This window comes from Prinia subflava, chromosome 27 (assembly GCF_021018805.1).
Source record: "Prinia subflava isolate CZ2003 ecotype Zambia chromosome 27, Cam_Psub_1.2, whole genome shotgun sequence".
Taxonomy (NCBI): Eukaryota; Metazoa; Chordata; class Aves; order Passeriformes; family Cisticolidae; genus Prinia; species Prinia subflava.
The window spans coordinates 2,301,854-2,362,801 of NC_086273.1; the positions used below are offsets into that span (position 1 = coordinate 2,301,854).

Sequence of the window (60,948 nt, forward strand, 5' to 3'; positions counted from 1 at the left end):
GGCCATGGGTGATACAGAGCCAGCCTAATGCTGCTGGCTACAGCATATAGGCATGCCTGAAGTGCTTTAGTTTTGGTTACAATGCATTATATCGTTTTCTTTACCGAGCATCTTAATACATAGAAACCAATCAGCATTACACACAAAACCTTTACATTTACCTACAGCCTATCACAACTAATATCAACATCATATTATGGTTAGCACAATCCAATCACCTCAAGTTAGTGGGTTACAATTTACACCTCAAGTTGTTTTTCTGTTTTCTTGCAGTGGAAAATTCTTTGACTTTGTTTCTACTTGGTAAAAACACTGTTTTTGTTTGCCTATAGTATCTTTTGCTTTTCTAAGACCTATTTCTGCTTGGTAAAAACATCTTCTTTGTTGATGGTCAACATATCCTTTGCTCTAGCCATAAAACCTCTTTCCAAGTCAACTTTTGCTTTCTTAGTTGTCCAGTAACAACTGGCTCAGTGGTTCTAACTTTGGACATCTTTTATTTTTTCTATATCAAAACTTGCTTTCATTTCTATTCTTTTCTTAGGTTCCACATTCAACGAGCCTTCTGCTAAATCTACATATCTGTGCAACTTTCTTAGTAAACTTTCATCTTTCCCAACAAGTAAGGATAAGTTAAATAATACACATCCTTAATGACACATATAAAAGTAGATAATTATCAATGTCTGTCTAAAATATTGTACTGTTACCCAGGGTCTGCAACAGCTGAATCTTCACCTTAAATCAATTAAGAATTGGATGAATCCTCTCTGGATCATTATTCTCCAAGATTATTTTAAAACTGAGTCCAGCTGTCATATTGATAGGGTCCAAATGTCCAGTCAAAAGTGACTTTGTTGTTCTAGTTTTTCTGAGATTTTTTAAAGCCTTCTACTTGCTTGTAAGATGGAGTCAGTTCTTTAGCTACTGTTGCAATATTAAGGGTCAGTCTTTCACTTTCTCACGCTTTAGAACATAAACAACCCTTCTTGTTTTTGTTCATTGTCCTTTGCTTACATATTTCCAGCCTGAAAACAATGTTGGTTGACAGCTGGTCTGGCCAGTGGGGTGAAGGGGTAGTAACCCCAGGAGCCAATGTGCTCCCAGACCCACAAAATTATAAAAGGAAAAGAATAAACAGGCTGAGCCCTCTTTTCTCGATGGGGAGCAGCTTTCACTGAAGACTCTGCCTCCGTGTTGTTGATTATTGCGTTCCGGGCAACATGACTTGAGTATTGTTTTGATGCAGAAAACACCTGGGCTTGTTGGTAAATCTCCCACCTAGGCAGAGTCAGGGCTTGGCAGGACCCAGGCTCTAAACTAGAGGGATGTCCTTTATCGTATTTTAAAACAAGGCTCTTTACAATAATAGCTATGAAGTACCTAAAACACAACAAGCTGAGCGAACAACTGAGATCTAGGGCAAAAAATCAATCAAATCATGTAGAAGCTCATTCTCTCTGAAGTTTCTTTCAGGATAGAGATGCTAACTGGGAGGACTAGCAGTTCCTAGGACGCTGTCAATGAAGTTCAGATATCTTTTTCTGGAATCCTAAGAAATACTTGAGAATCAAGAAATAGCAGTGGATGTGGATCCACTCATATAGAAATTGTAAGGACAAATCAAGGAGCTTAGTTAGAGAAATGCACTGCGTAACTAGAAAAAAAATGAGATCTCAAAATGACGTGGCTTGGAGAAAATCACACAAAAATTGACAAAGCATATAAAAAGCTGGCTATAATTTAATAGACCTCACATTTGAGATAAAAATGAGGTAGGACTCAGGTTTTCATCCATCAACATGATAAAGTCTCTCTCTCATGTGATCAGCCTTTTGGTCTTTTTGAATCATCCCTTCTTTCTCAGGATTCTCCAGGTAACCCTTCCTTTAATAGAAAAAAGCACTAAAATATCTTACAATTAATAAACCTATGATGTAAAACTATTACTGACTTTTCTGTCTTACCTATGAAAGACAAAATATCAGAAATTGCAATAAAGAATCATAATAGGTAAAAAGTAGAAGGGTTTAAAAAACTGTCTTATATCTATAAGTAGGTGTTTAACAAAATTAACTTAGAAATCAAAATTAAGTTCAGTGAAAACTAACATCACTTAAGTGGAATTAAAGAGAAACCAAATTCAACATTACTAACACTGAATAAAATTTGATGTTAACAAAACTGGAATGGAACATAAAATGGCTTAAAATGAAGAAGACTTAAATTGGACTTTTTTTAAATTTAGCAACAGTCAGACTTGACAGGAATTAACCTTGGATAAATTACTCTAAAATAAATTACTCAAAATTACTTCAATAGAGTAATAATACATAACACTACTCAGATCTAACAGTGATAAAGCTTAATCTTATTAGTAAATATTAAAACATAACAGAATTAAAATTGATATTTATGAAAGTTCCAATTATTAACACAAAAAGGCACCGAGAACAGTCTGTAATGAGAATAATAACATGACAAATTTACTGGAGGGATAAAAAAAGGGTGTAGAAAGTGTGTTATGATTTTAGAAAATTAGATTTGGGTAAAAGCCCATAGTAGCCACAAATTTTATGTAAGCATAAATTTACTAAAACTTTAGCACAACTATATAGAATTTGGCAAGTTACCCTGTAAAATTGTGGGTTTTTACAAATGTCAATATGACAGATTTAAACTTGGCTTAATAAAAGTAATAGAATACAAATATTTAATGCTAAAATAGCAAGAAACCAATTATATCTATCTGGGCAGCTATTCTGTTTTGATATGAAGCTCTATTTCAATTAGGACTTGGAGCACTAAATAGGGATACTTAATAGGATACAGTCACATGTGTCTCTAGGGAAAACAATTCACAATGAAAATTGTCCCATCAGATTTGGAAACAAAAGGCAAGCAAACAGGTAAAGTCATGGTTAACATGTTTGCCCTTATCATGAAATTATCATGAGCCAAATATTTTTAAACTTCAGAAAATTCTAGTTTAGAGGATTTGGATAAAAGCTACAATAAACAAATCATCTATGTAATGTAAAATCATTGCTTGTGTCTATAAGACAGGGTAAAAAAGGTCACTAAAAGGAAATAAGTTTAGACTAATAAATGTAAAGAGGGCTTGTGCTCTTAAACCTTTCAGTGCTTCTGTCAGCACTGACAGTGTAGGAACTCCAGATGCTGAGAATTTTGGACTCTGTGTTGACAGGCACAGAACTCCAGGGAAGCAGTGTATTTGACCTGAGACCTTAAAACAGGCTTCCAAAAAGGAGTGACAGTACTTGGATCATGGGAATGTGGTTTGGATAGTATTGTGGGATCTCACAGGGTGAAAAACTTAGATTTGGGATTTTAGTGTATGGTGATATGTGGGAGCCAAGATGGAGAACTTTGGGCATGCATTAGTTGTATTTTTTGCACCTTCTTCTTCCTTCTTCTTCACGAATCTGGGTGGTTTTCTGTTATTGGGGGAAAGAGGTCAGCATTGCAAGTTTTGGGTGATCATAATTAGATTAGAAACATAAATAATATAGATGTCAACTTGTTATTGGATAATTAAGTCCTAAATAACCTTGAGTAGACACTATTTTGGAGCTCATTTTCTCAACTTAGAGAGAACTCCTATCTCGTGAGTTTGTAATAGATAAAGGTATTATATTCAGAGTGAGATTTCAAAAACAACACCTCCTGAGTTTTTATTTGCCCTGACCTTGGATCAGGAAAGGAACAAGAACTCCAACATGACAGATTGCATGTCTGATGTATAGGGAGTCCTTTCAGTTAAGGAAGGCATGATCCTCAGTCCAAGTCATGATTTTTATTTCACCCATAGAATCAGAGTCAATGATTCCTGGTAAAATAAAAAGTTCACCTTTAGATGATAACAATCTCCTGAGTGACAATGCATGCTGTTTAAAAGGAAGGGATTCATTTAAACCTGTAGGTATGAAATGAACCGATGTGACATTTGTTGTGGTTGTGGTAGAAATTGCTAAGCTCATCTCGGGACTGCTTGGGGTCCCTATGATATTTCTTGAGCTAAAAACTTAAATTTTGTAAACATTTTTGAGTATATAAAAATTGAATTCTTATAGCAAAAGCCAGCACTATTACAGCTGTGTCACGTCCAGTAACACTGTCAGATCCACCTTAAGAAAAAACATCCCAATGTGGTGTACAAAAATATTATGCTTGCAAGCAGATACAAAGCAAGAATGCAGATTGTTCTAAAAAGTAAGCTATCATTTACTGGCCTGCCAATATACTTATACTTTTTTGATATCAAGTCTAATTTCAGTTTAAACAGGGTAAAGAAAAATAAATGCATTTGAATCTCTAAATAGATATAACAAAAAAGTCACAGTAAAATTGCTGTATTAAAACTGTGCAATAAAAAGCAAGCAAAAGCTGACAGTAGTGTTTCATATATTAATTATAGCTGAGTCTTAAATAACTAATACAGATAAAAGTTAGCCTTGAACCTGAGCAAAAAAATGTTAAGTTTGTAACTTGGCCAAATATTTTCAGTAAATCCCGCAGTGTTGCTGCTACCAAAGTGTAGGAAAACACCACACCCACACAGACATCTTTGAGCCTTTCTAGTTAGCAATCCCGTTAAAAGTCACACATCAGAGGTTATTGAGAGTGAAAGGTAAATGTTAACAGAGTTTCAGCTGGTACCCAGTGTCAGTTGGTATCTGGGTACCTTCAGCCGTGCAGGCTCAAGCGCGCTGGCCTGCACCAGGCGGGGCGGAGTCGCTTCCACAGCCGCGGCTCCTGGCAGGCGCTGAGCTCGGATGGACTGGGGGAGCTCAGGCCAGGTTGTGTTACCGTTTGTGGGAATTCTCTGATCACTGGAAAGGACAGTGTGCCATTGAACGGGTTGGTTTCGTGTCCCCAAGTAAATGACTGGTGGCACAATTCTTTTGGCAAGGTCCAATCCCCCCTCCCTCAGCGCTTGCTGTTTCAAGCAGGTACAGGTAACGCAGGGATCGGGGGTCTGTACTGACAGGCCCAGGATCAAAGGGGGACTCTTGGTCAGCCTCACCCCCTACATTCCTGAGACAGCGGCTGGCAGCAAAAACTGACAGACTGCAGTGTCTGGTATTCTTCCTTCTCCTTGGAAAAGGCAGAGAAAGCAGAGGACTTAGTAGAATGTTTAAAGATCTCCATCATTGCATGACACACTGGAAGCAGCTTGGCAGCTGTTTGATCTCGGTTTATGGTAAACACATTGTAAAGTTTGAGTCCTAATAATTCCCAGAGAGGCAGTGATAACACAGAATCTTCATCTGCAGATGGAAACTGCTTCTGAATATATAATAATAAGTCTTTTAGCTCAGTTTTTGAGATGTTATAAGAATTAGAATTGACCAGATCTTTAAGGTTTTTATAAACATCTCTTGGCATTTAGGACATCTGGTGTCCTTTCATGCTCCCCGAGGCTTACCTGATGTTGAACAACAGGCAAATATTTTTGAATCTCCATCCCAACTGAGCTAGCAACAAGGGTAGGAATCCAACTGCTGTTCTTGGAATAGTTATAGTCCTGGGATCACGTTTCTTTAAACAGCACTTTAAACCACACTTTATTAAAAATTACCTCAGGGCTTTCTGACAAGTCAGACAAATCAGCTGAATTATCGGCCTTATGAAGGGGCATCAATTTTGTTGGATTATACCCGTTTGTGACTCAGAGATGGGGCAACTGAGAGATGTTTCAAAACCTTTCATTTCATTTTCACACTCATGTGAAGGGTGAGACAATACAGATGTTACAACTCATGACATCATAATCAGAAGCTGACTATTCCCTAATTATAAAACATTATAAGCATTTCTTCACCTGAATGCTTTTGTCACACATTGTTGCTAGTGCCTTGAATCCAATCATCTAAAATTACCCCTCGTGGGTCCTACTACAATGCACCTTTCATAGTTCAATTTCTCCAAAACATCTAGTCTCATTTGCAAGGCCATCATTTGAAACTTGTTTCCAGCTCGATTTCCCTCTCAACAATATCTATCCTATTCCACAATATTTCTAAGTCATGATTTTTTATCTCAGAGTTTGCATACAAATACATACTATGTGAGCCCTCTGTCAGGCTTTGAGAATTCTCTACAAATCCATTTCCCAGAGTCAGTGATGTTGGGGATGTCCCACAAGTGCTGCAGCTCCTGTGGGGACACCCCCGGGGTGACACCGCTGCCACCCACGTCCCCACAAGGTGAGACCTGTGCCACAGCCACCACCAGCACCTTGCAGCTGCCTGGGACAGGAGGCCGAGGTGTGTGGCGGGGTGTCCCCAGGGATGTCAGGCTGTGCAGTGGCTGCCAGGCCGTCTCAGCAATGCAGGGCTGTCCCTGTGGGTGTCCCAGTGTCCCCTTGGGTGCCAGGCTGTCCAGTGGCTGCCAGGCTGTCTCCAGTAATCCTGGGCTGTCCCTGTGGGTACCAGGCTGCCCTGACAGGTTCCAAGCTGTCCTGATGGCTGTCAGGCTGTCCCAGGGGTGTGACACAGTGCCCATCTCGGCAATCTGGGGTACCCCATGCCCACTGTGGAATGGCCATGATCAGCTGCAGGTGAGTCAGGGAAGAGGATCCACGTCCCACAGCCAATGGTGGGCACTGGATGAGGAGGAGAAGGTCGAGAAGGAGGAGGAAGAGGTGGAAGGGGAGAAGGAGGAGGCAGCCTGGCAGGGCTCTCTTGGGCAAAAGGGTAATCAATGGTGGGGTAGTCCAGGACAGGGCTGGCCCAGTGGTTCAGCAGCTGGAAATGGTGGGACTGTCCCAGTCTGCACCAGCTGGGGAAGAAGAACCTGATGGCGACAGCAGAGGGGTCTCAGCACAGCGTCTCCAAGAGAGCACAACCCCAATCATCCATCAGAGCCAGGCTGGGGCTGTGCCTGATCCTGGACATCACCACCTGGCTGCAGGACTTGTTGATGGTGCAGCGGTGGTTGGGGGGAAAGAAGCAACTCAGATCCTCCATGGCCAGGAAGTAATGCAGGTATAAGATGGGAAGCACACCTGGGGTCTGAGTGGAGCTGGAGAGGAGGAGTGAGGAACACTGAGCCCACAGCCAGGACCTCAAGCCCACAGCTGGAATCCACAGCCCATGGCCAGGACCCCCTGTTGAAGACAAGCACAGGATCCCCTCCTTGCTGGCACCATCACTGCTCCCAACCAGGTACCAGCCCCTCTGGCAACCCTGAGGGAGTGTGTTGGGAGGACAGTTGGGTCCCCCTGCATCCTGCTCCCTTCAGTACCCCCAAGGCAGTGGGATAGAAAGTGAGGGAGTTCCAGGGGGTTTTGGGGTCCCCCAGGAGCGCTGCCCCCTCTGCAGCCCCCTCCCTCCACACTCCAATCTCTGCCTGGTCCTGGACATCTCAGAGATGACCACAGGGCTGCCAGGGCTGTTCCTGGGCTGTGCCTCCAGCAGGACCCTCAGGTGAGGACAGGGGTCACCCCATGCCAGGGGACCCTGGGGAGGGGGTGCAGCCCCTGCCCCACAGATCTGGGGCTGATGGGGCCCCGTGCCCAGCACGGCCTCCACCTCCATCAGCACTGTGGCCACCGGCACCGCTCAGGACTTGGTGAAGCCACGGCTGCCGGCGCTGTCCCCGTGGGAGCTGACACTCATCTCCAAGGGGCTCTGGGAGTGCCACCGAGCCGGGATGTGCCAGGCTGTGCCATCCAACCAGTGACACACCATTCCACCCCACTCTCTTAGCCAAGAATTGCTGCTCCTCTCTGTTGTGAGGCAAAAGTTGGAAGTTGATTTCCTCCTGGTGGCACTGGCCAAGCCCTGAGGCAGGGGCAGGATCTTTCCCTGGAGCTCTGAGGGCGCTGGGTTTGTTCAGCTGCAGCAGAGCAGACGCAGCTCAGAGCTCCCCAGGGGCTGCGGCTCCTCCCGAGGGGCAGCGTGGGGGCAGCTCCGACCTCTGCCCCGGGGGAGCAAGGACAGCACCCAAGGGAAGGGCTGGGGCTGGGCCAGGGCAGGGCTGGGCTGGAGAGCAGCAAAAGATTCTTCCCCCACAGGGGCTCAGGCACTGACCAGGTTCCCCAGGGAATGGTCACAGCCCCAAAGCTGCCAGAGCTCCAGGAGCCTTTGGACACCGCTCCCAGGGATGCACAGGCTGGGATTGTTGGGCTGTCCTGGACAGGGCCAGGGCTTGGACTCCATGATCCCCGTGGCTCCCTCCCAGCTCAGCCCATTCTGCAATTGTCACCCTTTGGCTCAGCCTTTGTGTCCCCTGCAGGCACTGGCAGAGCTGTTGGGTGGGGCAGGAGCAGGGCAGCCCCAGCGTTCCCGTCTGTGTGACACAACAGGGACAGCCCCAACATTCCATCCCTGGAGACGCTCCAAGGGAAGTGTCCACACCCGTGTCCAGCCAACACAACTGACCGGCCACTGACCCTGAGTGACCACGGCCCTGCCAGCCTGAAGGCACCGGTGGGGCAGCTGCATCTCAGCCGTGTCCCAGCTCCTGCAGCCCCTCCTCTGCCCTGAACCCTCCTGCACCACAGGGAGGGCTCATTTCAGTGCCCCTCAGGGGTCTCCTCTTGGGGTTGGAGAACACCTGGCAATGGAACCTTGGGGTGAAAAGTAGAGATTTTGGTCCTCCCTAGAAAGGCCACACATTAAACTTTGTTCCTTTTGCCTTGGTTCCTTGGAGGCCCCCGGGTGTTTTCTGCACTGAGTTCCAGCCCCCAGTCCTCACTGAAGGCGCTCCCTGCAAATGTCACACTGCCAGTGACCTGTCCTTGTGTCACCTGCTGTAGCTGGGCATGACCAGAGTTCCTGGACTTGCATTTCCAGGTGGAAACTAAAACTGAGGTACTGGAGATGCTTGAATACAAAAACTGGAATGGGAGCATCTGTTGAGGGGAAAATCTCCTGCTCCTATGCCCGCCTATGTGAACTCTGGAATTCTCTTCTGTTGAGGAACCTGAGGTGTCTGGCTGAGCAAGAAAGGACAGCCTGACACAGGAGTTTTCCTTTCCTAAAGCAAAGCCTCAGCACAGAAAGAACATTGTGCCCTTGGCAAGGAGGGATTGTGTTAAAAGAGCTGTCACATCCCTGCTGGGTTGGACATGGAAAGTTGTGGTGCCATCCTTTCCTTCCCTGCAGCCCTCAGCTGGAACTTGGATTGAACAGGGACACGAGGAGAAAGGAATTTCCCTGCCAGGGCAGGGCTGTGGTGCAACACATCCCCCAGCAGGAGTCTGGAGCAGCCCAAGGCTCTGTGTACCCAGGCAGAGGCAGGCAGGACGCAGAGCTGTCAGCAAAGGAAGGGCCCAGCCAGGTGGGGCAGCCGGGGGATGCCGACAGCCTGCAGGGACAGAGGCGCAGGGCATGGACACCGTAGCACAGCCTGGGCTGCACAGGGCACAGGCATGGGCAGCAGCTGAAAGGCCCTGACACAGCCAACTCCTGCAGCACTTGGGCCATGGCTGCTGGCCCTGGGCCTGAGGCATCAGGAGGGGACAAGTGACCCTTTCAGGGCTGGGGCCTCATTGCCTCCTTGTCCCTGCTCAGCAGCCTGCCAGGGGCCGCCCCATGGTGCTGCCCTTGGCATTGCACATCCCCACATCCCAGTGGCCCGGGAAGAGCCCTGAGCAAGGAGGGAGGGACAGGATCTGCCTTGGCAGGGGCTGGTGCTCAGGCCTTGGCCCTTTGCATTCCTGAAACACATCCAGGTTTGCTCAGCATCAGAGACACCTTTGCCTTGTTTGTCCCCACCTGTCATCACTGCTGCAGTGTTCTGCTCCTACTAGAACTTGGAGACACTTTTTCAGTCTTGTCTCTTAGTGGGACTAATTAAACTTGAAGAAATTCCAGTATTTTAATTCAATTTTGAGTTCTTCAGAAGTTTATTGAACACTCTCTCAGGGACTGAGTCTGATGTAAACAACACCAAAAGCCCCAAGAGGCTCATTAAAGTCCTTGCACCTTTTCTTTGCTGCTGAGCTGGGCTGGGCTCCTGGCACAGAGACAGCTCCTGGCAACCAAGAAAAGCTTTAAACAGACATTTCTCCTGAGGAGATGCTCTTCTCCCAGCCCAGCAGGGCTGAGGACACTGCCTGCAGGTACCTGAGAGGAATGAAGCAGACAGAGGCTCAAAGAAACTGGAAGGACAATTCTGAGCTTCTTCGTGGAGAAATCTTCACCACTCCTGCACTGTCACCCTGGGGATCAGCAGATGTGCCTGAGATCTCCCTCAGAAAGTGCCTCCTCACCCTCCTCTAGCTACAGACAGCAGCAGCAGCACCTTGGCTTGCAGCATCTCTGTTTGTGTGAGCTGCCCTTATGTGTGAGGCCCTGGTGCCAAGGGAGATGCCCCTGGGCAGTGCCCTGTGCTGGGAGGGGTGTGCAGGGCAGAGCTGAGCCCCCAGGGCTGGGCTGGGCCACAGGGCAAGTCTGTGGCTGCAGGGATCTCCTCAAGCTGAGCCGGGACAGCACTGAGGTGACTGTAAGGATGGCTCTGCTGCCCTTGCTGCTTTGGGGGAGGATGTGCTCCAGAGCGGGGCTGCCCTGGGCACCGTCAGAGGGACAGGGCAGGACGGCTCCTGCTGCCAGGGACGGCTGCAGGGGCTGAAGCTGGGGCTGCAGCCAGGGCTGCCCAGGGCTGTGGTGCAGAGCAGGTGCTGCAGCCCTGAGGGCTCTTGGACAGCCCAGGGCATCTGCCACCTGCCAGGGGCAGCTCTCAGCTTGCCTGGGAGCTCCCATGGACTGTGGGGAGAAGTTGGAGGTGGAAGGAGGCGCCCCCATCAGGGCAGATTCCTGCTGCTGTGGAGATGGTGCTGCATGGCCAGGGCTGCTCTCAGCTTTCTCATGAAGGAAAGGGAAAGGGGCTGTCAGGGTTGTCTGTGTCACTGACACTCCTGCACTGTCACCCTGGGGATCAGCAGATGTGCCTCAGATCTCCCTCAGAAAGTGCCTCCTCACCCTCCTCTAGCTACAGACAGCAGCAGCAGCACCTTGGCTTGCAGCATCTCTGTTTGTGTGAGCTGCCCTTAAGGCCCTGGTGCCAGGGAGATGCCCCTGGGCAGTGCCCTGTGCTGGGAGGGGTGTGCAGGGCTGAGCTGAGCCCCCAGGGCTGGGCTGGGCTCTGGGAGCAGTGGCAGGGACAAGGCTTGGATGGAGAGAAACAGCTCCCGGTAGGCACAACTCCAGGCATGAGAGAGCCAGAATAATCCGTGATATCCCTATCTGTAAATGAACAGAGAAAACAAAGGAGAGAAGAATTTAGGGAAATTTATTTTGAAATTGCAACTTTCAGATAGTCCACTTTATTTTTCAGAAAACTTTTAAGTGCAATCACACTGAAGGAGAGGGAGGTGTAATGAGCAAAGGGCACCTCTGTGGGGACCAGCAGCTCTGACTGCACTAGGGCAGAGGGAGCTCTGCTTTCCATCTGGGCTCCCCAGTCTTCAGGCTGTGAGTAATGCTTAAAATGCATCAGTAACTAAGCAGCTGCAGATACCTAAACATTAAAAAGTTTAGGAAAATTCATTCACAAGAATAAAAGTGATTTTTAGAGGATTCCAAATACAAATACATAGGACTGACTCAAATAAAATGATCCCAGCTTGTCAATGTCTTCTTTCAACAGTCCATGATGCCCAGAGTGAAGAAATGTCCAACAGCAGCTCCATCAGCCACTTCCTCCTGCTGCCATTGGCACACACGCAGCAGCTGCAGCTCCTGCACTTCTGCCTCTTCCTGGGCATCTCCCTGGCTGCCCTCCTGGCCAACGGCCTCATCATCAGCGCCGTAGCCTGCGGCCACCTCCTGCACAGCCCCATGTTCTTCTTCCTGCTCAACCTGGCCCTCAGCGACCTGGGCTCCATCCTCACCACTGTCCCCAAAGCCATGCACAATTCCCTCTGGGACACCAGGAACATCTCCTATGAAGGATGTGCTGCTCAGGTGTTTCTGCTTATCTTCTTTCTGGGAACTCAGTATTTCCTCCTGACCATCATGTGCTACGACCGCTATGTGTCCATCTACAAACCCCTGCACTACGGGACCCTCCTGGGCAGCAGAGCTTGTGCCCACATGGCAGCAGCTGCCTGGGCCAGTGCCTTTCTCTATGCTCTGCTGCACACAGCCAATACATTTTCCCTGCCTCTGTGCCATGGCAATGCCCTGGGCCAGTTCTTCTGTGAAATCTCACACATCCTCAAGCTCTCCTGCTCCAAATCCTACCTCAGGGAATTTGTGATTACTGTAGTTTCTGCCTCCTTAATATTTGGCTGTTTTGTGTTCATTGTTTTCTCCTATGTGCAGATCTTCAGGGCTGTGCTGAGGATCCCCTCTGAGCAGGGACAGCACAAAGCCTTTTCCACCTGCCTCCCTCACCTGGCTGTGCTCTCCCTGTTTCTCAGCACTGGCACATTTGCCTACCTGAAGCCTCCCTCCATCTCCTCCCCATCCCTGGATCTGTCAGTGTCAGTTCTGTACTCGGTGGTGCCTCCATCCCTGAACCCCCTCATGTACAGCCTGAGGAACCAGGAGCTCAAGGCTGCAGTGTGGACACTGATCACTGGACGATTTCAGAAACATTAAACTGCTGGCCAATTTCTGTAAATAATTTGTAATAAAAGTCATCTTTGATACTACTTCCTGGTGTCATTTTTGAGGTTGTTTTTCTATGTTTGACTTTTTAAATGTTGTCCACAAAGAAATGTCATTGTTTGTGTCCTTTCTGATGTTTTTTCCCTCCACCTTTGCTGTGGCCAGACTGTGCCATAGAGGGGCTGTATTCTCAGTTGCTTTAAATGAACTAAAGGACCTCCTGAAAGTTTTCTTCAGAGATCCCCCCTTTGTTCCCTTCTCTGTTGCTGCAGCAGCAATGTCTGTGTGCAGAGCTGGGGCAGATCAGTGCTGGCACAGCAGCTGTGCCCAGCAGCAGCAGCACTTGGTGTTGCCAGTGCTGCTGCCGTGGCCCTGCCCCGCTGCCCTGCTGGCCCTGCTGTTGCTGTAGGGCCTGAGTGCTCTCGGGGCCGGGCACAGGGCTGGGGGTGGCAGTGCTGGGGCTGCAGCAGGGACAGGCCATGGGCACTGCTGGGGCAGCGCTGACGCCTCAGGCCAGGGCCTGGGGGCTGCAGGCTCCTTGCCCAGGCTCTCTCCACAACACGGCCAGGCCAATGCTCAGCACAGAAAAGCCCCGTCAGCAGCCCCAGGCTGGCCGTGGGCAGGCTGGGGGCAAACAGCATCACACCATGGGAATGGCCCTTGGGGAGCAGGATCATCCTCCAAGTGCTTCAGGAATTGTCTGCAGGCTCCTGCAGTGCCTCCTGCTGCTCCCTTGCCAGAGGCACCACAGGCCAGGGGGGCACATCTGCCCTGCTGTGTCTGCCTGTGGGGCTCCCTGCTCTGGGCAATGAGGAGGGGCTGCAGAGGCTCTGCAGGACTGACAGGATGGGCTTTGGGGCTGTGAGGAGAAGCTGAGGAACCTGGGCTGCTGCACCTTCTGAAGAGGAGGCCCAGGGCTCATCCTGCAACTGATCCAAAGGTGGTTTCACAGAATCAGCAAGGTTGGGAAAGACCCTGGAGATCATCAAATCCAACCTGTGCCCTGACACCACCTTGTCTACCCTGAACCTACTCTTCTCCGGGATAAACAACCCCAGCTCCCTCAGCCACTCCTCACAGCACTTGTGTTCCAGACCCCTCACCAGCCTTGTTGCCCTTCTCTGGACACGCTCCAGCCCCTCCATGTCCTTCTGAAATTGGGGGCCCAGAACTGGACACAGCACTCGAGGTGCAGCCTCACCAGTGCCCAGCACAGGGGAAGAATCCCTGCCCTGCTCCTGCTGCCCACACCATTCCTGATCCAGGCCAGGAGCCATTGGCCTTCTTGCCCACCTGCCCACACTGCTGCCTCATGTCCAGCCTGCTGTCCAGCACTGCCCCACGTCCCTTTCTGCCTGCCCACTGTCCAGACACTCTGTCCCCAGCCTGGAGCCCTGCAGGGCTTGTTGTGGCCAAAGTGCAGGACCCGGCCCTTGGTCTTGTTCAGCCTCACCCTGTTGGATTTGGGCCCTGGATCCAGCCTGTGCAGGGCCCTGTGCAGAGCCCTCCTACCCTCCAGCACATCCACACTCACCCCCAGCTTGGTGTCACCTGCAAATTTGCTGATGCTGGTCTCAATCCTCTCCTGCAGATCCTCAGTGCAGATATTGCAATCCCCGCTGGCTGCCTCTGATCCCTGGGCCATCCTGGGGGTGCCCTGGGATGGCTCTCAAGGGGATCTGTTCCATCCCCTTGCTGGGCACCCAGGGCAGGCTGACAGGCCTGCAGTTCCCCACATCCTCCTTGCAGCCCTTCTTGGGGATGGGCTCCCATTGGCACCTCCAGGCCTCTGGGCCCTCCCTGCTGAGCCAGGACTGAGGAGAAATGATGGAGAGCAGCTTGGGGAGCTCATCCAGCAGCTCCCTCATGGCCCTAGCATGGATCCCATCTGGTCCCAGAGACACCTGTGAGCATCTGAGTGGCTCAGCAGGTCCACAGCTGCTTCCTGCTGGATTGCAGGGGGGCTCTTCTGCTCCCTGTGCCCATCTACCAACTCGGGAGAATACTTGTCTTGTAGACAACCTCGGTTATTGTAGAAAAGTGAGGGAAATAAAGTGAAAACTACCTCAGCCTTTTCCTCATATCTAATAACTCTATTCCACACTTAATCCAAAAGAGTAGAGGTTCTACTTATCCTATGTTTTGGTGTTAACTTATTTATAGAAACTTTTTTTTTTTTCACAGAAGTGGCCAGATTAAGCTGAAATTGAGCTTTCACCTCTCTAATTTTCTTTCTGCATGACCTAAAAAGATCCTTAAATTTTTCATCTGTTTCCTGACCTGTCCAAATGTGATGCACCGCTTTTTTTCCCCTTGAGATTCTACAATAGCTCGATGCCCAGCAAAACCAGTCTTTTTCTTTGTCTTCTAGAAGTCATTTTCTTCTTTGGCTCGTGTGTTGGCCCACCAGGACAGGCTGCTCCTTCTCCCTTAAGATTACTTTCTTGAAGTGTCTCCATCCTTCTTGGATCCCTTTGTTTTGTAGGGCTTTTTTTCCTTTATAAAAGCCAGTACTTTATTCAGTGCTCTCCTAATCTGCATCCTAAATAGGCCAAAGTCTGCTCTCTGAAATTGCAGTGTAGTTTTCTTGATGCCCCTCCTTCATTCACAGAATACTGGAAACTTGATTAATTCATCGTGACTGCCCCCCAGGCAGCCTCTGACCAACACTGATCTCCCACCAGCCCTTCTCTGTTTGTGAACAGCAGCAGACAGAGCTTTCCTTGGCAGTGGGAGTGTTACCAAAAATCTGATAAAATAGGAAACTCCTTAACACCAATGTAGCTTTAAGAAGAAGCATTCTTTATTCATCTAGTAGCATGGGGGATAGCTCCTCCCAAAGCTGTGCATGCTGAGTACAGGAAAGTTTCTGTTTATATTCTGTATTTTGGATACACATTGTCCCACACTAAACATATGTACGATAATCATTTCCCTGAAATTATTAACATATTTCCTCTCCCCTTTTGCCTGCACTCTTCTGTCCTGGGGGGGTCTCTTTTGGTCCCTGGAGGTCACAGACCCCAATGTTCCAGTTGGCCTGGCTGAGCTGGCAGGACACTGAGGCTGGTGAACTTCCAGTTCCCTTCTCACACAATGGGCACTGTGTGGTTTCCATGGGCCAGTGCTTTTGGAGAACAAGAATTGTGTGAGCTGACCAGGTGCAGACCATTTATCATCTGGTAACATGAGGTCACAGAAGGGGATTATGAGATCACAGAGTGAGTTATGTGAGGTAATTGATAAGAAGTGACATCATAGGCCATGTCTGTGACATCACAGAGCCAGATGTGACATCACAGGGCAGAGGTCTGACATCATAGAGCAGGCAATGACATCACAGAGTTGGCTGTGACATCACATGGTGTCTCTGTGACATCACAGTTTGGGTTATGACATCAGAGACCAGATGTGTGACATCACAGAGTGGGCTGTGATATCACAGGGGGCTGTGTGACATCACAGGGTGATTGTGTGACATCACAGGGGGCTGTGTGAGGTCACTGGGTTGGTCGCTCTGCCCCAGCCCCCCTCACAGTTCCCCTCCAGACAAGTCCAATGCTGTTCATGCCCGGTGGGCTCCCCTGTCCCCCGGTATCCCCCCGGTGCTCCTGGAGCCACAGCCTCCACCAAAGGATGTTCCACAGGATCCACCCCAGAGCCTGACACGGGCACAAGGGGCTGCGCTGTGTCACCAGGACATCAAGGACCTGCATTATCCAGGGCCTTGTGGCCTGGCTTGGGTTCCCCAGGGCAGGAAAGATGCCTGGCAGCTGCAGCAGGGCCAGGGATGGGCTCCAAGGTGGGGCTGGAGCCCTTTGGCTGTGAGCAGAGGCTGAGGGAGCTGGGCTTGTCCAGCCCCGAGCAGGGAAGGCTGAGGGGCTCCTCATGCCAGCCTGGCAGTGCCACCCAGGAGGGGATGGAGAACACAGAGCCAGGCTCTTCACCGGGGGCCTGGTGGGAGACAAAAGACAATGAGGATGGGGTGAAAGAGGGGAGGTTCAGCCAGGACAGGAGGAAACCTTTGTTCCCATGGGCTCAGCCAGGTGCTGAGATGCTGCCTCCTCCCTGTCCTTTGGGATTTTCCAATCCACACCAAATCCAGCCTTGAACCACTTGGTCTGACCCAGTTTCTGACAGCCTGGGCTGCTGACTTGCTGAGGTCCTTTCCAATTCAGCTCTCTACTGATCCTGGGACAATGCTGGTCTCTGTTTTAGACTGGGGCACAGCAGATGGGACAGGAGCCCTGCAGGGCTGTAGGGGACCTGCAGCTTGGGAGGTGCATGAGCACATCTTCATTAGCTGGGGCATTTGGGTACTTTTAAGAAATGTCAAAGTTTTCCCACCAGGAGAGACCAGGGATTTCCTGGAATTGTGCAATGGCAGAAGAAATCCTGATCTTCCCCTCTATTGGTGTCACTGGCTGGACTTGTGTTTTTCATGGAGCTGTGCCTCCCCTTGGTTTTGTTGGCTGACAATAAATGAACATCCCTCTGTGTCTCAGGCAGCTCCTTCTGCAAGGAAAGCAGGTGGGAGTTGGTGCCAAGGAGCTGAAAGCTGCAGGCACAGCCTGGAGTGGAGAAAGCTCAGACTTACTCTTATAAATTGATATAGTTTGGTTTTTAGTTAAAGTAGAAATAGTTCCCTGTCAGGACCTTGGAATTCTTTTGAGACAGGCACCTGTCAGAGTTCATGGTTAAATATTGACATATTGTTGGACCATTGAGGAAGCTAGATGTGACTTTGAGAAATACCCATATAAAATTCTGAGTGAGTCTAAGTCAGCCCTTTCCTTCTGGCCACTAGAACGGGTCACATCAGCCCGGCTGCTCTGTTAGAACTGCCCAGGCCAGCCCGGCCCTGCCGCTCCCTCTGTCAGGCCGGGAGGCGGCCGGAGGCCTGGCCGGGCTCCAAGGGCTCCTGGCAGGGCAGGGGAGGTTTCCTATCCCCAGAGCCAGCAGAGCTGGGAGGGAGCCAGCAGAGCCGGGCCCCTGATAACACCTCTGGGCCCAGCTGTGCCGAGCCCACCCCGGTTTGTCACCGAGGGGTGGGCAGAGCCCCCTCTCTCCCTCTCCTCCGGTAACTCTGGACACAGAGGAGAAGGGAGGGAAGCCCAGCCGCGCTGAGGACAGCGGCTGGAGAAGCTGCTGCCCAGCAGAGATCACACGACCATCACAGGCCTGGGCAGATTTAACCCTTTCTTGGCAACCTGAAGCTTTCAGAACTCCATCCCTTTCTCTGAGAGAGAGAGGAAGGAACACATAGAGAGACAGCATGATATAAAGTCAGTAAAAGAACTGTTAAAGATTATTGGAAAAAGGGATTGGGAAAGTGGAGATTTCTGACTGGACTTCTCTGGATGTAAACCATGGAAACTGGACTAATATATCCCTTCAAATCATGGGAAGATATGCATTTAGGGAGATGTTCAAATTTGTGTCTGGATTTTGAACAAAGGTATATGTGATGGACTGATACTGATCTTATAAGATGCTTGAACAGAGATAGAGATGAGTCCTTTGCGCTAGTGAAGAAGTGAGAGGATCTCTCTGTTCCCTGAGAAGAAGAATTCTTTGTTCCTTCGAGTTGTGCATCTTTAAAAAGTGACACCTTAATATACAAAAGTCTGGACCCATGACCCATAAACAGCTTGGGAAACTGCTAATGAGAGAAGTCACAGAAGCAGGGTTTTTTACCGGGTGGCTTTTTATTTTGGGCAGTTAAAACCCTCTAGAAAACTGTTTTAAGTTGTCAGTGGGGAAATTCCATGGGACATCAAGAGAGACTCCTCTCCCAAAGTGAATGAAAATTATGTTTAAATGTTGGAACTAACTGAAAGTCATAGTTTTGTCTCTCTGTGTTGGTTGTGGGATAGTAAACAGTTTGTGGAGAAGGGAAAAGAGTTTTGAAGAGATCAATTTTTTTTAATTTCAAATTTTTTCTTTCTTCCTTTTTTCCTTCCTTTAGTGTGTGTTAATAAAATTATATTTCTAACCTTTAAGTTGGGCCTGTTTTGCCTTTTTCCTTCCAAAGTCTATCTGATAGAAAGAAAAGAGAGTAAACACAAAAACCATCACAAATTTGTGTGTTGACCAAGAAAGGTCAGAATTGGAAAATGTGAAAATACTACATAAATTGGTATTTCTGCCCAGTTAATCAAAACAGAACACTTGCACAAGGCAGATCTGAGTCCCGGGGGTTGGATGAGGAAAATGGTGGGGTGGAGATAGGGACAAAGTGTCATTGATTGTCAGCAATGGAGAATCTTAATTTTCAGATCTATTCAGAGTGCCTTGGGAGATGCTCAGGATCCATATAATCTGGAGATTGCTGATATCAATCTATAAACAGGAAGGGAAAACTAAACAGGACAAAAGAAACCCCAGTGGTGTTTTCTTTAAATCTAGTGTATTCTCTTTGAACACACTTCTGAAATCTGTGCAATTAAACACAGAAAAAGTGAAGACTTATAATTAAATTATTCCCAGGGGGCTTGTCTTGTTAGGGTGTTTTGAAATTTTAATGAGTCTATTACACCGAATTCCTGAACTGAAGAGCTGAAGAATGAATAAGCCTCTGGAGAACTAAAATTCATCAGGAAACCTCCACATTGCTGAGGATCCATCCTCAGCAGAGCAGATTGAACAGATTCCAGGGGTTTCCAGCTGCCAAAGAGCTGTGAGCTCACGTGCAGGCACAGGGGCTCCATGGTGGCATCTGAGGGGTCTCTGGGCTCCTGAAGATCTGTTTGGTCACATTCAGTCACAGGGGCTCCATGGGGACATCCCAGGGGTCCTTATCTTCCTAAGGGTCATGAGGTGACAGTCACAGGGCTGCACAGTGACAACAGAGGTGTCTCCACACTGCCAAGGAGCCAATTTGTCCCAGGCAGTGTCAGGAGTGCAGTGGTGACATCCCTGTGCTCCTAAAGAACAGCGAGGTCACAGACACTCACAGGGGCTCCAGGGGACATCCCAGGAGTGTCCAGGTTGCCAAAGAGCCGGGATGTCACAGACACTCACAAGGGCTCCAGGGGACATCCCAGGAGTGTCCAGGCTGCCAAAGAGCCGGGATGTCACAGACACTCACAGGGGCTCCTGTCATGGGCAGAGTGGCAGCTTCAGGCACAGTTTAGTAGAGAAGCTCCTGTTGGGTCAGGAGGTGCAGAAAGGACCCCCAACACCCCAATTATACCCCCAAGCTCCCCCAAAGCAGGTGTCCTAGTTTAGGACAAATTTAGGGGAAAATCCCCACAACTCCCTCCCCCACCACCGGGTTCGGGAGGAATTTCCTCAGAGGAAAAAGTGGAAAAAACTTGTTTATTGAGAAACAACGAAAAAACACTCCCCAACACAAGAAAAACAGTCCGAGATGACAACAAATGTGTTCACCAGTCCAAGAGAGGCTGAGCAGTCTCTGCTGGGGAGGGTGCCAAAGCTTCTTTCAGGTGCAGACTCCGGGGGGTTTTCCCTTGACGTTCCCGAATCAGGGCCCGAAGCAGGTCCGATGTCTTCAGGGAAGGGAGGGAGGAAAGAAGGGGAAACACAAAAGCAGAAAAATGGCAAAAAGCAATCAACAAGTAGAAAGCAAGAGAGCAAAGCCAGCAAAAAAGCAGCCTAAAGCTAGCAGCAAGCAAGCCAAAAGCAAGCAGCCGGGGGAGGGGCTCAGCTATAGACAAAACAAACTGAGAACATGGGAACAGAAAAAAAAACAAAAACAAAACCAAAAAAACCCCCACGATTTGGGATACAAAGCATGAAAATGTCCTGTCACCCCAGGACATTCCACCCCTTATCCCATATTATGAACATGTTACTGAACACAATGAAAAAAAACCCAAAAAAACCCAACAACTTTCTTCTCACTTGCTCAAACCTTCCAACACTTACACATTTCCTTCCATCTTACTTGCTCAGACCTTTGACACATTCATGTTTCCTTCTGTCTCATATCTGTATGATCTAACGTACAGATAATGGTGGTAACGCTCAGCGAACAATGATAGCATCCCACAATCAGATCTCCCTGAGGTACACAACGGGTTGTCCCATCTTTCTGCATTATCCACCAGGTATAACCTGGTCCTTGAGCAAAGACAATCCCACGAATGGGTTTGCCTGTACTCAAGGCAGGATTAATCCATACTGTCTTCCCCAACAAACCTCTGACATGGGCCACTGGGACTTTATCTCCATCTACTATATTAAGGGGCTCAGACTGGGCAGGACCTGCTCGGTTGGTGGAACCTCGAGTGTTAACTAACCAGGTGGCTCTTGCTAAATGCTGCTCCCAGTTCTTGAAAGACCCCCCACCCAGTGCTTTCAAAGTGGTTTTTAACAATCCATTGTACCTCTCCACTTTACCTGCAGCTGGTGCATGGTAGGGGATGTGGTACACCCACTCGATGCCATGTTCCCTAGCCCAGTTGTTAATAAGATTATTTTTAAAATGAGTCCCATTGTCTGACTCAATCCTCTCAGGAGTACCATGCCTCCAAAGGACCTGCTTTTCAAGGCCCAGGATGGTGTTGCGGGCTGTAGCATGAGACACGGGGTAGGTTTCCAACCATCCCGTAGTGGCTTCTGCCATGGTTAGCACATGGCGCTTGCCTTGGCGGGTTTGAGGCAGCGTGATGTAATCAATCTGCCAGGCCTCCCCATACTTGTACTTGGACCACCGCCCCCCATACCAGAAGGGCTTCACCCGCTTAGCCTGTTTAACGGCAGCACATGTCTCACAGTCATGAATAACCTGAGAAATGCTGTCCATGGTTAGATCCACCCCTCGGTCTCGTGCCCACTTATAGGTGGCATCTCTACCCTGATGACCTGAGGCATCATGGGCCCATCGTGCTAGGAACAGCTCTCCTTTGTGCTCCCAGTCAAGATCTATCTTCAACTCCCCTATCTTTGCAGCCTGATCTACCTGCTGATTGTTCTGCTGCTCCTCATTAGCTCTGCTTCTAGGGACATGGGCATCTACATGGAGAACCTTCACAGGTAGTTTCTCTAACCGGGTAGCGATGTCTTTCCATTCTTCAGCAGCCCAAACTGGTTTTCCTCTGCGCTGCCAGTTCGCCTCCTTCCATCTCTTCAGCCATCCCCACAGAGCATTGGCTACCATCCAGGAATCAGTATAAAGGTAAAGTTTTGGCCACTTCTCTGCTTCAGCAATGTCCAGGGCCAACTGAACGGCTTTGAGCTCCGCGAGTTGACTCGATCCACCTTCTCCTTCAGTGGCTTGTGCAACTTGTCGTGTGGGGCTCCATACAGCTGCTTTACACTTCCGGTTCATCCCTACGATGTGACAGGAACCATCAGTGAAAAGAGCGTAGCGTGTGTCTTCTGCTGGCAGTTGGTTATGGTGGAGCTTCTCCAGCATGGGTCACTTGCTCTTCTCCCTGTTCACCAGTGAGACTGAAACTTTCACCCTCAGGCCAATTTGTAATTACCTCCAAAATCCCAGGACGATTTAGTTTTCCAATTTGGGCGCGCTGTGTAATGAGGGCAATCCACTTGCTCCATGTAGCATTGGTGGCGTGGTGGGTGGAGGGAACCTTTCCTCTAAACATCCACCCCAGCACGGGTAGTCGAGGTGCCAGGAAGAGTTGTACCTCGGTACCAATCACCTCTGAAGCAGCTTGGACTCCTTCATACACGGCCAGGATTTCTTTCTCTGTTGAGGTGTAGTTGGCTTCAGACCCTCTGTAGCTCCAACTCCAGAATCCCAGTGGTCGGCCTCGGGTCTCACCAGGCACCTTCTGCCAAAGGCTCCAGGACAGGCCATGGTTCCCGGCTGCAGAGTAGAGCAGGTTCTTCACCTCTGGTCCTGTCCTGACTGGGCCAAGGGCTACTGCATGAGCAATCTCCTGCTTGATCTGGGCAAAGGCTTGCTGCTGTTCAGGGCCCCAATAGAAATCATTCTTCTTACGGGTAACCAAATAAAGAGGGCTCACAATCTGACTATATTCAGGAATGTGCATCCTCCAGAAACCTATAGCACCCAAGAAAGCTTGTGTTTCCTTCTTGTTGGTTGGTGGGGACATAGCTGTGATTTTGTTGATGACATCAGAAGGAATCTGGCGCCGTCCATCTTGCCACTTCACTCCCAGGAACTGCATCTCCCGAGCAGGTCCCTTAACTTTACTTTTCTTAATGGCAAAGCCAGCTTCCAGGAGAATTTGGATGATTTTCTCTCCTTTCTCAAACACTTCTGCTGCTGTGTTTCCCCACACAATGATATCATCAATGTATTGTAAATGTTCTGGAGCCTCACCCTTTTCTAGCATAGTCTGGATCAGTCCATGGCAGATGGTAGGACTGTGCTTCCACCCCTGGGGCAGTCGGTTCCAGGTGTACTGCACGCCCCTCCAGGTGAAAGCAAACTGAGGCCTGCATTCTGCAGCCAGAGGAATGGAGAAAAACGCATTAGCGATGTCGATTGTGGCGCACCACTTGGCTGCCTTGGACTCCAGCTCATACTGGAGCTCCAACATGTCTGGCACAGCAGCGCTCAGCGGTGGAGTCACTTCATTCAAAGCACGGTAATCCACGGTCAGTCTCCATTCTCCTTCAGATTTACGCACAGGCCAGATGGGGCTGTTGAAGGGTGAGTGTGTTTTGCTGACCACCCCTTGGCTCTCCAGCTCTCAGATCATTTTGTGAATGGGGATCACAGCATCCCAATTTGTTTGATACTGCCGGCGATGCACCGTCAAGGTGGCAACAGGTACTCGTTGCTCTTCTACTTTCAGGAGTGCTACTGCAGATGGGTTCTCTGACAGTCCAGGCAAGGTGTTCAATTTCTTAATGCCCTCTGCCTCCACGGCAGCTATTCCAAAAGCCCATCTGAACCCCTTAGGGTCTTTGTAATAGCCATTCCTGAGATAGTCCATGCCCAGAATACTCGGAGCCTCTGGGCCAGTCACAACTGGATGTTTCTGCCACTCCTTCCCGGTCAGGCTCACCTTGGCTTCCAACAGGGTCAATTCTTGTGATCCCCCCGTCACACCGGCAATAGAAATAGGTTCTGTTCCCACATGTTCTGATGGCATTAGGGTACACTGAGAACCGGTGTCAACCAAAGCTTTATATTTCTGTGGCTCTGATGTGCCAGGCCATAGAACCCATACTGTCCAAAAGACTTGGTTTTCCCGTGCCTCTTCCTGGCTAGAGGCAGGGCCCCTCTAGCACTGGTTACTACTCTCTTCCTGTGCATACATAGTAGAGGTTCCTTCAAGGGGGTCTGACAGAGCATCCTCATTTCTGTAATACCTGACAGCCTGGTCATGGGAGGCTGAGGCTACCTTCATTCTAGTGGAACCCCCTCGGTTAGTGTTTCTCTCTTTGAGCTCACGCACCCATCCTGCTAGGGCAGAAGTGGGTTTCCCATCCCACCTTCCCATGTCTTCCCCATGGTCACGCAGGAAGGACCACAGGTCAGCTCGTGGGGTGTACCCTCTCTCTCTAGCTGAGGGACGTTGGGTTCTGACTCTGGGGCCTGTGGCTCGCACCGGTGCCACATGGGAACTGTTCCTCCTCATCTCCTCCCTCACCTCCCTTATCTCCTCTTGGAGTTCTTTAACCACGGCAGAGACCTGAGTCTGTATTGGGCCACTGATCATACTGTCAAAATTTCTAAGCTTGCTGGCTACAGAACCTACAGTCACTCGGCTGGTATCAGCATTAATCATTGACATGAATGTTTTATATTCAGATGGCCCTTTAGTTGCTAGATTCTACAACATTTGCCCTGTGCACCTGACGTTGTCGGGGTCATTGTTATGCTGTCTATCTCTCCCAAAAACTACCTCCAGTATTGCCACTTCTCTCAGCTGTTGGATCCCTTCCTCAACAGTCTTCCAGTGCATGCTGAGGTGGTGCTCCTGCATTCTGTCTCTGTGGACAAACCTCTCCCTTACACTCATTAAAAGCCGGTCCCAAAGGTGAAGGGGTCCTTCCTCCCTTACAAATACCTGATTCACACCTGAGTCTTGGGTCAAGGGTCCTATATTCCTTGCCTCACCACCATCCAGTTGCACACCTCTACCCATAAGGTCCCAGACCCTAAGTAACCAGGCTGTATAAGGCTCACGTCCCCGTCGTGCAACATCTTTTTGCAGACTATGGAGATTTTCATATGACAGGGACTCAGTGATGATCTCAACTTCTGGCTCCCCTGTGGGTTGTGAGGGCCTTCCTTTTTTATCCTTATCACTTGGGTGCTCTGATTTCACCTTATGTTTCTTCCTTTCCACAGGGGCAACTGCTGCTGGCTGTGACTGCCCCTGTGGTTCAGCTGGAACCTGGACAGTTGTAACGTCTGTGGGTTCCACTGCTGCACCTTCAGACTCTCCCTCTTCAGGGCAGGGGGAGGGTTTGCCACCAGCTGGGACTAATGAGGCCACCACTAGGGAAGTGTGCTCCTTCAGCATCTTGCCCATCTCCTTCACCAGAACTCCCACCCAATCTGGGTGGTTCATTTCTGAGGTGGGCTTTATGTCAGGGTCAGGTGGTGGGGCAGCATCCCCAGTCTCTAGGGCAGTGTCAGGCTCCATGGCAGCATCCCCAGTCTCTAGGGCAGTATCTTTATTCTCTGGGGTAGGTATCAGGGTGGTTATCCAGGCCAATCTCCCCTTATCTCGGAATATTAAATAGAATAGGCCTGTGAGCAATACTAGCCATTGTATGATATCATTAGCATTCAGAGAAGATTTAAACCCTTCAAAAACTGGTGGAATAGACCCAAAGAGCTGAGTAAAGGGTTGGGAAAAAATTTCCCCTGGTGTCATTTCCTCACAATAGGTACCATTGTTAAAGTAACCCCACAAACAAACACTTAGAGTGTGATAGCCATGTATCCATGTGCCTGCCTTCCAGAGGAAGTTAAAAATCCATGAATTCCTCACCTTATTAACCCATAGTGCAAACTGGATAACAGCCACAGTAGCCTTAGTTATAGGGCCCATGTTTAAATAAGGGCCTGCAAATGGGAGAAACACAGCCACAACCACATGTCATCCAAACCAAGGTAAGCTAGACCACATGATGCTATTTAGGGAGGTTTCTATACCCAGTGCACAAGGTCACTTAAGAACTGTTATTCCTTTTCCTCTCAATGCCCTCAAGCCCCACAGTGGGCGACAATAATCTGTCTTGGTTTGAAAGACAGATATCTGCTAGGAAGGGGCAGGACCTCCCTAGAGATGGAGAATTCAAATCCCCTCCCTCCAAATTATTCCAATTAAAAGGAAAATTAAAGGAGCTTTCAGGCAGAGGTATGGGGGTAGGAATAACAGTTCTTTACTAGTATATAGGACAAAACGACAAACAAACAACAACTACAGCATCAATAATAAACAGAATCAAGAACCTTGAGGGCTTTCTTTTACAAAAGCCCAGAGCAGTTTGATCTTGGTGCCCCTGCAGGACTCCGAGAGGCCGAACTGGAAGGGAGGAAAGTCCCGGGCTGGTGGATGAGATGAGGAGCTCTGCGCTGGCAGCTGGAGCAGCAGGGGTGTCCCAGCAGGGCTGGGCAGTGCAGGGCTACAGAGTAGCAGGGGAACCTCAAAGCTCCGAAGAAGCAGCAGCGGTGGGGGGAGAGGCTGGAGAAAGCGAGTTCAGGATTCCCGGGTACACAGCAGATGACGATAGATTTCCCAGGACGAGGCAGAGGCAGAGGGCAGCCTGACCGTCCTCCTCGGCGCTGAGAGCAAGAGTGCCTCCCCCTTCCCCAGATCTGTCTTTTTGCCTTTCCCAAAGCTCATCCTCTCTCCCCTCTGAGGGACACTCCCAGGGACTCAGAAACAATAGGTGTAGCCTCGTGCTGCCATATCCCTCAAGTACCCCTTTTTGTTCTGACTAAGTAGTCATTAAGGCTTCTTGGAAACTTATGGGAAGAAATTCTGTGAGAAGAAAAAAAAACCAAATCTAACCCCCAACACTCTCATACACTAGGACAACTCACAACTAACAATACAATCAAGGATCTAACAATTTGCATCATTTTAAATCTTCTTTATCAATGTTCTGTTAGTATCATTTCAGTTAAACCTGTTTCTTCCCTCTTTCTCGCCTTTTTTTTTTTTTTTTTTTTTTTTTTTTTTTTTTTCCCAAGTACAGTTATAACGTCAAACTTGTTTTCACTGGGCAAAACTGTTTATTTACTCATTGCCCTAAGACCTTTCTCAAAGGTTTCTTGGCTCTACTGCTACTGCTGGCAGGATTATCAGTGAATTTCTGCTGCCCTGGCATCCTCCTGCCCAGGAAGATTGCTGGCTCTGCTAACTGCCTCTTGAATGTCAGGTAGTTCAAAATGCTGTGAATCATGTTTCCAAAAGCTCTTATGTGTGCTGACAAACGACAAACATGGACTTTACAAGTACAATTTCAGCCTGTAGATTACTTAGCTGTTTCAGGAAACATTATTCTCAACTCACTGGCTGTGGTCGAAGCTGGGAAGATTTGCTATTTGGAGAACCTGGGAGAAGGTCACTCAGCTTGAGAGAATTTGTGCCACATGACTTTGCTCAGCAGAAGGCTGGGCCGTCATGGCTCTGAATTCAAATTACCTCTATTATAACTTATCTTGACCCTCTCAAAATTCACACTAACTGAAGAGTCTCACTGGCTAAAGCTCCTCACCCTTGTCCCATTCTGCCAGGCATGGGGACATCACGGCTCTCAACTCTCTCCCTAGTGCCATCACTGAACAAAACATACCACCACAGCCCTCAGGCTCTGAAACTCACCCCCTGAGGCACACTACTGTGCTTCCCTCATCTCTCTCCCCCAGCACAGAAGACCAAACCAAAGAGCAGTAGCACAGCCTCTCTGCCCAAACAGATGTGTCAAGGGCTGGCTTCAGCCAGCTGCACCCACCTCTCTAGGCAGGACAACAACGCTGAGAGTTCTGAGATGAGGCTTTGTTCAGCTTTTTTTTTTTTTTTTTTTCTTCTTTTTTTTTCCTTTTTTTCTTTTTTTCTTTTCTTTTTTTTTTTTTTCTTCTAACTAAACTTTACAAGTTAAACAACTATACCTTTTACAAATTATAAAACACTCTTTAAATCAACTAACTCTTAAATCTAACATAAGTAAGTCTCAACAAAAATCTACAACCCTCATTAACTTTATAAACTCTATATGTGTGGTAACTCACTAAAAATTCATTATTAATTAAACTCCTTAACATTTAAATATAGACTTAAACTTAACTTAAACTTATCAGGGCCCAAATCTTAAAAACAAACCTTAAAACTATACGTTTGACAATAATTACCTTAAACTCAAATTAAATCACACATAAATCAATTTTAACAACATCAAAATGTAGAAACAACTCATCCTTACACAGAGTTAATAACTCTAGCTAAGAACTCATTTCTATTTCATTTTTTGCTTTATCTTTTTCATGATAGGATATATCTTTCTTTTTCACGTTGCATTTCTCACACAGTGATGGATTCTTTCACAATAGAGGGACAGATGACTATTTTCCCTTCCTTTTCTGGTGTTTTTCTTGCAATGTCCACTTGTTGCATATTTTCACTATCTCTGCTTAACACTCCTGAAGGCTTCCTGGGTAATAGCACGACATAGGGTCGAGTTACGATGCTTGCTTATCTTCAAAGACGATACTGACAGCCTCTGCACTCAGCGAAGGGGGGGGCCTGTAAGGGCTTGTGTTAGCTCCTTTTCCTCCTTCGGCCCCGCCTGCCTTCTCATCTTTCGCACCGCCTCCCGGGTCTGGCAGCTGAGCCACTTCTTGGTTGTTTTCATTCTGCTTTGGGGGTGGAGGGAGCATCTTCTGCCCTCTCCCTGCACAGCCGGCCAGAGACAAACAAAGGGAGGGGCAAAGCGGAGCTGCATTCTCACTCTCGGAATGCGTGGAATGCATGGAATCTCCACTGAAGCGTCTGGCTACCTTAGATTTTTCCTGTTCCTTTATCTTGGAGAGGGAAGTAGAGGGACAGGGAATCTGTTTTTCTCCGGCTAAAATTACGGTTTTGCTCTTTACTGCGAATGTTCGCAAGGTATTTATTGCTTTTTCCCAAATTACGCTTAACTCTAAATGTCTCTTTGCTCTTTTTCCCAGTAAAACTACAGCGTCCCATATTAATCTTCCTTTTTCCTCCCATCTTGCTTCACTAAAAGGAAGCGATGGCAGCTTTGGCTTTCGTTGTTTCTGAACCCATAGGGCTAGTTGTTCCATATTAGTTCTTATCTTATCGTCCCTCTGGGAGGCACCGATGGCTACACGCTGAAAATCAGCAGGGTAATTTCTTGCCATCGTTTCTTTTTAAAGTCTTTTTGACTCCTTCTGCGATCGCTGCTTACCTTCTTTCCGTCAGCAGTGGGAGGGGCACCGCGGACCTTCCAAACGACCCAGTCAGCAATCGCTCCCCGATCTGCCTTGCCAGCTCGGAACAGGTGTATGCAAGCACACGAATCACTTTCCAAGCACAAGGACTTTCCTGCATCTAAGCAAAAACTCCGCATTCAAGCGACAAAAACCCTCATTTAAGAGAAAAATAAAAACCCTCATTTAAGAGAAAACACTGTCCCTGTTCGGGCGCCAGATGAAAGCTGGGAACAGTTAAAGATCGGGGACTAAAGAACGGGGTCTGACCCAATGTGGGTATATCACACGTTCTTCCCTTTATTCTATGAGATGGCGGGTTAAATACAGACAGAATAGTTTACGAGAACAGGTGCATTCTGATAGGCAATGAGAATACAGAAATATGTAAGCTATTGCAGTTTAAGGTAGCCACCGTGTCTTCCCAGTAACTGTTCTATGCTAGTAACACTACTACCTTCACACATTCCTAGTAGCAGATAAGTTTATCTGCTACTACGTATGCTGAACGTACTGAGGCCTGTTAGACCAGGCCCGAGGCCTGGTCTGAGGCCTGGGTTGAGGCCCAGGTGTGGATAGCTCTACCTTATGATATAAGCTATCCTCCTACAGGAGATGTGGTGGTTGGAGGCTGTCTGGGGTACAGTTGTTGGAAATAAATAAATAAAGGGTTAAAGAGTTAATCACTGTTTTTAACTATAAGAATGTTAAAGGGTTACTGTAGTTACTGTATTGTTATTCATAAACCCATGTTAAGTTTTAATGTGTTGCTGTTGATTGAAAGTTGGCCCCTACCGCGCTTGATGGCATCCCCCCCTTACCTAGTTGTACCCCTCCCCTGCCCTGTTCCCCTGTACCCCATTCCTTGCCTGGTTGTGCCTGGGCCTCACCTCTGTCGGGAACCGCCTCGGCCGCTCCGCTCCCACTCCCAATGGTCCTCGTCCCTTCCGCTGTGCCGTCTCGTCACTTCGCCATTCTCGAATAGTGACCCCTGTGCCCACCCGTACTTCCAAATGGCGTCCACGTGCCTTGAATATGCAAATGAACTGCGACGTGACTGCATTTAGAGAAACAATCCCTAGAAAAGAAAGAGCCAAAAGCAAATAAAGCTTAATAAGTGACTCCCTTGGGCAGGGAAGAAGAAAAGCTCTCTCTCAGAGCAATTTGGGGAAAGACACCCTAACAAACAGGGAACAGGGACAGAATGACAACCCCTCGACTGCGAGCCACCAGAGGTCGTCCTGACGTCTCTCGTGAGGAGGAAGCCCTGGCCCTGCCATAGCGGGAGGCAGAGCTGAAGGATTCCTCCTCCTCGACAGTGACCTGGGAGCAGCGGAGGGAGCGGAGCACAACCCCTCGAGCCTACACCCCAAGAGCTGAATTTAATAAAAGCATTTTAAAAGGAGAAGAAGCTCTCCTGGCCCTTATTTCCAACACTCGTGTTCTTTTCATGTCATTTATGACAACACGCCATTCCACCCCACTCTCTGATCCAAGAATTGCTGCTCCTCCCTCTTGTGGGGCAAAAGTTGGAAGCTGATGTTCTCCCGGTGGCACTGGCCAAGCCCTGAGGCAGGGGCAGGACCTTTCCCTGGAGCTCTGAGGGCGCTGGGTTTGTTCAGCTGCAGCAGAGCAGACGCAGCTCAGAGCTCCCCGGGGGCTGCGGCTCCTCCCGAGGGGCAGCGCGGGGGCAGCTCCGACCTCTGCCCCGGGGGAGCAGGGACAGCACCCGAGGGAACGGCTGGGGCTGGGCCAGGGCAGGGCTGGGCTGGAGAGCAGCAAAAGCTTCTTCCCCCAGAGCCGCTCAGGCACTGACCAGGCTCCCCAGGGAATGCTCACAGCCCCAAAACTGCCAGAGCTCCAGGAGCCTTTGGACACCACTCCCAGGGATGCACAGGCTGGGATTGTTGGGCTGTCCTGGACAGGGCCAGGGCTTGGACTCCATGATCCCCGAGGCTCCCTCGCAGCTCAGCCCATTCTGCAATTGTCACCCTTTGGCTCAGCCTTTGTGTCCCCTGCAGGCGCTGGCAGAGCTGTTGGCTGGGGCAGGAGCACGGCAGCCCCAGCGTTCCCATCTGTGTGACACAACAGGGACAGCCCCAACATTCCATCCCTGGAGACGCTCCAAGGGAAGTGTCCACACCCGTGTCCAGCCAACACAACTGACCGGCCACTGACCCTGAGTGACCACGGCCCTGCCAACCCGGAGGCACCGCTGGGGCAGCTGCATCTCAGCCGTGTCCCAGCTCCTGCAGCCCCTCCTCTGCCCCAAACCCTCCTGCACCACAGGGAGGGGCTCATTTCAGTGCCCCTCAGGGGTCTCCTTTTGGGGTGAAAGGTAGAGATTTTGGTTCTTGCTAGCAAGGCCAGAACAGAAACTTTGTTTCTTTTACCTTGGGGCCTTGGAGATGCCTGGGTGTTTTGTGCACTGAGCCCCCTGCGCTCGCTCCCTGCAAATGTCCCACTGCCAGTGCCCTGTCCTTGTGTCACCTGCTGTGGCTGGGCATGAACAGAGCTCCTGGACTTGCATTTCCAGGTGGGATCTAAAACTGAAGGACAGGAGATGCTTGAATGCAAAAAACGGAATGGGAGCATCAGTTGAGGGGGAAATCTCCCCCTTCTGTGCCAGCCCATGTGAACTCTGGAATTCTCTTCTGCTGAGGAACTGGAGGTGTCTGGCAGACCAGGAAAGGTGAGCCTGAGACAGGAGTTTTCCTTTGCTAAAGGAAAGCCTCAGCATAGAAAGAACATTGTGCCCTTGGCAAGGAGGGATTGTGTTAAAAGAGCTGTCACATCCCTGCGGGGTTGGACATGGAAAGTTATGGTGCCATCCTTTCCTTCCCTCCAGCCCTCAGCTGGAACTTGGATTGAAAAGGGACATGAGGAGAAAGGAATTTCCCTGCCAGGGCAGGGCTGTGGTGCAACACATCCCCCAGCAGGAGTCTGGAGCAGCCCAAGGCTCTGTGTGCCCAGGCAGAGGCAGGCAGGACGCAGAGCTGTCAGCAAAGGAAGGGCCCAGCCAGGTGGGGCAGCCGGGGGATGACGACAGCCTGCAGGGACAGAGGCACAGGGCATGGACACCGTAGGACAGCCTGGGCTGCACAGGGCACAGGCATGGGCAGCAGCTGAAAGGCCCTGACACAGCCAACTCCTGCAACACTTGGGCCATGGCTGCTGGCCCTGGGCCTGAGGCATCAGGAGGAGACAAGTGACCCTTGCAGGCCTGGGGCCTCATTGCCTCCTTGTCCCTGCTCAGCAGCCTGCCAGGGGCCGCCCCATGGTGCTGCCCTTGGCATTGCACATCCCCACATCCCAGTGGCCCGGGAAGAGCCCTGAGCAAGGAGGGAGGGACAGGATCTGCCTTGGCAGGGGCTGGGGCTCAGGCCTTGGCCCTTTGCATTCCTGAAACACATCACAGTTTGGTCAGCATCAGAGACACCTTTGCCTTTTTTGTCCCCACCTGTCATCACTGCCTGAAGTGTTCTGCTTTGACTGGAACCTTGGGATACTTTTTTAGTTGTGCTCCTCCATGGGACCTATTAAAACTTCAAGAAATTTTGGAGTTTCAATTTATATTTGAATTCTTGAGAAGTTTTTTTGATTACTCTCTGAGGAACTGAGTCTCATGTAAACAACACCAAACCCCAAGAGGCTCATTAAAGTCTTTGTGCTGTGTCTGTGCTGCTGAGCTGGGCCAAGTTCCTGGCCCAGAGGCAGCTCCTGGAAACCAAGGAGAGCTTTAAAAAGACATTTCTCCTGAGGAGCAGCTCCTCTTCCAGCCCAGCAGGGCTGAAGGCACTGCCTGCAGCCACTCCGGGCACAGCACAGAGGCACAGAGAGCTTCAATCAGTCAGGGCTGGGAAAATGCTGAGAAGTGACTGGGGGAGAATCATTCGCAGCCCTTGACACTGGAATTCTATGGCTGCAGGACAATGCAGCTGCAGCTCCTGCAGAGATCTCCTCAAGCTGGAACATCCCACTGACTCTGGATTCTGTAAGTACAACTCAAACTATCTCTGCTGTATGCATGAGGACAAGCTCAGGGCTTTCACTCACTCCAGGAATATTTCCAAGACAATAATTTTTTAAAGATAATTTTTACGGAGTCTTTTTTTTTTTTTTTCCGTTTTCTTACTCCTTTGGATTTGGAGGGATAAATAATACATGACTTCTTCATGTTTAAAGTTCTTAAGGCATCTGAACTGTACCTCCAGTGCTATGCAGGAGTTTCCTAAAGTGCTTTCAGCCACTCCTCTGCCCATGGACAGCACCAGTGTCACCTTTGCTGGAGCCATCAGGCTTAGTCTGACCTGTCCTTTCTCTAAGCTCCAAACAGAACCTTCCCCCAGCCAGTGCCCTGCAAACAGGCAGGATTCAGTAGGGCCAAGGAGAGTGCACAGAGATTTGGGGTCTGTGAGTGCTGGCAGGGAGAGATCAGGCACAGGGAAACACTTCCAGGGGAAAATCTCCAGGAAGCAGAGAGAAGGTCAGGCAGTGAGAGAAAACAAAACCCAGAAATGTTGTGGCAGGGAGAGTTTAGAGATCTCCACAGGAGCCCCTCCAGTGCAGCCCCTCCCTCTGAACAAGCCCCCTCCCTCCTGTCCCCCAGCCAAGCCTCTGCCCTCAGGGCCGGGGGTCCAAGGTGTGAAGCCCCTCCTGTGCAGGCAGAGCTGCAGCAGAGCCATGGGGCAGCTCTGCAGCCCCGGGCCCAGTTCCCTCTGCAGAGCACAGGGCTGGGAGCAGCTGCCCGGCACTGGGGGGCTCTGGGAGGGGGCACAGCTGGCTCAGGGTGACGCTGTCCCCAGTGCCCGGCTGTGGGCAATGCTGTCAGTGCAGCCAGGGAAGGAGCTCCATCTCCATCAGTCCAATGCCATCATTAGGACACTTGGAAGTCTCCCAAAAATTTCCTTTCAAGCTGGGAGCTTCCCTCCAGGATTTGGACCTTTCCTGTAGCATCTTTGTGTTATCTGAAAGACCCATAGAGAAAGGCAGAGGTGTTCTGACACTGGAAATGCTCTTAGGTTCTTGGAAGGAGCAACATGAGTCCTTGGATACAAATGTGTTGCTGGGCTGTGGTGGATCCATCGGCTTTCAGAAGGTAATTTTTTTAGGGGAAACATGGTAAGGTAATCACCTTCCATCTGCAAAAGGCTAAAGCCCAGAGAACTTCTAAACAGATCAGAATGACCTCCCATGTTCCCTCACTCTCCACTCATCACTTTGCCTCACAGAACTTTCTCTGTTCTCCCTGGGGGCAGCAGAAATGCTGAGGCTTTCTGATATCCAAGATTACCAGGAAAGACATGTGGGAGCTTATAAAGCAAACTGCAGAACTCTTAAACACAAAAGGGTGTCTGTGTGTTTCAGGAGAGTGTGTATGGAAAACAGCTTTGATTTTAGTTACAGGTATCTCCTCTAACTCTTCACTGTCCTTTTCTCCTTGAACAGGTTCCCATGTTCAGACACAGCAAATGTCCAACAGCAGCTCCATCAGCCACTTCCTCCTGCTGCCATTGGCACACACGCGGCAGCTGCAGCTCCTGCACTTCTGCCTCTTCCTGGCCATCTCCCTGGCTGCCCTCCTGGCCAACGGCCTCATCATCAGCGCCGTAGCCTGCGGCCACCTCCTGCACAGCCCCATGTTCTTCTTCCTGCTCAACCTGGCCCTCAGCGACCTGGGCTCCATCCTCACCACTGTCCCCAAAGCCATGCACAATTCCCTCTGGGACACCAGGAGCATCTCCTATGAAGGATGTGCTGCACAGCTCTTTCTGTTTTTCTTTTTCATTGGAGCAGAGTACTGTCTCTTGACCATCATGTGCTACGACCGCTACGTGTCCATCTACAAACCCCTGCACTACGGGACCCTCCTGGGCAGCAGAGCTTGTGCCCACATGGCAGCAGCTGCCTGGGCCAGTGCCTTTCTCTATGCTCTGCTGCACACAGCCAATACATTTTCCCTGCCCCTGTGCCATGGCAATGCCCTGGGCCAGTTCTTCTGTGAAATCCCACACATCCTCAAGCTCTCCTGCTCCAAATCCTACCTCAGAGAACTTGGGCTTCTTGTGCTAAGTGCTTTTCTATATTTTGGTTGTTTTGTGTTCATTGTTTTCTCCTATGTGCAGATCTTCAGGGCTGTGCTGAGGATCCCCTCTGAGCAGGGACGGCACAAAGCCTTTTCCACCTGCCTCCCTCACCTGGCCGTGCTCTCCCTGTTCCTCAGCACTGGCACATTTGCCTACCTGAAGCCCCCCTCCATCTCCTCCCCATCTCTGGATCTGTCAGTGTCAGTTCTGTACTCGGTGGTGCCTCCAGCCCTGAACCCCCTCATCTACAGCCGGAGGAACCAGGAGCTCAAGGCTGCAGTGTGGACACTGATAACTGGACCATTTAATTAACACTAAACTGCTGGCCTGTTTCTGGAAATCACTTCTAATAAAAGTCATCTTTCTAGCACTTGTTGGTTTGGTTTTCAGGGTTTTCCTTTGTTTTAGTTTTCAATGATGTTCCCAAAACAAGGCCATTGTTTGTGACCTTTACTGTCTTGTAAATCTCCTCATTTTCTCTCACCCTAGACTGTGTCAATAACGAGCTGTGCTCACAGAAGCTTTAAGTGAATGAAAGGACCTCCCAGCAGAGTTTTCACTGGAAATCCCCTTTTGTTTCCTTCTCTGTGGCTGCAGCAGCAATGTCTGTGTGCAGAGCTGGGGCAGATCAGTGCTGTCACAGCAGCAGTGCCCAGCAGCAGCAGCACTTGGTGTTGCCAGTGCTGCTGCCGTGGCCCTGCCCCGCTGCCCTCCTGGCCCTGCTGTTGCTGTAGGGCCTGAGTGCTCTCAGGGCCGGGCACAGGGCTGGGGGTGGCAGTGCTGGGGCTGCAGCAGGGACAGGCCATGGGCACTGCTGGGGCAGCGCTGACGCCTCAGGCCAGGGCCTGGGGGCTGCAGGCTCCTTGCCCAGGCTCTCTCCACAACACGGCCAGGCCAAGGCTCAGCACAGAAAAGCCCCGTCAGCAGCCCCAGGCTGGCCGTGGGCAGGCTGGGGGCAAACAGCATGGCTGGGGCTCTGCAAGGTCCCTGGGGGAGACAGGAAGGAGCAGCAGAGCAGGGGCTGATCCATCCCCTCTGCGCTGGACACCTCAGGGCAGCGTCCCAGAGCGTCCTCATGCACCTGCCAACAACATCCCCCCTCTGCAGCCCCGGCCTCTCCCCAGCTCACACAGGTGCTGCATCCTTGCAGGCACAGCCACGGCTGCACTGCCTCAGGAGCCCCTGTTTGCACTGCCCAGAGCAGGCGTCAGCACCCCCATGGTGTTGGTGTGGGGAGATGAACCTGAGTGAGCACAAATGCCATCAGCCCCTGGGGCCAGGAAGGGCTGGGGGACAGGAGGGAAACCACTCTGGTTTCTCATGGCCTCTGATGTCAGGCAAAATGTTTGTTCCCATGGGCTGTGAGTTTTCTGTGCCACCACAGACATTGTTCAGACTCAGGTTGGGCTGCCTAGCTGCGACCCCCAAACTGCCCACGGCATTTCCTTTGTTTCACCTTTGCTTTCTTTTCTTTTTCCTAATCCAACTTGCGTCCTGTTGCCATCCCTGTCTCCTCCCCAGTAAAGAGGCCATCCCTGGTTTCCCTTTCCTCTCTGGCCCCACTCCTCATTTCACTTCTTTAGGTGGCACCATGGGAACGTCCCTTGGGGAGCAGGATCATCCTCCAAGTGCTTCAGGAATTGTCTGCAGGCTCCTGCAGGGCCTCCTGCTGCTCCCTTGCCAGAGGCACCACAGGCCAGGGGGGCACATCTGCCCTGCTGTGTCTGCCTGTGGGGCTCCCTGCTCTGGGCAATGAGGAGGGGCTGCAGAGGCTCTGCAGGACTGACAGGATGGGCTTTGGGGCTGTGAGGAGAAGCTGAGGAACATGGGCTGCTGCACCATCTCAAGAGGAGGCCCAGGGCTCATCCTGCAACTGCTCCAAGGGTGGTTTCACAGAATCACAGAATCAGCAAGGTTGGAAAAGACCTTGGAGATCATCAAGTCCAACCTGTGCCCTGACACCACCTTGTCTCCCCTGAGCCTCCTCTTCTCCAGGATAAACAACCCCAGCTCCCTCAGCCACTCCTCACAGCACTTGTGTTCCACACCCCTCACCAGCCTTGTTGCCCTTCTCTGGACATGCTCCAGCCCCTCCATGTCCTTCCTAAATTGGGGGCCCAGAACTGGACACAGCACTCGAGGTGCAGCCTCACCAGTGCCCAGCACAGGGGAAGAATCCCTGCCCTGCTCCTGCTGCCCACACCATTCCTGATCCAGACCAGGAGCCATTGGCCTTCTTGCCCACCTGCCCACACTGCTGCCTCATGTCCAGCCTGCTGTCCAGCACTGCCCCACGTCCCTTTCTGCCTGCCCACTGTCCAGCCACTCTGTCCCCAGCCTGGAGCACTGCAGGGCTTGTTGTGGCCAAAGTGCAGGACCCGGCCCTTGGTCTTGTTCAGCCTCACGCTGTTGGATTTGGGCCCTGGATCCAGCCTGTGCAGGGCCCTGTGCAGAGCCCTCCTACCCTCCAGCACATCCACACTCACACCCAGCTTGGTGTCACCTGCAAATTTGCTGATGCTGGACTCAATCCCCTCCTGCAGATCCTCAGTGCAGATATTGCAATCCCCGCTGGCTGCCTCTGATCCCTGGGCCATCCTGGGGGTGCCCTGGGATGGCTCTCAAGGGGATCTGTTCCATCCCCTTGCTGGGCACCCAGGGCAGGCTGACAGGCCTGCAGTTCCCCACATCCTCCTTGCAGCCCTTCTTGGGGATGGGCTCCCATTGGCACCTCCAGGCCTCTGGGCCCTCCCTGCTGAGCCAGGACTGAGGAGAAATGATGGAGAGCAGCTTGGGGAGCTCATCCAGCAGCTCCCTCATGGCCCTAGCATGGATCCCATCTGGTCCCAGAGACACCTGTGAGCATCTGAGTGGCTCAGCAGGTTCCCAGCTGCTTCCTGCTGGATTGGAGGGCTAGTCTTCGGCTCCCTGTCCCCATCTACCAGCTCAGGAGAACTCTTTTCTTGAGGACAACCTTGCTTACTGTAGAAATTTGAGAGAAACAAGGTATTAAGCAGATCAGCCTTCTCCTCATTATTAGTTACTCTATTCTCCTCTGCATCTGATAAAGACTGGTGGTTCTCTTTTTTCCTTGTTTTGATATTAATTTATTCATAGAAACATTTTCAATTATTTTTCACGGAAGTGGCCAAATTAATCTCTGATTGAGATTTCCTCTCTCTCATTTTTCTTTCTTCCTTACCTAACAACATCCTTAAACACTTTTTAAGTTTCCTGACCTTCTTTCCAAAGGTGATGCACCCTCTTTTTCTTCCCTGAGTTCCCACAAAAGCTCCATAGTCAGCCAGGCCAGTCATTTTTCTCACTGGCTCATCTTTTGGCACACCAGGACAGGCTGCCCTGTTCCCTTAAGATTTCCTTCTTGAAATGTGTCCATCCTGGACACCCTTGTTTTTAGGCTCTGTTTCCTTTAGAAAAATCAGTACCTGATTCGGTACTCCCCAAATCTGCATCCTGAACAGGCCAAAGTCTGCAGTCCGTAACTGCAGTGTAGAAGTTTTGTTGATGCCCCTCCTTCTTTCACAGAATATTGGAAACTTGATCATTTCATGGTGACTGTACCCAGGCAGGGACCCACCACCACCTCTCCCACCAGCCCTTCTCTGTCTGTGAACAGCAGCAGCCAGAGCTTTCCTTGGCAGTGGGAGTGTGTCACGATCCGATGGATGGTTGTTCATTTTGATGGTTCGTTTTGATTTCAAAGTGCAAAAAGAAGCAAAGAGAAGTTAATTTATGTAAAATCAATGTATCTTTATTGATACCCACAATATGCAATAGAAGAGAAGGGAAAGAAAGAGAGAGAGAGAAAAGAGGGAAGGGGGGGGGGGGTATAGCTACCGACAGCAGACGTGAATCCTCGTGATGCTGGGACCAATCGACACCTTTGCAGTCCTTGTGGTGTGCCAATAGATCCGTCTTGTCCATTGGGGAGGCCTCCGAGGCTCTCTTTTTCGGGGAGCTTATCCAGTTCTTTTTCGAGGCGAGGGGCAGCAGGCCAGAACGGGGAGAGATCTCTTGAGTTTTGCAGGTTTTCTTGCACAGTGAAGGAGCAGGGCAGGCTGGGCTTTGCAGCAGGTACAGCACAGTCAGTGAGAGAAAACACAGCCTCTGCAAACACGTCCCAGATACCGTGACAGTTTCCATTGCTCCTGCACGGGTCTCTGAGGGGGCGACCTTGGTCCAGTGAATGCATCTGCAAGGAGAAACCTGGGTCCCATCTCAATCAGGCCAGAACTCCTGTGCTGTAGTTTAGGATTCTTGGGGTCTCAGCCTCTGACAATCGTGAGACAGATGAGGGATCTTCGGACCGACTCTTACAGCCCCTAGATTTATGAAAAACCAAAAATCTCAATAGTTCTCTGACTGCCTCCTCCTGAATAACAGGGGGACCATTCAGCTCCCTGATACCATTTGCCAATTCAAGAGGACAACTGTCCTGAAGGCTAGTCTTCCCAGTAAAAACTGAGGCAAAGAAGGCGTTAAGCACCTCTGCCTTCTCCTTATCTATAGTTACTAAGTTCCCTCCTGCATCTAAAAAAGGACAACGGTTGGTTGTTGTCGAACCCTGGAAAGACTGGGGACTAGAGTAACGTGAGACCAAACCAGTATGGTTTCCAGCACGAACTCCGCTTTATTCCGCGAGATGGCCGGTTAAGTACAGAGCAGATAGTTTACAGTAGCAGGTGCATTGTGATAGGCGGTGAGCATACAGAAGTATGTAAGCAATCTAGGATTAAGGTGGCTACGGAGATCTAGTGCCATTACCTCCATGCTGCGAGTGGCCATACCTTAACACATACCTAGCAGGAGATAAGTTTATCTGCTACTACGTATGCTGAACGTTCTGCGGCCTACTAGGCCCAGGCCTGAGGCCTAGTTTGGCCTAGTCTGGAATAGCTCAAATGGCATCTGTGAGCATATCATGCCCACGATACCTGAGAAACTCGGCCACAGTTCCCCCTTTTTCTTTTTGGGCTATCCAAACTGACGTTAAGGCACGGTCAGCTAATTTGCGCATGCATTGTATCAAGCAAGGCACTATTGTCAAAACTACTATGACAGCAATAAAGATCATTATACCAAAACGAATTAAATCCACAATCCACCCAGTGAGATTCCAAGACTTCAGCCAATTGTCAAACGGAGTGTTCTCAACTACAAGATGTTTCATGTTGTCCCTCAACTGCGCTAACTGCTGATGTATCGACCGTGAGTGGTCTGATAAATTCATGCAGCACATGCCTTCAAACTCTTCGCATCCATGCCCCTGAGCCAAAAGAAGGAAGTCAATCGCGGCTCGGTTCTGGAGCACTGAATGGCGAATGCCACTAACATCTTCAGCAAGCTCACTCAACAACTTCGTCGTTATGTTAATCTGTTTCCCTGTCCAGCAGGCTAAATGTTTCAGTTGTGTGAGGGCTTGTGCTGAAGCAACTCCTGGGGCAAAAATGGATGCTGAGATCACGGCTGGAGGCTGCCATAGGGTAACTTGATCTTTGCAGTTGGGACCTAGTTGAGACATACTGCGCTTGACTCGTTGAGCCTTCCTTGGCAAGCCTAGAACCTGGTGAATACTAGGTGCGAACAGAGTTAGTTTACCAAAATAACACGGTCCTCCGACACTGTTTGGAGGTACTGTGGACCATGCTCTATCTCCGCAAACTAAAAAGATTCCTGGTGGCAATCTCTTAGCAGCTGTTGTCAATTGCGTGACAGATCTGACCCAACTATTACAATACTCAGAGTAATTGTAATACAATGGTGAATGAGGGGACAGCCACGTAGCGTGGCCTTTCAATTGCTGCTCATCTATGATTAATAGACTTGAATTCACTGCAAAGCGCCCAAAGACAAGACAATAGTTTCCTGGCACAGAACCTAAGAGATCAAGCTCCTGAGGTTCTGGACCAGCAGTTCGAAGGTTTCGCGCTATGGCAGCAGCTTGTGGCCCTAAAGCACCTTTTGGGTCAATGCTGACAGGGGTTAAAGACTTGAACTCTGCCATGGAGGTCAGTGGAACTCCAATCAAGCAGGTTCTAAAAGGATTGGATGACGTCGCTAGAGATAAACAAAAGGAATCCTGTTTAGTTTGTTTGGCCCAAGTAACCCACATGTTCTCCCTTGTGTCAATGTCAAACATCCCTGCTCTTATTTTTACTACCACACTGATTAAAACCAACACCCTCATGCTTAACATTTCACCCATTGTGACAAGCACACAGTGTAGCACGCAGGCTATCAACCTAAAACCCTAACCAAGAACTTATCGTGCCTCTAAGTGTCACACAATAACAGTGCAATGATATAGTATTAAAACAGTCAATTTTCAGCACTCTCCGCGTCTTCTTGAGGTGCTTCAGGTAAGTCGTCGCTGTCTCTGTGAGTGTCACCGCCGGTTGGTATCTTTTCTTGTGGACATGCACGGGTAAAGCGACTCGGCACCCAGACAGGTCCTGCTTCTCCTGCAGAAACACACATATAACCGCGACCATTAAACAAGACTGGACTGGGTCCCTGCCATTCACCCGTTCGCATGTCCTTATGATATATGTAAAGTCCTGGAATTGCTTGTGGTCTCCCTTCTTTCACAGCCTGGTGGTGGATGACAACTGCAGGCTCTTCTCGCCCTTCTGCTAGGCATAAGTAATTTAAAGTGAACAGTACTTTAGATAAACGATTGGTCACATCCAGATCATTGCTTTGCTTCTGTTTTGCGAGATACTCTTTCAGCGTCCGATGAGCCCGTTCCACAATGGCTTGGCAAGTAGGAGAGTGAGGAATCCCGGTAGTATGTTTGACTCCCCACTTTTGCAGAAACCTAGCAACTCGTTGTCCCACATAAGCTGGACCATTGTCAGTTTTGATTTCTGCAGGCACTCTCATCACTGAAAAGCAAACAGTCAAATGTCTCTCAACGTGCAGAGCTCTTTCCCCAGTTTGTGCTGTGGCCCAAATGAATTTGGAGTAGGTGTCAATAGTGACATGAACTTATTTCAACTTTCCAAACTCTGGGATGTGTGTTACATCCATTTGCCACAGTTCCAGGGCTTTCATTCCTCGAGGATTCGTGCCTAGGCCAAGACCTGGCCCGTGATGACTGCATTGAGGGCAGGCACGCACAATCCCCTGTGCATCGTTCATAGATATTTGAAATTGACGACGCAAAGCTCTAGCATTCTGATGGAAGTTCTCGTGGCTGTTGCGAGCTCTGACAAATTTGCTTTCAGGAGGGACATGGGCAACGCAACTGACTGCAGCATCTGCCCGTGCATTGCCTTCTCCCAAACCATTGCTGCACTGATGACTACGAATGTGCATCACGCAAAAGGCATGCTGAAGCTGTTTGAGTATGCTCCTCAGTCGTAGAAATAGTTCTCCGAGGCGCTGATTCTGAGTGGTCTTAATGAGTGCATCTTCGATTCTTTGTACCACTCCAACCACATACAAAGAATCTGACACCACATTAAGAGGTTCCTTATTCCAGGTTTGCAAAGCCCAACACACTGCTCCCAGTTCCATGGTCTGCAAGCTGTCTCCAGCTTCACTGTGGATTAAATGCTGCTTCCATTCTCCTTGCTGTTTCCACACACACACAGCTCTTTGTGTCTTTCGGCCAGCATCCGTATAAACTGTTCTGCCTTCCACAGGTGTCATGGAACACAAAGGCTTCTCCAGCCACTGATGGCGTGCAATCAGAGTCCACATCGGACCCTTTGGCTGTCGGTTGTGAACCACACCTGTAAAACCCAACAATGCTTCTTGCAGCTCCACAGAATGTCTCAGTTTCCAGTCCAGATCTTCATTTCTGATCGGAACACTGATATCTGCCGGTTCTTCCCCATCAATCTCTAAAATCCTATCTCTCCCTTTCCTGATGAGCGCGGCAAGGGCTTCTGTTCTTGTCATAACACGACTCTTTGGCTGCACCGGCAAGAACACCCATTCAATCACACCAGCTGTCGATTTTAACCCAGACTGGTGTTCCCCCTTCTTCTTTTGCCATTGAAAGATGATGGCAAACGGACAGACATCTGCGTTGGAGAGGAACAGTGACAGTGGCAGGTGTTCTATGCGGCGAATGCTCCAACCCCGTTGCAGCTTCTCTGACACCTTGACTAAGGCTTGTTGCTGTTCAGGGGTACATTGTCGAAGGCTACTGGCATCATTACCGTGTAGCCATGGTAGAAACGGTTGCAAGTCCTCATTGGTGATTCCTACAATGGGACGAACCCATTGCAGGTCTCCAAAAAGTCTCTGAGCGTCATATAACGTTAAAATGTTGGTATGTAAAGTAATTTTCTGCGGCCGGATTTGTGCACTCGTGATCAGCCATCCTAAGTACTTCCACGGGGCTGATCGTTGTATTTTTTCCGGGGCCACAGTCAGACCACGATGTTTTAACTGTGTGACTAGCCAGTCCAAGTCCTCTGTGGGCAGAGGCTCCTTAGTAGCAACAAGGATGTCATCGACGTAGTGATAAATCATTGCATTGAAAAAACGTTGACGAATTGGCTGCAAAGCCCAATTGACGAATATCTGGCACATGGTAGGCGAGGTACGACTTCCCTGAGGAAGAGTTACCCATTCATACCGTTGTGCTGGCGCTGCTCTGTTAATAGATGGCACAGTGAAGGCAAAGCGCTGAGTATCTTGAGGGTGGAGCGGGATAGTGAAAAAACAGTCCTTCAAATCGACGATCACAATGTCCCACCCTTGCGGAATCATGGTCGGTGCTGGCAAGCCTGGTTGCAGAGCACCCATTGCTTGCATCTGCTCATTAACCTTACGAAGGTCATGTAGCAGTCTCCATTTCCCTGATTTTTTAGGGATGACAAAAATCGGTGTGTTCCATGGACTCACTGAGGGTCGAATGTGACCTGCTTCTAATTGTTCCTGCACCAATTGCTTGGTAATTCGCAGCCTCTTCTCTGTCATTGGCCACTGCTCAACCCACACAGGGGTATCAGTTAACCAGGTGATTTTTAAAATGGGTGGCTGCTCTGCAGTGGCCACTAAAGAAAATGCCGGTCAGTAGTCAAAACCATCCCTATTTGGGAAAGCACATCTCTTCCTAGCAGCCCCAGAATCTCTTCATGCACTGGCACAACATATAGATGAGCCACAACCACTTGTCCATCTTCAAAGATGATCCGAATAGGATCTGCACTTATTGAGGGAACAGTCAGGCCTCCTATGCCCACAACGCGGGTATAGGGGGATTTCAAAGGCCAATGAGAAGGCCAAAGTAATTTGTTAATTAAAGATATGTCTGCGCCGGTGTCTGGAAGTGGTTCCATGCCAATAATTTCATCGCCTCGTTGCAGTTTCACTGCAATCCGTGGCCGCTCGTGTAAATCCACTGTAAGGAAAACATTGTGTCCCATAGATCCAAAGCTCTCAGCTCCGCCTTCGGCTTTCGCAGGCTGCTTTTGGGACTGACGACGTGGTAGGATGTTCTCAAAGGGGATGATCTGAGCAATCCTGCTCCCCTTTGGGATTGTCACAGGAGGCTGCAGGGCATAAACCATTACTTTTAACTGTCCAGTGTAATTTGCATTGATGACTCCTGGCACCACCATAATACCCTGTTTGCTCGTGGAGGCTCCTCCTAATATCAAACCTCCAGCTGAGGAAATTGTATTATAGATGGGTTCAGAGACATCAGTTGGGATTAGGGTGACTTCTTTATCTTGTAAGGTGACCTCTTCTGCTGCTGTTATGTCCACACCAACGCTTCTCCACGCAGCAGGTCTGGTCTGTCTCAATGAGTCTTTTTTGGAGTCTGGTGGGCTGAGGCATTTATTTGTGTCTTGGCGCGCTGCCTCGGCGCGCTGGCCGTGAAGTTTCCCTGTTTCCTGCAGACCTCTGTGGCATGAGTGTCCACATTGCAGTGGTGACACCAAACAGGCTTTTGGCAGGTCCGCCTGAAATGACCCATTTCACCACAGCGGATGCACTGGGACTTTGCCGCTGATTTTTTGTTATTAGTAAAACAGTTGAAGGGCTTTCCCGTCAATGCAGCTGCGATAACATGTCCCTGTTGCTGCATTGCGTTTTGCATTGCCGCTGTGAAAGCTGCTGTTTGGTTCGTCTGTTCTGCTCTCGCTGCTCTCACCAACATTTCGTCCACGCCACAGCCTTGAGGGAGGGAGGCCAGGATGGTTTTCATGCGTGCGTTGGCGTTCTCAAATGCCAGAGAACGAAACAGATGGTCTCGCACCTCGTCAGGCAGATCTGGGGCATCTCTCAATGCCGTAGAAAGACGATCAATAAATTGAGCAAACGATTCTGTGGCTCCTTGCTTGATGTTAGCATAGGATGGAGGCTTCTTTTTGTCTGGCACCAACAACAAAGCTCTGTAGGCTGGTGACTGGGAGAGTTGATGGATTTCGATGGGAAAAGTCAGCTGTACATTTGTCGTGGCATAGGCTCCTTGGCCCGTCAGCATGTCCGGCTGAATCCCATAAAATGGATCTCCCACTGTTTGATGCCTATTGGCTTCCTCGGTTGCCAGGCGTCTCCACTCCCTTTCAAAAATGAGAAATTGAGATGGCGTGAGCAGAAGTGCTGCAATGTTAGAACTGTCAGCAGGGCACAAGAGGTCAGCAGTGAAGATGTATTGGATAATACTTTTAGAAGCTTCCGCACGAATTCCATACTGGCTAACTGTCTGCTTTGCAGATTGCAGTACTTTCCATTCATGCGGTTGCCATCTGGCAACGTTCTGCTCAATCACCACAGGGCACGCTATAACATTGGCTGCTTCAAAGTCCTTATCGAGGATGGCATGTTTTTTAACTTCGGCCCAGCGGTTCAGCAGCGGATCAGATTGTTCGGCAGGCAGCGCCATCTGCTGGGCATTGGATGGCAACGCCTGCTGGCTCTGTATTGATGACAGAGGTTGTATGGTACATGGTTTCTGCGGGAAAGTTTTGGATAATTCAAACGTCCTTTGTTCTAGCTGACTTTGCCGGTTAGAGAGCTTAGCAAGCTCTGCTATAATTTGCTGCAGCTCCGTTGACCTCTGCGGCTTTTCCGGCGCTTGCGTTGCACAGCTGTTATCCGATTCCAAAACTTCCTCGTCCGAGTCAGATTCTGGCAGAGGACAGTGAGATGCTCGTGGATGAGTGGCGGGTCCCACTGATGCAGGCTGTGGGGGCGCAGGGATCTCAGGTTGAATCGAATTCGCGTTGTCCGATCCAGTCATGGGCGCTGCCATGTTCTCTGTTTTTGTTTTTGTCATGTGGGCAGCTGACGTCAGCTCCTGTTCCGGTGGGGAGGGGTTTGGCTCCGCTCCGCCGGTGGCACCGCCTCCGAGTCCGCCTCCTTGCTGCGTCACTTGTGCCCGCCCTGCGCCGCTGCCGGTCCCGCCTGCCTCCTCTTTCGCCACGCCCCTCGGGTCTGGCGGCTGGCTCGTCTCCTCCCCCACGCCATTCTCGCCGAACCGCGGCAAGGACACTTCCGGCCTCTCGCTCGGTCTCTCAACCGCATGGCTGGCTACGTCTACCACATCACGGAGGGAGGAACAGAGGGGGGCCGCATTCCCTTTCACCGGATGCGTGGAATTAATTCCGAAAAATCTCGCAACCCTGGATACTTTTTTCCGCTCTTCCGCTTGGGAAGGAACGGTCTCCGGTTCAGGAGAGCAAGGGGCCGTTCTCTCCAATGCGGAAATCGCGGCTTGGGCAGCCCTGCGCTCCGCGGCAAAGGTTTGTAGCGTATTTATAATTTTCTTCCACGTGACGCCTAACTCTGAACAGAGTTTTGCGTCTTTCCCCTGTGAAACTACCGAGTCCCACAGTAAATCTCCGATCTCCTTCCATTCTGTCTCGCTGAACAAAAGTGAGGGCTGCTGTAACTTTCCTTTCTTTTTAGCCCATTGGGCCAGCTGATTTATATCAGAATCCCTTATCTTTTCGCCCCGTTTCGAGACAATGGATGCTAGCAGCTGCATGGCAGCTATGTAATCGCGTTCCATGAGTGAATCCATCCGCGCCGCTGCTCTTACCTTCTTTCTACTGACAGTGGGTGGCACTGTCGCCTTCTAATCAATCCAATCAGCCGACGCTCCCCAGCCTGCCTCGGAAATTTGGGACTGTAGTTCGCAAGCGACACACACACGTCCAAAATCAAGCGAGGACTTCCAGCATTTAAGCTAATTAATTAACAGCATTGAAGCTAAATAATCCACAGCATTTAAGCTAAATAATCACACAGCATCGAAGCTAAATATTTCATTAAAATCCAGGGCTCTGTCTCTAAGTTTCGGGCGCCACTGTTGTCGAACCCTGGAAAGACTGGGGACTAGAGTAACGCGAGACCAACCAGTATGGTTTCCAGCACGTACTCCCCTTTATTCCGCGAGATGGCCGGTTAAGTACAGAACGAATAGTTTACAGTAGCAGGTGCACGGTGATAGGCGGTGAACATACAGAAGTATGTAAGCAATCTAGGATTAAGGTGGCTACGGAGATCTAGTGCCATTACCTCCATGCTGCGAGTGGCCATACCTTAACACATACCTAGTAGGAGATAAGTTTATCTGCTACTACGTATGCTGAACGTTCTGCGGCCTACTAGGCCCAGGCCTGAGGCCTAGTTTGGCCTAGTTTGGAATAGCTCAAATGGTATCTGTGAGCATATCATGCCCACGATACCTGAGAAACTCGGCCACACCCCTCCATCTGCTTAAGCCCATTAAATGTTTCTAAAATTCTGAATTTTTATATATATATGTTTCCCATATCAAACTGGCCTATAATTACTAGGATCCTCCTACCCACTCTTCTTGTGAATGCACATCACATTGCCCAGCTTCCACTCCTCTGGAACCTCACCAGTGAGCCAGGACTGTTGGGAAAAGATGGAGAGCGGCTTCACAAGCTCATCTGCCAGCTCCCTCATCACCCTGGGCTGGATCCCATCTGGGCCCATGGATTATGAACATCCAAGGGGCTCAGCAGTTCTCTGACTGCCTCCTCCTGGATAACAGGGGCACCCATCTGCTCCCTGACACCCCTCCATGATCCACACTGGGGAATGGCCAAATGAGTGTGGGCAATGTGGGAAGGGCTTCAGCTGCAGCTCCCACCTGATCATCCACCAGATGATCCACACAGGGGAGAGGCCCCACGAGTGTCCTGAGTGTGGGAAGAGGTTTCAGACCAGCTCACATCTCCTCCTGCACCAGCAGATTCACACAGAGGAGAGGCCCTTCCGCTGCCCTGACTGCAGGAAGGGCTTCAAGCACAACTCCCACCTCATCAGGCACCAGTGCATCCACACTGGGAGAGGCCCTGCAAGTGTGGGGAATGTGGGAAGAGCTTCAGCACAAGCTCCAGCCTGATCTGCCACCAGAGGATCCACACCAGGGAACAGCCCTACGAGTGTCTCCAGGGTGGGAAGAGCTTCACCCAGAGCTCTCACTTGACCAGACACCAACAGAGCCACCAGTAAGGGAAGCCCTGGGAGTGTCCCGACTGCAGGAAGGGCTTTGTGCACTGCCCTGACTCCATCCCCCATCAGAGGACCCACACTGGGCAGAGCCCTGGTGACCCACATTTACTGTGAGCTGTGTTGGGAAGACACTTGGCTGGTTCTCCTTTTGGTTTGACCCTCATTTTCTTCTGATTTATCTCCATCCCTTTAAAACATTTGAAATTGGACTAAAAAGAAAGAAAAGGATCAAAGATGTGTAGAGTCCCACCATTTGAGGGGGAATTTAGGGTTTGGGGACAGATTCTAGAAGATTTGTGGTTCTTGGGGGATTTGGGGCAGTATTCTCCATCTCTTTGCATTCCAAAAGCCAAGATGGATTGATCTGTCACCTTAAAAGGACTCAGTCCCATTGAGAACAACTCAATCTTACTCCAAAAGGCCTCAATCCTACCCAAAAATGGTTCGTTCCCACCTCAAAAAAATCAGTCCCATGCCAAAACACCTCAATTCCACAGCCTGTGAGGTGCGATGGGGTTGGAAGGAGATTGGGAGACATGGGAACCAAATTTGAGGGTGTGGGATGGGGATTGTGTGGGGCTGGGTGGGTGGGATGTATTTTGATAGTAAAGAAAACTTCCAGAATTATTGACTTCTGTCCTGTTCATTTTCCATCAGTTCCAGTTTGTTTTTCAGAGTGCCACCTTCTCAGCTGACTGTGTTTCTGTCCTCCTTTCTCTCGAGCCCTTTTCTGCCTCCGCTGTTTCTTTCACAGTGTCTGTCTTGAGCCAGGGCAGCTCCCACCAAAGATCCTCCCCTGATTTAATTCCCAATCCATGAGCTACAACAACCATGGGTGAAGTTATGAAGGCTGGCAGTGAAATGTCACTGTAAGATCTTGCTTCACTGGGCTTTTGGCTCCTTGTGAAGAGCTTTGCCTTCAAGGGCAGGAACATCTTTTCCTGGCTGGGATCTGGGATCGCAGACCCTGGCAGTGTGCGCCATGGATCCCAGAGGGGCATTCCCGAGGCTCCCAGGGTGCTGCTCCTGCCGTGCCTCCCAAGGAGCTGTGCAGGCCCAGGGGACAAGGTCCAGCAGCTGTGCTGGTTCTGCAGTGCCACAACAGCCCCTGGTTCCAGGAGTTTCCACACTTTCAGCAGCGGTTCCTTGGTTCCAATGATGCCCTGCTGTGTCACAAGGGATATTTGGGGTCATCAAGTCCTTCAGGGTCACAAGGGCCTGCCTGGTTCCATGAGCTTCCAGTGTCCACTGGACTCCTAGGATGGGCAGGGTGACAATGGACCATTGGCTCCGTGCAGCCCCACTGGGGCACCATGGACTCCTTGGTTCCAGGAGGTTCCAGTGCTGCCACCACGGTCTCCTTGGACCCACAGTGTCACAGTGGCCACTGGATCCACGTGGCCCTGATGTGTCACAGTGGCCCCTTGGTTCCAGGGGACCCCAGGGTCACAGTGGGCTCCTTGCTTCCCTGTCCCCCCTCAGTGTCACCACGGCCCCTTCGTTCCATGAGGAACACAAAAGCTTTGTAGGAACATGGAGCAAATCCTGCTGAGCACACCTGGGAACACCTGGCAGCTTTCAAAAGAGAGGTTAAAGGGGAAGATGGCACCAGCAGCTTCCATCTGCAACAGATCCAGGGAAGGGACAGGGACAGAGAATTCAGCTGAAAGACTCAGAGAATTCTGCTTACAGAGATCATTTCTGCTCACACTGTCCCTTGTAGAAAGGTGACATCATTCTAGGCAGCCTGGACTGAGCATGTGGTTCCTGAGTGGGGTTTGTTGTTCAGGAAACCTGCTCAGGCTTTTCCATACTTTCCTTGCCAAGAAGAAAACTTCTCCTGGGCCTGTGTGCAGGCAGAGGCCTGAGGAGAGCAGCTGGGACATGGTGCAATGGGCTGGGACATGGAGCTGCAGAGCTCAGGGGACAAGGTTCTGATGGAGGGCACAGGGATGTCAGTCCCAGGTGGGCCATGTCAGACATGGTGAGGTTGGGGTGAGGAGCAGGTTGTCCAAACAGGGTCAGCCCTCAAGGGGCTCATTCTTCTCCATGTCCAGACCTCCTAAGGAGACATTCAGCATCAAGATCAGCTGGGGAATGCTTCTATCAGCTCTTCTCTGATCTGAAAACTAAAAAAATACTCACTTGATTGAAGATAAAAAGTCATGAGGTGCACTTTGAAATCTTCCTCCCTAAAAGAACTACAAATGGACTTCAATGAGCTGCACAAGCCCTGAAGACTTGAAGACAATTGAAGGAAGACAAGGAGATCCTGAAGGCTTTCTGTATTTTCATCAGCCACACGGTGGATTTGGGGCTGAGTCCAGGACCCCCAGGCACTGAGAGAAGTTGAAGAAGCTGCTCAAAGAGTCAGAAGCAAAACTCCAAGTCCCTTGGAGCATCCCTGGGCCCCACTGAGGCCAGGGAGTGCCCAAGGCTGTGCAGGCACTGCTGAGAGCAGATCCTTGAGGGCAGGATTGCAGGGAGCCCAAGGCTGTGAGCAGGGAACTGCAATGCTGAGCAAGGCCTGGGCTGGCTGCAGGGAGCAGAAAGGCCAAGCCCTGAGCCCAGGCTGGCACAGCAGGGCCTGTCCCTGGCGGGTGGCTCGGGGCTGTTTGTGGAGCAGGGGGATGGCAGGTGCAGCAAGGACAAATGGCATCAACCTGCAAGCCCTGCCAGCCTCCTCAGGGAGGGCCCAGGCAGAGCCAAAGCGCAGGCCCTGAAAGGAAAGTTCCTTCTGTGGGGCTGCAGAGGCGCTGCCAGAGCCCAGGGGACAAAGGCCTGGGTGCCTGTGGCCCTGCCAGCCCTGCCCAGCCCGGGGCCATCTCTCCTGCAGGCTGTGCCCCCTGTGCATGCTGCTCCTGTGCCCTGGCCGGCTGCACTCGCCCATCTCGCTGTGCCCCCAGCATTTCTCAGCCCAGCATTTCTGTGCCCTCCCTGGGCTCCCTGCACCCAGCGCTGCCGGCTCCTGGCACACAGAGCCAGGCCATGGCCCAGGCTCACGCTGGGATACCTCCTGCACCAAAATCCTACCCTGGCAGGGACTTTGCTTTCTCATCACCTTCAGGCTGAACCTTGCAAGCTGCACTTTGGGGCGGTTTCGTTTTCTTGCCACAGCCAAGGAGAGCTCTGTCTCCTGCTGTTCGCACACAGAGAAGGGCTGGTGGGAGATGTGGTGGTCAGATGCTGTTTGGAGTGCAGTGACCATGAAATTATTGAGTTTTTAAATACTTTGCGACAGAAGGAGACGCATCAACAAAACTTCTACACTGGACCTATAGTAAGCAGACTTTGGCCAATTCAGGACACAAATTTAGGGAGTGCCAAATAAGTTACTGATTTTTTAAAGGAAAACAGCCCTTAAAGAAAAAAAGGTGCCCAGGAAGGATGGAAAAACTTAAAAAAAGAGATCTTGAAGGAGCAAGAGCAGGGTGTACCTCTGAGCCAAGAAGTGAGCTAGTGAGGAAAGTGACAGTCCTGGCTAAGCATGGAGCATTTGTCCATGAATTCAGGGAAAAATGAGGATGCATAACCTTTGGACAACAGGCCAGGAAACTAAGGAAATGTTTAAGGATGTTGTTAGGTCATGCACAAAGTAAATTAAAGAGATGAAAGATCATAGAGGACTTAATCTGGAAGTTTCTGTAAGGGATAAAAAAATATTTTTAAAAAACATTAATGGCAAAACGGAATCTAAGGACAACATCCATTCTATATTGTAGGGGATATGGTTGCCAGCTATGAGGAAAAGACTGAGCTGCAAAACAACTTGTTTGTCTCCATTTACAAGAATGAGAAAGTTGTCCTAAGGACAAGAGTTCTCCTGACCTGGAAGATGGGCACAGGGAGCAGAAGAGGCCCCCTGCAATCCAGGAGGAAGCAGCTGGGGACCTGCTGAGCCACTCAGACGCTCACAGGTGTCTCTGGGACCAGATGGGATCCATCCTAGGGCCATGAGGGAGCTGCTGGATGAGCTCCCCAAGCTGCTCTCCATCATTTCTCCTCAGTCCTGGCTCAGCAGGGAGGTTCCAGAGGCCTGGAGGTGCCAATGGGAGCCCATCCCCAAGAAGGGCTGCAAGGAGGATGTGGGGAACTGCAGGCCTGTCAGCCTGCCCTGGGTGCCCAGCAAGGGGATGGAACAGATCCCCTTGAGAGCCATCCCAGGGCACCCACAGGATGGCCCAGGGATCAGAGGCAGCCAGCGGGGATTGCAATATCTGCACTGAGGATCTGCAGGAGGGGATTGAGTCCAGCATCAGCAAATTTGCAGGTGACACCAAGCTGGGTGTGAGTGTGGATGTGCTGGAGGGTAGGAGGGCTGTGCACAGGGCCCTGCACAGGCTGGATCCAGGGCCCAAATCCAACAGGGTGAGGCTGAACAAGACCAAGGGCCGGGTCCTGCACTTTGGCCACAACAAGCCCTGCAGTGCTCCAGGCTGGGGACAGAGTGGCTGGACAGTGGGCAGGCAGAAAGGGACGTGGGGCAGTGCTGGACAGCAGGCTGGACATGAGGCAGCAGTGTGGGCAGGTGGGCAAGAAGGCCAATGGCTCCTGGCCTGGATCAGGAATGGTGTGGGCAGCAGGAGCAGGGCAGGGATTCTTCCCCTGTGCTGGGCACTGGTGAGGCTGCACCTCGAGTGCTGTGTCCAGTTCTGGGCCCCCAATTTACGAAGGACATGGAGGGTCTGGAGCATGTCCAGAGAAGAGCAACGGCAGCAGCACTGGCAACACCAAGTGCTGCTGCTGCTGGGCACAGCTGCTGTGCCAGCACTGATCTGCCCCAGCTCTGCACACAGACACTGCTGCTGCAGCCACAGAGAAGGGAACAAAAGGGGGCTCTCTGGTGAAAACTTTGCTGGGAGAACCTTTAATTAGTTTAAAAGCCAACAAGAGCACAGCCTCTCTCTGACACAGTCTGTGGCCACAGCAAAAGTAGAGAGAAATTAAAGAGACACACTTAGAGTAGTCTTGCTTTGTGAACTATGTTGAATACTAAAAGAAGGAATGAAAACCTGACAACCAAAGCTTTATATAAAGATGACGTTTATTACAAGTGTTTTGCAGGACTGACCGTCAGTTTAATATTTCTGAAATCGTACAGTGATCAGTGTCCACACTGCAGCCTTGAGCTCCTGGTTCCTCAGGCTGTAAATGAGGGGGTTCAGGGTGGGAGGCACCACCGAGTACAGAACAGACAGTGCCAGGTCCAGGGATGGGGAGGAGATGGAGGGGGGCTTCAGGGAGGCAGAAAATGAGGTGCTGACAAACAGGGAGAGCATGGCCAGGTGAGGGAGGCAGGTGGAAAAGGCTTTGTGCCGTCCCTGCTCAGAGGGGATCCTCAGCACAGCCCTGAAGATCTGCACATACGAGAAAACAATGAACACAAAACAGCCAAGACATAAACAGACAGTAACAGCAAGAAGCCCAAGTTCCCTGAGGTAGGATTTGGAGCAGGAGAGCTTGAGGATGTGTGGGATTTCACAGAAGAACTGGCCCAGAGCATTGCCATGGCACAGGGGCAGGGAAAATGTATTGGCTGTGTGCAGCAGAGCAGTGAGAAAGGCACTGGCCCAGGCAGCTGCTGCCATGTGGGCACAAGCTCTGCTGCCCAGGAGGGTCCCGTAGTGCAGGGGTTTGCAGATGGACACGTAGCGGTCGTAGCACATGACTGTGAGAAGGGCAAATTCTGATGTAATGAAAAAGGCAAAGAAAAACAGCTGTGCAGCACATCCTTCATAGGAGATGTTCGTGGTGTCCCAGAGGGAATTGTGCATGGCTTTGGGCACAGTGGTGCAGATGGAGCCCAGGTCGCTGAGGGCCAGGTTGAGCAGGAAGAAGAACATGGGGCTGTGCAGGAGGTGGCCGCAGGCTACGGCGCTGATGATGAGGCCGTTGGCCAGGAGGGCAGCCAGGGAGATGGCCAGGAAGAGGCAGAAGTGCAGGAGCTGCAGCTGCTGCGTGTGTGCCAATGGCAGCAGGAGGAAGTGGCTGATGGAGCTGCTGTTGGACATTTCTTCACTCCGGCCATGGAGTCCTGATCAAGGAGGAGACAGTGACAACTCAGAGGAGACTTTCCTGAGCAATGTCCAAGCCCTTTCTCCAAGCCCTGCCCCTGTCACTCTGTGCCACCCATTTTTCCTTTTCTCAGAGCCCTTCCTTCAGCCCCGTGCCTGGAGCTCTGCTGGGATCTGGCCCCGTTGCTGTGATTTGCAGGGGCTCTGCCCATGGACACCGAGGGATCAGCTCTGCTCTGCAGCAGTGGGGTCATGGGAACAGGGACAGGGGCCAGTTCTGGGGTTAGAATTCATCAGCCCAAACTGCTCCTGAGGCAGACGAGCTTGGCAGTATCTCCTTTTACGGGGCTGAGGAACTGTGATGGCCAAAGGAATTTTGAGAGGGTTTTCTGTTGTGCCCAGGGAGATCAGAGAGAACTGTGCAGTGCAAGAGCATTGGCTGGAACTCCATGAAGTGTGATGGGAGCTGCTCTGTCCCTCCATCTGTCCCCAGCTGCCCATTCTGAGATTAGGGACAGACACTGTGTTCCCCTGAAAATCAGCCTGACACATCTGAGAGCAGAGGAACCCACAGCAGAGCAAAGTGGCTCAGCCTTTCTCAGAGTCTCAGCCCCACTCCTGGCCAAGGACACTCCTGTCCCCCAGTGTCCCCTGGAGGCAGCTCACAGCTTGGATGGCATCCCCAGGACACACCAGGGCTCCTGTCCATGGCACTGCTGCAGGAGAGTCAGCTCATTCCCAGCCTGCCAGCCTGCCCTGCCCAGAGCTCCCCGGGGCAGAGGGAGCTGGGACACCCCATTGCTGTGCTCAGCCTGCACAGGAGGAGCCCCAGGGCTGGGCCTGAGCCTGCAGCTGGAACTGCCATTCCCAGAGAGCCCCTCAGCAATGCCAGGAGCACCTGGGCAAGGCAAGGAGAGAGAGAGGCAGGCCCTGAGGAAAAGCCTTTCCCTGGCCAGCCCTGCACAGCCCCTGCCAGGCAGCAGCAGTGCAGGACAGTGGCCCTCAGGCCCTGGTCAGCAGGGAATGGGCACATGGCAGGAGAGATGCCCTTCATCTCTGCTGCTGCTCTGCTGGCCCAGGAGGGCACTGAGGGCCCCGAGCCCCCGGGCTGAGGGCTGTGCTGGCTGGGAGGGGACAGCAGAGCTGTGCTGCTCAGGGCAGTGTCTGCCCTGCAGGGCAGGGCCGGCAGGTGCCACATCTGCCCTGCAGCAGGGCTTCCCTCAGCACTGCCTCCCTCCCTCCCTGCCCAGGGCTCTGCTGCTGGAGCTGTCCCAGCCCGAGCTGTTCCTGTGGCCCCGGGCTCCTTCCCTGCCAGTGCTGCCAGAGCCCAGCCCAGCCCTGGGCCAGCTCTGCCCTGCAGCTGCTCGGGGCTGCAGGGATTAAAGATCAGCTCCCCCAGGCCTGGGCACCATGGAAAGGGGATGCTGGATGGATCTGGAGGCTGGGGAGGTGCAGGCACTTTTTTCTGGTTCCCAGGAAACCCCAGTGTGTTGCTTTAAAAGCCTCAGCTTCTACCCAGCAAAGCTAACTTTCAATTCCCACCAAGCTGAGCCAGGGAAAGGTGGGTGCACAGACTCAGAAAAGCAGAGACTCAAGAGGGAAACTCCTGCCCTGAATGTGCTCATGAAAAGTCCCCTCACACATGAGCTGGAAATGAGCTGGAGCTCTGAGCAGCCCTGGCCCACACAGCACCCTCTCCACAGCAGCAGGAGCTGCCCAGGCAGGAGCCACTCCTTGCACCCACAGCTCCCCTCCAGCATCCATGGGAGCTGCCAGGCAGGCTGAGAGCTGCCCCTGGCAGGTGGCAGATGCCCTGGGCTGGCCAAGAGCCCTCAGGGCTGCAGCACCTGCTCTGCACCACAGCCCTGGGCAGCCCTGGCTGCAGCCCCAGCTTCAGCCCCTGCAGCCGTCCCTGGCAGCAGGAGCCGTCCTGCCCTGTCCCTCTGACGGTGCCCAGGGCAGCCCCGCTCTGGAGCACATCCTCCCCCAAAGCAGCAAGGGCAGCAGAGCCATCCTTACAGTCACCTCAGTGCTGTCCTGGCTCAGCTTGAGGAGATCCCTGCAGCCACAGACTTACCCAGTCACAAGTGGTGAACATTTCTCCACGAAGAAGCTCACAATTTCCAAAAGTTGTGAAGATTTCTCCATGAATAATCTCAGAATTTTCCTTGCAGTTTTTTTGAGCCTCTGTCTGCTTCATTCCTCTCAGGTACCTGCAGGCAGCACCCTCAGCCCTGCTGGGCAGGGAGAGGAGCTGCTCCTCAGGAGAAATGTCTTTTTGTAGGTCTTCTTGGTTGCCAGGAGCCTGGCCCAGCTTAGCAGCACAAAAAAAGTACAAACACTTTAGAGACTCCCTTGAGGCTTTGCTGTTGTTTATATCAGGCTCAGTTCCTCAGAGAGTGTTCAAAAAACTTCTACAGAAGTCAAAATTAAATTGAAATACTCAACTTTCTTCAAGTTTTAATGGATCCCACTGAGAGAAAGGACTAAGAAAGTGTTCCCAGGTTCCAGTCAGAGCAGAACAGTGCAGGCAGTGATGACAGGTGGGGACAAACAAGGCAAAGGTGTCTCTGATGCTGACCAAACCTGGATGTGTTTCAGGAATGCCAAGGGCCAAGGCCTGAGCCCCAGCCCCTGCCAAGGCAGATCCTGTCCCTCCCTCCTTGCTCAGGGCTCTTCCCGGGCCACTGGGATGTGGGGATGTGCAATGCCAAGGGCAGCACCATGGGGCGGCCCCTGCCAGGCTGCTGAGCAGGGACAAGGAGGCAATGAGGCCCCAGGGCTGCAAGGGTCACTTGTCCCCTCCTGATGCCTCAGGCCCAGGGCCAGCAGCCATGGCCCAAGTGCTGCAGGAGTTGGCTGTGTCAGGGCCTTTCAGCTGCTGCCCATGCCTGTGCCCTGTGCAGCCCAGGCTGTGCTACGGTGTCCATGGCCTGCGCCTCTGTCCCTGCAGGCTGTCGTCATCCCCCGGCTGCCCCACCTGGCTGGGCCCTTCCTTTGCTGACAGCTCTGTGTCCTGCCTGCCTCTGCCTGGGCACACAGAGCCTTGGGCTGCTCCAGACTCCTGCTGGGGGATGTGTTGCACCACAGCCCTGCCCTGGCAGGGAAATTCCTTTCTCCTTGTGTCCAGTCTGGGCCTCCCCAGCTGCCCTTTGCATTAATTCATTTTTCTGTGGCTGTTTTCTACTATGTGAAAAGGATCCACCATTTCTGAAACCACTCTTTAAACACTCTCATGGCTCTCCTCCACTGTCCTCAGCCTCCAACCCAAGGAGCACAGAGCTCCATTGTCCCTAAAAAGTGGTCATGTGCCTGAGGCCTTCAAACCCCACCTTGGGAGATCTCTGGGCACTCTCCAAGGTGTTTGCAATTGAAAACATTCTGCTCATAGTCCAAGAAAATCACCAGAGGAAAGGGCCAACCCAGCCTCTGTGTGCTGGCTGCTCTTGTGTGGGAGCAATCCTTGGATATTTGGAATTTGGGAGGCCAAATTCTAATTTTGGTCATGGTCCCTGGACAAGAAATTTGGTTCTTTTCCACAGGAGGGAATGAACAGAGCCCCAGTGTTTCAGGGGCAGATGAGAGGTGACCACCAGTGGCCAAGGCCAGCCAGAGCTTCCAGGGGGGGGGCGGTTTCTGGGATATACCCTTAATTATAAGAAATTTTGTAGGAATAGTATTAATTCTGGCAATGAGCATCTAAAAAGATGGGTGGTTGTTTTCCATAGCAAGGAAAGCACAGAGCTGCAAGGCTCCAGGACCTGATGAAGGGCTGCCCTTGACATTCTAAGATCAACCAGACCTGTCAGGGGGCCCCTGGGAGGCCAAGCCAGCCAGACCTGTTCCATGTTCCCTCAGTTCAAGGGGGCCCACAGTGTCCCAATGGTCCCTTGCTTCCATGAGGCCCTGAGGTGTCACAATGTCCCCTTGGTCACACGGGGCCCTGAAGGCTCTGAATGGTCTCCATGGTTCCATAAGGCCCCACAGAGTCACAGTGGTCTCTGGGTTCCATGAAGCGCCGCTGTGTCACCGTGGCCCCTTGGTTTCATGGGGTCCAGTGGTGCCACAAGGATCCCCTTGGTTCCATGAGGTCCCCACAGTGTCCCTGTGATCTCCACAGCAAGGAAAGAACCCAGCCCCAGGGTGGCAGGGGCAGTCACCAGAGGCCAAGGCCAGCCAGACTTGATGGTACTGACAGATTTTGCCTGGGAGCAACCCTTGGATATACAGATTTTTAGAGGTGGAATCCCAATTTCAGACGTGGACACATGGAAGAGAAAGACGCTTCTTTTCCACAAGGAAGGAAAGCATGGAACACTGGTGTCTCAGGGCCAGATGAAAGGCGGCCTTCAGAGGCCTAGGCCAGCCAGACCTCTCTGTCCTGGTAGCTTCTGTCTGAAAAAGACCTTTGTATATAGGGAATTTTGGAGGTGGAATCCCAATTTTGGCCATTTCTGCCTAGATAACAAGGACAGTTCTTTGCCATAGGAAGGAAGGTCAGACCCCAAGTGTTTCAAAGGCAGAAGAGGAGAGAGCTGGCTCCTGGGAGGCCAAGCCAGACAGATCTGTTTGTCCGGGCAACCTTTGGGAAAGGAGGAGTGCTTCAATATATAGAATTTGGGAGCAGGAATCTCAATTTTGACCACAGACATTTTGAAAAGGACGGTTCCTTCCCATTGGAAGGAGAGCACCGAATCCCAGTGTTTAGAAAGCAGCTGAGAGGGACCCCCAGGAGGCCAAGGGCAGCCAGACCTGTCTGTGCTGGCAGCTTTTTTCTGGGAGCTATCCTTGGATATAGGGAATAATCCTTAGATAAGAGAAATTCTGGAGGCAGATTCCCGATTTTGGCCATGGGCACCAGGTCCAGATGGATGATGTTTTCCCATAAGAAAGAAACCACATGGTCCAAGTGTCTAAAAGACAGAGGAGAGGTGGGCCCCTGGGTGGCCAAGGCAGCCAGATCTGTCTGTCCTGGCAGATTTCATCTGGGAACAATCTTTGCATATCAGGAAATTTGGAGGAGGAATCCCAGTTTTGGCCATTGGCCCCTGGAGGAGAAGGACATTTCTCTCCCATAGGAAGGAAAGCCCAGAGCCCCAGTGCTCCAGGGGCAGAGGAGGAGCAGCCCTCAACATGCCAAGGTCAGCCAGACCTGTCAGGTGGACCCCAGGAGGCCCAGCCAGCCAGAGCTGTTCCATGTTCCCTTGGTTTTGTGGGACCCCAGAGTGTCACAATGCTCTCCTTGGTTCCATGAGGCCCTGGAGTGTCACAATGTTCCCTTTTGCTTCTGTAGTGTCACAGTGGCCCCTCGGCTCCTCACACCCTCGCTGTGTCACAGTGGCTCCAATGTGACACCACGGGCTCCACAAGGTCACCACGGACTCTTGGTTCCTTGGGAACCCCGAGTGTCACAATGGTCTCCTTGATTCCATGAGGCACCACAGTGTCACAATGGCCCCTTGGTTCCATGAGGTTCCGCAGTGTCACCGTGGTGTCCTTGGAGCCGCATTGTCACAACTGACCCATGGCTCCATGAGGTTCCGCAGTGTCACTGTGGTCGCTGTCAGAGGCTGGATGAGATCGATGTCCCGAGACACCTCGGGATGCTCGGAATGCCCGTGTGGGGCCAGGGCCGGGCCAGGCCTTGGTCTGTGGTGGGATGGAGCCCTGCCCCAGCCTGGCTGAGCTGTCAATCACACAGCAGGGCTGGGGTTAGCCCAGCTCTGATTGGCTCATCTGTCAATCAATCACAGAACAGCAGCTGCTGCTGCCTACCCTGACTCTGATTGGACAAGCAACTGAAAGTCCCACCCAAGGGGCGGGCCCATGGAGGCCCAGGGGGTTAAAAGCCGGAGCACGAGGCCAGCCCATGCTCTGATTGCTGCCTTCTCCTGGGACTCCTCTGTGAGCAACGCTGGAACCCGAGCAGCTGGTACCTGTATGTGTGTCTTTCTACAGATCTGCTGTCTTTGTGTTGTTCTCCATTTCTTCTTCTAATCCTACTTGCCTGGGACATTTTTGAGTTAATCCTTATCATCTTAAGGGTTAAAGGTTTTTAGGTCAAATGGGCTAAGGTAATGAAGTTAATGCTATGATAAGAGTTTCATGTTGAACTGGATGTTGTATTAAACCCTTTGCCAAAGTTCCTTGATTGTCTGTATTTTGGCTGTAAAATTTTGTGTCACTCTGACCTCCTAGCTCAGTTGGTTACAGCGTGGTGCTCATCACAGAGGTTGTGGGTTCAATCCCTGTGTGGGCCATTCACTTTAGAGCTGGACTTGATGATCCTTGTGGGTCCCTGCCTGCCAAGAATATTCTTTGCATCCATCCATGTTGAGAATATCTGGTTGGTGTTCCTCCTTTGTAGGAAATGACAGTAAAGAAACCTTTGGTTCCCCCCAGCATTTAGGTTTTCTGGGGTGTTACAGCCC

General features: G+C 50.9%; 3 protein-coding genes across 3 annotated transcripts; 2 read left to right on the plus strand and 1 right to left on the minus strand.

The window, feature by feature from the left end:
• The first annotated feature begins 11,577 nt into the window (after positions 1 to 11,577).
• LOC134562420 (olfactory receptor 14A16-like) lies at positions 11,578 to 12,575 on the plus strand. Its single transcript, XM_063419814.1, has one exon. The coding sequence runs from the start codon at positions 11,586 to 11,588 to the stop codon at positions 12,573 to 12,575; it is 990 nt and encodes a 329-aa protein (XP_063275884.1). The 5' UTR covers positions 11,578 to 11,585.
• Positions 12,576 to 32,721: 20,146 nt separating this feature from the next.
• LOC134562334 (olfactory receptor 14A16-like) lies at positions 32,722 to 35,339 on the plus strand. The gene is made up of 3 exons (XM_063419712.1): positions 32,722 to 32,935; positions 33,127 to 33,239; positions 34,389 to 35,339. Exon 3 carries the CDS (start codon positions 34,413 to 34,415, stop codon positions 35,337 to 35,339), a length of 927 nt encoding a protein of 308 aa, XP_063275782.1. The 5' UTR covers positions 32,722 to 32,935; positions 33,127 to 33,239; positions 34,389 to 34,412.
• An 18,242-nt stretch (positions 35,340 to 53,581) lies between these two features.
• LOC134562437 (olfactory receptor 14J1-like) lies at positions 53,582 to 54,514 on the minus strand. The gene has a single exon (XM_063419833.1). It carries the CDS (start codon positions 54,512 to 54,514, stop codon positions 53,582 to 53,584), a length of 933 nt encoding a protein of 310 aa, XP_063275903.1.
• Positions 54,515 to 60,948: the final 6,434 nt, after the last annotated feature.

What these genes read in the sequence shown, in the direction of transcription:
- LOC134562420 (XM_063419814.1), top strand. Translation starts at nt 11,586, where the DNA reads ATGATCCCAGCTTGTCAATGTCTTCTTTCAACAGTCCATGATGCCCAG.
- LOC134562334 (XM_063419712.1), top strand. Translation starts at nt 34,413, where the DNA reads ATGTCCAACAGCAGCTCCATCAGCCACTTCCTCCTGCTGCCATTGGCA.
- LOC134562437 (XM_063419833.1), bottom strand. Translation starts at nt 54,514, where the DNA reads ATGTCCAACAGCAGCTCCATCAGCCACTTCCTCCTGCTGCCATTGGCA.